Raw genomic sequence first — 72089 nt, 5'->3', positions numbered from 1 at the left:
GTCTGTCATAGCCTGACTCTCTTTGGAACGTTTATCCCGTAAACCCAACCAAATCAAAGAAGTCGTTGTTGTCTCGCGACTCTCTTGTGTTCCACGTTGAAAATTCAGGCTTCGCACTATGCATTGAATGCATAACCTCGTAAATATAAATGCTTACTTAATGACCATCGCTGTGAGCAGAACGGGAAGCCTGGGTGTCCCAGGAATATCTTTATTGATGCAGGGTCCTGACAGCCACAGAAAAATAATGCCGATACCTTTCAGTGTGGCCTCGTCGCAGACCTCGCGGATCCCTTCATTTATTTAAACACGTGGCCCGTATGTAGCACCGCTTGAACGGCCTGGACAAATTATTTAGAACCAGTGAAAATCGACAGATTTGCCGAAGGACGCGGGGGATATCGTGCTAGAAAAACTGGCCACCCTGTATACGCAGTATCTGGTGTCATCGACGGTACCGGAACCATGGAAGAATGCAAACATTATCCTCATTCACACGAAAGGGGACTCTAAGGACCTTAAAAATTACAGACCAATCAGCTTACTGTCTATAACGTATGAGGTATTTACTAAGGTAATTGCTAATAGAATCAGGACAACCTTAGACTGCAATCAAGCAAAGGATCAAGCAGGGTTTCGGAAACGGTACTCTACTATTGATCATATCCATACCATCAATCAGGTGATAGAAAAATGCTCGGAATATAATCAGCCCTTATACATAGCATTCATTGATTACGAAAAAGCATTTGACTCAGTTGAAACCTCAGCGGCGATGCAGGCGTTGCGAAATCAGGGGGTAGACGAGCCGTACGTGAAAGTGCTGGAAGATATATATAGTGGCTGCACAGCAGCCGTAGTTCTGCATAAAGAAAGTAACAAAATTCCCATAAAGAAAGGTGTTAGGCAAGGAGACACAATCTCCCCAGTACTATTCACAGCTTGTTTAGAGGAAGTATTCAGAGACTTGGAATGGGAGCAGTTAGGGATAAGGTTGCTAAGCAACTCGGGGGATGAACTGCAAATAATGATTGATGACCTAGACAGAAAAAGTAGAAAGGTAGGCTTGAAAATGAATATGCAGAAGACTAAGATAATGTTCAACAGCCTCGGGAAGGAACAGCAGTTTACATTAGGTAGCGAAATACTGGAAGTAGTAGGCGAATATTTCTACTTAGGACAGGTAGTAACCGCAGATCCGAACCATGAAAAGAAAATAACAAGAATAATAAGATTGGGACGGAGCGCATTTGGCAAGCACTCGCAGATTATGACTAGCAGCTTACCGGTATCGCTCAAGAGGAAAGTATACAACAGTTGCATCTTGCCTGTACTCACCTATGGGGCTGAAACGTGGAGGCTAACCAAGAGAGTTCTACTTAAGTTGAGGACAACCCAGAGGGCTATGGAACGAAAAATGGTAGGGGTAACATTAAGAGATAGAAAGCGTGCAGAGTGGGTCAGAGAAATAACTCAAGTTACCGACATTCTAGTGGAAATTAAGAAGAAGAAATGGACATGGGCAGGACATGTAGTGCGAAGAGAGGATAACTGATGGTCGCTGAGGGTAACAAACTGGATTCCAAGGGAAGGAAAGCGTAGCAGTGGGCGGCAGAAGGTTAGGTGGGCGGATGAGATTAAGAAGTTCGCAGGGGTCAAGTGGATGCAGCTAGCCCAGAACCGGGTTAAGTGGAGAAATATGGGAGAGGCCTTCGCCCTGCAGTGGGTATAATCAGGCTGGTGATGATGATGATGAAAATCGACTTGCTCTGTAACTCATCTTCACTGATTAAATGAAGTGCAGATTGTGGGGCATCTAATTAGGCACTAGTTGGAGATCTGAGATAGGCAGTCTGACCTAAATAATTACAGACTTGCATGCTAATAGCAGGTCGTTAGTAAAAGGTGTTACTGTGCATGGTTTCATGACAGACCTCAAAGAACAGGTTGAGCTGTCGAAGCCGTTTGTGTAGACTTACATCCGATACCTGTGCTTAGAATGCAGGTGATCACACTATATTTGTTTCAAAGCTGTTAACTATATCAGCTTGCTTCGCAATTCCAGGAATGTAAACGTAAACAAGAGGTTCGTTTAGGCATGTGAGCGTGAGCACGGTTTTGAAGCTTGGGTGAACTGCGAAGAATGATAGCCTGAATAGGCTTCGGTGTGTTTGGCGAATTCGGTGCGTTCTAACTATTAGAAGATATAGAGTTGAGAGATGACCCGTGTGAGGCGCCGTATATACAATCTTATGGTGCCAATGCTCTTAGCAAAGAGGAATTTTACAACAACAAGATTTGTTTCTTGCCCCGCAAGCAACAGCTGATGTCCATACAGACAGCTAAATGCGGCCGGCAAGCAACAACGCGCAGCCCATCAAAGCCCATCAAAGCTGTGGTATAGAGGAAACTGATGTGCCCCGGGATGTTTCAGCAAGGAATGAGATAAAATTGAGAATCGGTATTTCTCATGTCGAAGAAAGGTGGTTTTTCGGTTTTTCATGTCGCAAATGGGTTTTTCATGTTTCCACCAGAGATTCCTCTAAAAAAACGCAAAGGAGCGCAAGCTTTTCTCGCATGAAATAATGTTTTCCTATGCAAACGTATGATCAGATATTGACATTGGTTTGCTGGCGTCTCAACTGAGTACTTCATGTAATTTCCTTTCATATCAGTGAAGATCTGCGTAATTCCGTTATTTTCACAAAATTTCGCACAATGGCAAGATAATTGCGAAGAAAGGCAGCGTAAACATCGTTTTCTCCGCACCTTGCAAACTTTCGAAGGCGTGTGCGCTGATGAAAGAGAATAGCAAGCCTCCCTGCATCATCAAACATGAAAGGAAATTCACAGAATGTGTTTCTGGAGTAGCTTACCGCATTCCCCTAAGTTGTGGAAACGTTTACATATGCCAAACTGGCAGATGCTTTAATGAAAGAGCAAGAGAGCACAGGTTGAATGTGGAGAAAAATGAAAGCGGGTTTTTGGCTGAGCACTGTGCTCACTACAAGAAAGAAAACAAACGGGAATGCGTGCCTTACTTTGAGAGGACGAAGTTTCTGGCCAGGTCAAAAGACAAATGGGCGCGCCTAGTAATTAAAACCTTTTTCATTTGCACTACAAGCTTTTGCGTCAGCAAGCCCTCTATTTCGTTGTTGGATAAAGAATTAAGTTTTTGGAAGGTCATGTATAGGCTCTGCTTTGACTTTCTTTCATGTGTCTGCGTTGTGGGTTGCATGTTGGTCGAATGTCATAGCTTCGCGACTTTTCTTTCTTTCTTTTTTGTTGTTTTTTGTTGTGGTTGGTATTAATGTTAGACAATTGGTTTAAGCCTGACTTGGTGCCTTTTTGCACTGTATTTATCGTTTCTGACGAGGCTTGTATAAGCTCCTTGTGTGACCTGGTTTTTTATACCATTTTTCATTGTCGTAGCCTGAAGATGGTGTTGTTATGTACTATGGGTATTTTCTTGCATCACTGTATTGTATTCGTGCGTTACCATTTGATGGTTGTTATGATAATCCGTTAGCCTGTAAGACGTTTTGGTTTTGGTTTACTTAATGTGCCGGCCCTAGTTAAGTTTATCATCTCTGCAGTAGAAATTGCTATATCGTGTTGATTTAGTACACGTCACTTCTTCGCCTGCTGTTTTTTTTTTTGTGATTAGATGTAGCGAAGATCGCGTATATATGCCTTGGTTTACTTAACGAAATAAAGTTGTTGGTCGGTGTTTGTGTGCGTCCTGCCTTTCCTTCGTCCGTGTCTTATTAGCGCAGCTTTTTTTGCATTGAACTATGACCCAATTAGCTCGACAAATTTTACTGTGCCAGGTCTTGTGTTCAGCGTCGACGCACATGGCGATCATGTTCGCGATCGTTTTGTTCAGGCACTCCGTAAGGCCATTGGTCTGGGGATGATATGTAATTGTTCGTCGATGACTTGTATGACTATATTCCAGGATGGCTTGCGTCAACTCTGTCGTAACGCCGTTCCCCTTTCCGTGATGAGCACTTCTGGGGCGCCGTGTCGCAAGAGAATTTGTTCCACAAAACATTTAGCAACTTCTGCCGCGGTACCATTCGGCAGTTCTTTTGCTTCGTCGTAACGGGTAAGGTAGTGGCCACGATGACCCACTTGTTACCATAGACGAAAATGGAAATAGGCCGAAGAGATCCATCCCAATTTATTGAAAGGGCAGGTCTGGGGGCGGTATCGGGTTTAGTAGTCCCGCTGGTCTGATCGGCGGCCTCTTGCGTCTTTGGCACTCACGATATGTATTCACGTAGTGGGCAACTTCGACAGGCAGTCGCGGCCAGTAGTACTTCTGGATTCGATGCAACGTAGGCGCAAACCCAAGATGGCCTGCTGTGGGCTCATCTTGCAACGCCTGCTGAATTTCCTGATGGAGGTTTAAGGCATAACAAGAAGCTGTGCGGTCCTTTTGGGTACGAAGTTCTTCACGAGGAGGCTATTGCTTAACGCGAACGATGATAAATGTCGCCTGAACACAGCAAGAGGGGAAGCGGTCTTTTCTTTTAAGTAATCGATTAGCGCGTTCAGCTCAGGGTCTGATCGCTGTTGATCTGCGAAAGTGCTGGCGCTTACCGGTCCCAAAAAGGCGTTTTCGTCATCTTCATTCGCCGGCGCATCAACGGGGCTCGTGACAAGCAGTCTGCATCGGCGTGCTTGCGACCTGAGTTGTAGACGAGACAGTGATATCGAATTATTGAAGACGTAGGTTCCATCGGGCAAGGCGGCCGGAGGGGTCTCTCAAATTTGCCAGCCAGCAGAGCGCATGGCGATCGCTTACCACCTTGAATGGTCGGCCGTATAAGTACGGACGGAACTTTGAAGTGACCCAGATGATCGAAAGGCACTCGGTGGTCGAGGAATTGGCTTCGGCTTTCGGTAGCGACCTGCTAGCGTAGGCGATTACTTTCTCATGTTCGGCATTCTTCTGAATGATAACGGCGCCTAGGCCCAGACTGCTCGCGTCGGTACGTATCTCAGTCTCGGCGTTCTCATCATAGTGGCGCAGCATAGGAGGGGACTGAAGGCGGCGCTTAAGTTCATCGAAGGCTTCCGCTTGTGGTGCTTCCCGTTGAAATGACATGTCTGCCTTTGTAAGCTGCGTCAAAGGTTTGGCGAGGCGCGAAAAGTTCTTGACGAATCGTCGGTAATGTGCGCACAGTCTGAGGAATCGGCGCAAAGCTTTTTTGTCACTTTGCTGTGGAAACTGTGCGATCGCAGCTGTTTTCTGTGGGTCGGGGCAAACTCCCTCCTTGCTGACGATATGAGCAAGAAACAACATCTCGTTGAAGGCGAAGGGACATTTCTCTGCTTTCAACGTGGAACCTGAGGACTCGATTGCGTCAAGTACTGCTTGAAGCCTTCCCAGATGGTGTTCAAAGTTTGACGAGAACACAACGACGTCGTCCAAGTATAGTGAAACGCGGCTGGTGCGGTGCACAAACCAAATGGCCTTACCTTGAATTCGGAGCAGCCATCCGGTGTATGAACGCCGTCTTCTCGCGGTCTCTTTCGTCGACCTCAATTTGCCAGTAGCTGCTCTTCACGTCCATCAACAAGAAGTACTTAACGTTATAGAGCCAGCGCAGAGTGTCGCCGATGCGGGGAAGCAGGTAGACATCCTTCATAGTTATGCCATTCAAGCGGCGGTACTCAACGCAGAAGCGAAGTGTGCTGTCTTTATTCTTCGTCAAAATGACTGGTGCCGACCAGGTGCTGCTGGAAGGCTGCATCACGTCATCACGCAGCATTTCCTCGACTTGATCGCTTATGGCCTGGCGTTCTCGCGACGATACACGGTAGGGGCTTTGACGTAGCGGTCGAGCGTTTTCATCGGTGATGATGCGATGCGTTGACAACGGAGTATGCCGCACCTTCGAAACTGAAGAAAAGCACTTGCTGTAGCCTAAGAGTGCAAATCCGGCCTTGTCTGTCTCTGGGGAGCGCTGGGTTAGTGTCGAAATTGGGCTGTTTGGCTCGGTTGGGTGCACCGTCTTCATGTTGGCTGGGGAGGGCGAAGACTTAACGGGTGTTCGCTAGCTCGCCAAGAAAAGGAATCGTCGTGCCCTTGTTCAGGTGCCGGTATTCGTCGGTGAAGTTCGTGGCGAGTACATCAGCTTGTCCATGACGGTAACGGACGATGCCTCTTGCGATAGCAAGTGCTCTATCCAGTAACAACTGAGTATTTCCTCCGACAACCCCTTCAGTAATTTTGACTTCTTTCGTAACCGCAGGAACGATGACGCTTGATCGGGGCGGTACAGTCAATTTTCCGTCGAGGACGTTGAGAGCGGCTTGATGCATCGATGTTCCCGTAGCAGGTATGGCTTTGTCGGCCGAGAGCTTGATGAGTTTGGATTTGAGGCCGATGACCGCTCGATTCTCGCTCAGGAAATTATTGCCTAAAATCACATTACGGGAACAGTGCTCTAGGACGACGAAGCTAGTAGGGTACCCTATTGCAAAAACCAGCGTCTCGAGTGCGAAACCAGTAAGATTTTCGCGCTGGCTTTGCACTGGATCTGCTGGGCACGCTGGAGGTCTGCGATATTCACTGGAGCAGTAACGGCAAGACACTGGCTGCACTGGTGCGATGGGAGAAAAACGCTGGGATTAGACGTTTGACGCTGGGTGTGTCGCTGGCATCCGCGATGCACTGGGAGAAGCGCTGTATGTGCGCTGGGCCGCACTGGTCCCAGTGCCCCAGTATAGCCGGTGCGGCCTGCGGCGTCAGCCGGAGTAGCATCCCTCAGGGGCCAACAGGGCAACAGCGTACTTTCAATCGACCATCGGGGGGCATATGAAAAATATGGTTCAAGCAAGCGTTTTTTGCTGCGAAGTCGTTGCGCATTTGTAAGAAAACAAAGGCAGTATCTTTTTTCTAGAGTTTCCATGTTTCGATAGGTCGTTTCGAGCGTTTCGAGAGCGACAACGATCGCCGCGCCTTGATCTCATGACAGACTGACGATTAACGCACTACTAAAGCTGCAATTGAATAATGTGGGCTACCATGCATAACCAGCTTCACAGCTGATCTTAAGGGCACTCTAACACAATGACTACTGCCAAAATGTTCAATGCGGGCTCAATCGTAGGCGAGCGTAGCCTGCACCACGGCCCAGTATCAACAGCAGAAAGAAAAACTAAAACGAGGAAGAGAGTAGTTTGCCGAGCGATGGGTCCATGAGAGAAAAAGCAACAACATACAGCGCGTGTAGTACGTAATATTTGGTGTGTTTCTCAAGCTTTTGCGCTCCTTCTTCCTCTGCGCACAAGCAGCCGAGCACTCGGTCATCGCAACGCTTCCCGCAATGTTTACATACAAGTAAGGTTTAGTTACACGCAATTAGGGTCATCGCTGCGGCGCTTGCCGGTATTGAAGCTTGGTTGCACGTTTTTCCTTGAAGGCTTCTACTAAAGCTCCGTGTTCAGCGAAAATTACGCCCACGGTAGCAGAGCACCACCCAAAAGCCAGCGTTGGTAAATTTGCCAGCGATGTCCAACTCCACATGTTAAAATGATTCCAGTGCACAAAATAGCACGCATAGGCACCCAGAACATTAGTTGCAAGTCGTGAGAGCAGACAGCAATCTAAAATGATCATGAAGTTGCAATTGTTAGAGCGGTAACAATGGCCTGTAGACTGCGAAACATGAAGTCCCAACCTTATAAATGCGGGTCCTGACATAAAATGCAGAAATGTTTTCAGAAAATCCAGTTCTCGGCGTGGCCGAGTGGTTAGCGTGCTGAGCTAGTGATTGGAATGTACATACGGACTTAGAGGCACGCTTGGTGAACTGTTTTTTTTCTTTTTTTTTACTTTTTTAAGGTTTTTTTATGTACCTAACTTGTTTCGTTACTTTTTAATTTTTATCCCACGCCTTTTTTTTCCGGGCGAACAGTGCCGCCAGCGCGGAGCGTCCCAGTATGCCGCGTCCCAGCGCGCCCAGTGTCCAGCGTCATACTGCGACCATAATCAGGTATGGCGCTGGGGCGCTGGCTCCCAGTGGCACTGGTTTTTGCAATAGGGTAGGTACGTTCATTTAACCTTAAACCTTACGGTGCATCGTCCCGACGGCGTAATAAGGTTACCATCACCGATGCCAGTGGTGTCGGCCTCGGCGCCGTCCTCGCCCAGCGCAAGCCTGGCTTCTCCGAATACGTTGTCGCTTACGCAAGCCGTGCTCTTACCAAAGCCGAATCCAACTACTCCGTTACCGAAAAGGAGTGCTTAGCAATCGTGTGGGCTATAACGAAGTTCCGCCCTTACTTATACGGCCACTCCGAGGTAGTTACAGATCATCACGCTCTCTGCTGGCTCGCGTCTCTCAAGGATCCGTCTGGCCGACTCGGGCGCTGGGCTCTCAGGCTTCAGGAATACGACATCCGTGTAGTGTACCGCTCTGGCCGCAAGCACTCTGACGCCGACGCTCTTTCTCGGTCACCGGTGCACTCGCCTAACTCATCGTCCCCTCCTCAAGCATCCTTGTCAGCACTCACCATTGAGGATATGCCTTTCAAGCAACGACAAGATCCTTGGGTCTCTAACCTGCTAGATATCCTTGGCACTACTTCCGCGGCTACGCATCCTCGGGCACTCCGCCGACAGGCCTCCCATTTCACCATTCGGGACGGCCTTCTCTGCCGAAGGAGCTACAACTCAGACGGCAGAACGTGGCTTCTTGTCATTCCGCGCCACCTACGCTCCGAGGTTTGTGCCCACCATCACACTGACCCGCAAAGCGCTCATGCCGGCGTGCTGAAAACCTATGATCGAATTCGTCAGAGGTACTACTGGCGGGGAATGTACAATTTCGTACGGCGCTACATTCGTTCTTGTACCGCCTGTCAACAACGCAAGACTTTTCGCCACCCCGCTGGCCCTCTCCAGCCTTTACCGTGTCCAGCTCGCCCGTTTGATCGCGTGGGAATCGACCTTTTTGGTCCGCTACCATGCAGTGCCGCTGGTAGTCGATGGGTGATCGTCGCCGTCGATCATCTAACCCGTTACGCCGAGACTGCTGCACTTCCCGCGGCGACAGCCCGAGAGGTAGCCCATTTTCTTTTGCACCACTTCATTCTTCGACACGGCGCCCCTCGCGAGCTACTCAGTGATAGAGGTCGTGTCTTTCTTTCCGAAGTAGTTCAAGAGCTCCTGTCGTCTTGTAAATCGATACATCGGGCTACAACTCCGTACCACCCACAAACAAACGGCCTCACGGAGCGCTTCAACCGTACGCTTGGGGACATGCTCGCAATGTATGTTACATCTGAATCGGGAAGCTCCAACTGGGACCAGGTACTGCCATTCGTAACGTTCGCGTACAACACTGCCACCCAAGCAACAACTGGGTTTTCGCCCTTCTTTCTCTTATATGGCCGTGAACCATCTTGTACTCTGGACACAATTTTGCCATACCATCCAGATGCCTCTGAGTACAGTGCTTTGTCAGATATTGCACAGAATGCCGAGGAATGCCGTCAGCTAGCTCGCACGTTTACCTGCAACACTCAAGGCTATCGCAAAGATCAGCATGATACCGATACCCCTGCTCCCACGTTCCTGGCCGACAGCTTCGCTTGGCTATGCGTTCCTGCCACCAAAAAACTAGACACCAAATACCATGGACCTTATCGCGTCTTGGAACGCACATCCCCTGTGAACTACGTCATCGAGCCAGTCACCCCTTCTTCCGACCACCGCCGTCGCGGCCGCGAGGTTGTCCACGTTAGCCGCCTCAAGCCATATTAGCCGCCTCAAGCCACCCTCTGGTCGTCTCTTCTCCCTGAGTCGCCAGGATGGCGACTTCTTCACGCGGGGGAAATGTAAAGAAGAGAAAGAACTGAAAACGCTGCGGCATTGCCATCACCATCGCTGGGCTCCGGCGCCCATCTCGCTCGCGCTGAAGCTGCGCCCTGCGGCTGGTATCCCGATCCTGCTGTGCCCGATTTACTGCCAGCGCTAGACCTTCAAACCATCTATTAAATCCACATTTCAAGTTGAACAATAGTAGAGTAGAACGTTGAGCTAGTTAGTGTAACATCTAGGACAAAGGCAGCAGAGCAGGGGAACAAAACCGAAGAAGCGCACACAGACACAAAGACAACGCTGCACTGACAACTATATTGATCTTAACCCGCGCATCTTTTCTCCCTTCACTTTACCTCTGCAGCTAACTTATTCCTTATCTTTAACATCCTGCCAACAAGCGTAATCTAATTCCTTTTTTAACAGTACCACTGAAGGCGTGGTAACACATTCGTCTTCCGAGTTCCTGATTGCACGTGCTTCGAAAATTTCATTTGTTAACCTGGCCTTATTCCTTCTCAAAACCTTCACATTGTGAAGGCCAGCTGGACATTTTTGGTCTTTGCAAATACAAATAAAGCAGCCTTTGCAGTGCACTGCGAGGTTGGTGTCTGACTTCTCCGATATTGCTGCAGCGTGCTCTCTAATTTTGTCATTAATGAATCTTACTGTTTGTCCAAGTATTGGTTCCCACAATGTAAGGGAATCTGGTAGACAATCCCCTGGATACAATCGGAGTACCTTGTCCGGTGCGCAGTTTGGCACCTAGACTTAAACTCCTGGTTATTCACTCGAGCAAACATGCCTTTGGCTCTGTTTTATGTCGCAGGGAACTATTCGGATGCCATGTCTGTGTCCAATCTTCATCAAATCATGGGTCAATCCATGATCATATGGTACCACTGACCACTTATTTCTTTGTGTAAAGAAATAATGTAAAGGGCATCCTCGGAAAGAGGAGCCCTCCAAGCTTACTTTGCATGCGCTTTTACTGCTGATTCTGATCACATGTCGGTGACAGCACTTTGCAAAGTGTGGAGGCCACGCGCTCCTGTGTTCTCTCTTATACTGCTTCTAGCTGTACTATGTCGTATACGTACATGCCAAAGTTATTGGCACGAGCACAAGACTGCCCGTCTTAATTGCGTGATAGAAAACGTTATGCGCTCACATAACCTTTACTGTGTTGAAGAGCTGGAAAAGAGCAGACATTTTCTGCCATTAAAATAGTCTGTCTCATAATCATTATCATCATCATTTTCTATCCCTTAAAGGCCCCAAGTGGGGTATTACATTCGGGGGGGGGGGGGGGATCGATAATATATGTATCAGTGGTCAGTAAATGAAAAACGGAACAGGCACTACAATGCAGTAATACAACAGCAATACAAGAATACCATAAATTGTACCTGAGCACAATTCAAAAACTCCTAAAACAGACTATGGGCAGTATAAGAGCAAAAACAAATGCAACATAGACCGCAATCACATAAACTCGAAAGAATAAAAATTGCACAGAAAGGAAACCATTGTAGTTCTTCGTTTAGATGGGCAGCGAGTATAGTCGTAAATTTAAATGTCGTGCTTGGAGGCAATTGATTCGGGTAATTTATTCCATGCTGCAATTGGTCTAGGAAAAAGGACCTGTTGAAAGCACCAGTGTGACCATGAAGACGCTGAATGCTCATTGAATTATAATGGCAACGAGAAGTGCGTAGTGGCGACTCTAAGAGCAAGTTTGGTCAATGAGGACAAAGTTGTGCAATTTTCCGTCGGAATTTCCAGTGGGTGAAGGTCAAGGGAGGCTTTGATACCAGTTATGTAATCCAAATAATGTGCGCTAATATGTTGTTATCTGAGCACTGTTGCGATACAGTGCTTGTCGTTCAGACTTAGCACTGTATGCCACTGCTTTTTTAGAGTACAAACATTTTCGTTGAATTGGGAACCAGAAATCTTGCATCTAGAAAGAAAAGTGCAAATTTTCTTAGGCTCACTCATTCAGAATGCACCTTGAATATTTTAATCTGAGCGCTCGCTTTAGCTGTTTCATCTGAGGCAGTTGAGACCATTGCGCATTATTTTGAGCAAGTGAGTCCATTTAACCGAGCAGCTGGCGGGTATGTATGTAGGCACACCTTCTTCCTGTAGGTATTGCTCTATGTGCACTGGAATATGGACACTGCCTCCTTGCATTCCAATCTTATAGTTGGTGCTGTGCAGTGGTAGCTCATATGTCTGTTGGTTGTACAATACATAGCTGCCTCTTGTGGTGCCACCTCAAGGACGATTTCTAAACTCTGTGATACCTTTTTGATTATGTCTGCAGACCTTGTGCAGGAGCAAATGGAAAAAAAGGTTATTTTCTAAGACCCTGACAAAGGCAAATAGGTTTTACTCAGTAGCATTGTTGGTTGCTGCACGACATAGTGCAAGTGATTTCTAGCTGAGTAGCATCTTTGTGTTGCTCTGTGCTGTCGGTTGCTAAATAAGTTTGGGAAATTTAAACTTCACCCATCTGAAGCTCGGATGCGCAGTGTTGCTCATGTTTTCTTTGTGTAATGTTCTGTTGTTTTATAGAGTTGCCAGAACTTGTTGACGTCTTCAATACTTCTGGGATGGCTGCTGCAGTAGCAGGAAATACTGGAGGTGCTGAGTGTTTTATCCGTCCTGTAAGTGTTGATCAACTGTTGCAATGAAAATTAAGTTAACCTGTAGCCCTTTATAAGAGGCACCTATTCTACTTTATTTTTTTATACCTGTTGCTAAGAATGATTCTCTCAGAAAGTACTGTGTGTCAAGTTAGGCAGTGTAAATGCCTCATTGGGGGACTGAAAATTGACCTGACAGAGCTGCACAGTCTAAGCAGTAAAAAATCTAATCATCCCAGATACACCTTGAGTTTTACTATGAACAGAGGAGTTTAACATCAAGTCTAAACAAAGTTTGTTGTGCTGTTGGGACCATGATGGTGGCACATCTATTAGATCAAAGTGGGGAATTTGCTTGTACGGTGAAAGAGCACTGAACAAGTGTGAGGGGGAGCCTCAGTTAGCAAGCCGAGCCAACATTTCGACAAAGGGACTTGTCTTTATCTGGGCAGCACAATTATTGGTGGAGGTTTTAAATACGCTTTTGCTTCCGAAGAAGAAAAACTAGGAGGGGGGGGGGGAGGAGAAAGAAGCAGGGCTAGAAGTGAAAGAATGTTTCCTTGGGTATGAATTTCTATGAGCATGGAACCAGTGCTTCCATCATCGCATGAAAAAAAAAAAGAAAAGCAGCAGCAACAAGAAAATCTAATATGCGAAGTAGATGATTGTCAGCACCTAAAGCAGGTTCGATGCTGACACGTGTATCTTGAAAGGGGACAGGTAGAACGAAAGGAAGAAGATGGTTTACCCGGTATGAAGGAGTACTGAACAAGGGGGTAAAAGGGGTACGCCTCAGTTCACAGGTCGAGCCAACGTTTCGACAAGTGGACTCGTTTTCGTCTGGGCAAAGTGATCATCACTGGCAGGGGTTTAAATACGCTTTTGCTTCCGAAGAAGAAAAGTTTAGGAGGGGAAAGTGGGTGAGAAGAAAGTAGGTGAAGGAGTGTGGAGGGGAGGATGGGTGAGAAGGAAGTAGGTCATGAAGTGAAAAAATAAATAAATCTTGAGTACATATTTCTCAGCCTGGAACCAGGCCTCTTGTGGCCTGCAAAAGAAGTAAAAGCAGCATACCAGGAAAAACTACAATACCGGGTAGATGATTAGTCACCACATAAGAGGGTTTGGTGCAGATACACCTTACAAAGGGACAGGCTTTGCAAAGGGTTCTGATAATGAATATATCTAAGGGGGCCAATTCTTAAAACTTTCTGCAAAGCTGATGGTGGTGGGGGGGGAAGAGGGGGAGGTGAGTACAAAGTCACAGGATAATAACCGCACAGTGAACCACAAATGACATGCAAAAAAAACGTTTGAGGACAAACTCAAGCACCAAGTGATAAGGGGGAAATGTGTTTGGAGAAACATGTACAGCTTATGCTATTGCAGAAGGGAATTAGTGTACATGCGTTGTGAATACGGGCGGCGCTGCATGCAGCGACGGCCACGCGCTCCGAGTGTTGTTTCCCCGAATAGTTATGTTGCATAGGGAATATAATTAAGGGATTCTCTTAAGTGGTGACTGATCATCTACCCGCTATTGTAGTTTTTCCTGGTATGCTGCTTTTACTTATATTCATGTACTTATTTACCATTATTGCCATCAGCGCTTGCAATAAGTTAGCGAGCACTGGCGGATGCAGGCATGTACAGTGTTTTCGTCTTTTCAAAGAAAGTGTCTGAGATTGGCATTCTGCGTAGTCGGTCTGGATGTACACGTTTTTTAATGGCAGGTGCATTTGCTATGAAATGCCTAGACATTTTTGATATGCGAAATATTCAGCTCCAATTTGTACTTCTCGGTTAAGTTTGTCATTCAAGTTTCACGCCCCAAAGCGACTCAGGGCTTGAGAGACGATGCTCTGGAGGGTTCGGGCCAACTGGGATTTTTTAGGTTGCAGTAAAATCACAGTAGACACGGGCACCTCGATTTCCCCGTTGGAACGCAGCCACTGCGGCTACGATTGATCCCGCCTCCTCGGGGGCACAAGACGAACGCCCTAAACAGCAGTCGAATGCCGCAGCAGTGAATTTGTACCTTTAGGTGACTAACTTCATTATCAGATGCCAGATGTCATAACATTTCTTAATAACGTCGATGCGAAGGTTTCCAGCTTGTCGTCCTATCAGAACAATAAAGCATCAGAGACACTATTTTTGGTAGCGCCAACAATTCGTTCGATTATTACATTATTATAGAAAAAACATATGGTGAGTCGTCATCGCATACAGCAAGAAACCTAGCCAGGGCGGTCTCCTGGAAAACGAACTTAAGAAGAAGTATAGAGCATCGAGGCAGAGGGTCGCAGCTTGGCAGGGATTTTCACAGATTGAGAATGGTAGTGTGGTATCCCAGGAGTAGTGTGGTGGTGTGGCATACAATAGGAAGAATGGGTGTACTCAGTCGTCTCACGCAGTTTAGTCTCCCAATTCTTATGCCCTGCGTCCACGTACATGGCTAGCATGTTGATAAGGGTACTGCTAACACGGACAGCAAAACCATTTGTCTAGAGCTGGTATCACGTGGAGTGTCGGGAAGTTACAGCGCACAAACGAATGAGCTCTAAATTAGCGCAGAATTGGCGGCGCCGATTAGTGATGATAGTTAGTGGTGACCTGTGTATAAAGATCACAGCGTTTATGAGAAAAGGCGACGCGTAATGTCCTTACAAAATGGAATAGCGGCGATTTGGCAGTAGCATGTGAGGTATTCGGCGCAGATTATAATCCAGCTATTGCCATTCAAGGACTTCGGAAACGTACCTACGAGGTAAATGCCCACTTGATCGAATGAAACTTACGGGACCAACACTGAAGGCAGGAAGCCAGATGGAATGGTGGTGAGATGTTTGCGATGTTAACACTTGTTGAAAATGGGTTCGCATTGTTCAATCCTTTTGCGCATTCTGGACCACTAGCAATTTCCTTGATCATGGTGGGATGTTCGAACTGTTTCCAGATGCCGAGAAGTCGGATTAGCGGGCATACACGTAATATGCCAATGCAACATGTCTTGGGAACCCCGAGTATTATGGCTTGCGGACATGGGATTCTCTTTTACGTAGGAGGTCATGACACGCACAAAATCAGCTTTTAGCTTCGCTGGCATCGGCGGTGCCAAATAGATGCTGCAGAATCTTGTCCTATTGCTGCTTTTTTTTTTTCTTGAAATCTTTCGGTTGGGCAAAGCCTGCTCAAGGGCCGAAAATTTGTTTCAAAATTGTAGCTGTGGGATCGAGTCGTGGCCACTGGCATTGTAGAAATGTATTTTGCGTCTGCATGACGCCTCCCGCTTTCTTAACCCCTGGCGAACTCATATTACGGTAGCCGGCGGGCTCTGCCAGCGAATTGACCATATGGGGCTGGAAGGTTCTGCAGCCAACAAATGAATAATAATCAATTACGACACTGAAAGACGGTAAACTATGCAGCGCGGAAATGACAACCAGGCATTGCTGTTCGGTAACTAATTTAGCTCTGGCTTGGTCATGGTACGACTTGCGTAAGAAATAATAAGTTTTTCTTCCTCGTTGTGCTGGACAAGAAGTGCACCGAAACTGATTCCTCTATAGCGTCTGTGTGAACTTCTGTTGATGTAGCAGGATCGAAGTGGCTTAGAATTGGCTTGGATAGTAAAAGAAAGACAAACTGACGGAATTACGCGTCTCACTATGGTGGCCAATTCTAAAGTGACGTTTTTGTTGAGAACGCACTTCAGAGCGCAGGCCACGTCACAAATGTGATACGAAGACAACCCTAGAAAACTGTAGAGCTTCTTGAGTGTCTACGGCGAAATAAATTGAATCAACAGGGGTGCTTTTTTGAGCGAGTGAGTCAGCGCTTGTGAGTCAGTGATTGCGTGAATCTCTCGGTTGGTTGCGTCTCCGTAGGTGATAACCCACACGATCGCCGCAACTTCCGCTTCCGTGATATACAGTGCGGGCTGTATATGCTGTAGACTTTTGTGTGAGTCAACCACTACGGCTGCTGCTGCGGGCGATTTATGCTCGTCATCATCATCATCATCAGCAGCAGCAGCAGCAGCCTGAATATACCCACTGCAGGGCGAAAGCCTCTCCCATATTTCTCCACTTAACCCGGTTCTGTGCTAGCTGCATCCACTTGACCCCTGCGAACTTCTTAATCTCATCCGCCCACCTAACGTTCTGCCGCCCCGTGCTACGCTTTCCTTCCCTTGGAATCCAGTTTGCTACCCTCAGCGACCATCGGTTATCCTCTCTTCGCACTACATGTCCTGCCCATGTTCATTTCTTCTTAATTTCTACTAGAATGTCGGTAACTTGAGTTATTTCTCTGACCCACTCTGCACGCTTTCTATCTCTTAATGTTACCCCTACCATTTTTCGTTCCATAGCCCTCTCGGTTGTCCTCAACTTAAGTAGAACTCTCTTCGTTCGCCTCCACGTTTCAGCCCCATATGTGAGTACAGGCAATATGCAACTGTTGTATACTTTCCTCTTGAGCGCTACCGATAAGGTGCTAGTCATAGTCTGCGAGTGCTTGCCAAATGCGCTCCATCTCAATCTTATTCTTCTTGTTATTTCTGTATGCTCGTGTAGAGTGGCATCTGCATATAGAATTTTCGGACTCCGTTCCACTTAGCGCCTAATGTAATTCACTCTTGTTTTTCTTCTGCATTGGTTGTGGACTGAAGACATGTTCTTTGGGAGTGGTGCCACATGTACTGTCTCCCGGTATGAAATAGGAATGCTATGTTTTGACTGGATGGCTTGCAGGTCCTCATTCATAGTGAAGACTAAATGAAGTCGTCACGGTGCATCTTTGAGCTGGAGGTTGATGCCCGCGTGCTCGGTTAGAGACGCTCCGTATAAAATTCATTGTCGCTCATAATGATGCGGTGCTTGCATAAGTGTGGCACGTTAATAAGCTAAAACCATTTCAGAAGGTGACCCAGACCTCTTGGGAAAATGGCACGCTTTCTTATGCCGCCCCGTAAGGCGAGTGATTTATGTCGAGCTCTAAATAGTGACAGGCTTCCACGGCTCGGTCAAAGAAATCTTAAATTGATGAATGGTTCTAATAGCCTATCGCTCATATGCCCAGCATGAGTGCATTGCTTAGGTATTGTGCGAACCGTCAAACTTCGTCAGCGGCATTTTTTTCCAGCGCTCTCCTACATATTTTGAAATTTGGATTTCATAGTTGTTTACGGACCAAGCTGTTCGTAACAAAACTTCATCCAGTGGAAAATAAGGAAAAACAGCTTATACTAAGCCTAAAAATTCACATGGGGTTGTGAGCGCTGTCAGAGCCTGTTACAGTCCTTAAGCCTCTGTTACGAACTGATAATCCAGTGGGTTAACAGCGTCAATGAAGACGATATTGTCAGCATTTGTCCTGACAAATACCCATAAATCTGCAGTTCTCCTTTTAAGCCTAAACTTTGGTACCTTCGTTGGTCTTCGACACTGAGGGTACTGATAAGTATTGCACTGCCACGCGTCAGCTGGAGGTGATCACCTCCAGTCACTTCGATAAGGTTACACAAGAGTTTCCACGCGTTATGCCACGTTTTTCTGGAATAGGCAGGAACACTGAAGAAAGGCAGAATGCTACTAATATAATGATTCATAAAGCGCGGTCCTCAGAACGTAAAACTAGACTCTAGTCCTTGCCGCTCTTCTGTGATTTCCGGCATTCAAAACGAAGTAACGAATAGACAGCGCCACCAGCTTATAGTAGACTGTTTATTTTAAAAGGGCATAAGGGCATTCCGTTTGGAGAGAATACAGGTGCTATCTTCGACAGCACATGCCCTCGGAAAACCAGAGCAGAAGCTTGGCCGGAATACACGATTTAGGAGATGGACTCCTACATAGTGTCAACATGGTCGACTCTTGCTTCGGATTCAGGGGAGCTCCGCTCCTCGCCCCAGTACGATGCACCGACAAGTGACTGCAGCAGAACCGCTGGAACAGCAGAAAGCAAATCCGTTTTTTTTTTTGGCGCACCACTGCATTGTGTTTGTAATGCACTTGATACTCTGTACTACATATCGTGTGTGAAGTTGCTTCACTTACACAGAGTGCAGCTGTCAGAGAATATTTTGCATTTTGATATCAACCGGCCCTCATAAAACACCCAGCAGGAGATAACAATTATATTACGAATTTACAGTGGTCAACGTGCGTCATGACTAACTTGCACAAATCAGAGACTTAGCAATTTTGTAATAAATTACGTTGCACTATCAATTAACTAGTACCATATAACGAGTGTTCGGAATATTCAAATGAACTCCAGAGATACCTTCTCGAATAAACGTTCTAATCAAGAGAAATCCGTTTGGAAAAAAAATGCACGTTGCTGAACATATCAAAACAAATGAGTTGACTGCATGTTGTTCTTAACTTGTTTTAGACTGCACCTAACTGTCGCTCTTTTCTTCATTGACAGCAGAATTTTCTTCGTTAATGCGGGAAGCAGCAGTTCGTTGTTCTTCATATTGAGAAATATTTGTGCCGAATGTTATGTAGTAGACTTAACGCGCCTTAATTTACGTGATATTCCGTGACAATCTTACTAGGATCACAAACGGTTTTACAATAATAGTACACATACGCGAAAAGCTGCGCATTGCGTGCTTTGCCAATAAGCGCTGCGGCTGCCGCCAAATAGCGTACGCAGCATGCGCCTGAAATTTGTGTATACTCTGTGATTTTTTTTTAAATTTTCTGATATCAGACAGACAGAAAAGTTCAAACTTATTTGGCATGGGTAATTGTGTCCTTTGAAGGAGTTCGTACATTTCGTCGTTGCGTGTTAGGAAAGAACCATGCTCCACGACTAGCACTTTTCATGCGATTTAGGTTGGAGAAGGAGGAATTTTCGAACAGCTTCTTTTCCAGCAAGCCCCTTTTGCGGCCCAGCTGTAGGTTTCTCTGTTGTTTCTGGTTTTATTGTCGCGTATTCTTGGATAATTAACAATATTAGTTTAAACACAAAGTATATCAGACGCATACCTGAGAGCAAAGCCCCCATAAATATGTATCTTGAAAGACCAGCCATGGCAATGAGTCCTGCAAGAAAAAAGAACATAACATAAATTTGTAAACGTTTTCAACCCTGTGTGTTTAGTTATCTATAGAAGTACCATCATGATGTAGATTGTTATCTGAACTGATTATGAAGGACAGTGCTTCCGGCCAAAACTTCAAATTGCCACGTATCTGTTGCTATGCAGAAAAATTTTATTCTAAAATACAAGGCGATTTTTATATCCGTGTATTAGTTACTACGGCAACTGTGAATTATTGTCGTTAAATATGAAAGCAGGGAAATTGACCTTTATTGAACAGAACACAGACAATGCAAGAGATTATATGGGATCTGCTTTGAAAGGGTGATATGTAAATTCGTCAAGTTAGACTTTGCCTCCTAATCTTCTCCAGGGTGAGGTGAAAAGATGGCCGCTTTTTGTATTGTACTATGATATCTGGAAATATTTGAAATTTACCTCCTGTGAAATTGGCTATTCATCTCTAAGTACATGATAAAAAAAATGGACTGCTACATTTCTTACGACATTCTTCTATTCCTTGCTGATGGCAAAAATGAGTAACCATAAGTTAAAGTTTATGATGGGCGAAACGTTTCAGCGAGACAGATGATTTTTAGATAAAACACTGCTACAGCTAAGCATAGTGGCTTATCGCATCATTCGTTGTGAGTTGACAGAGAGTCAAGTATACAGCTCGTCCGCCCAACCAGGCTGTTAAGGAAACGACCCGCGGTCAACGCTGTAGGTCCGGTTCCGAGAAATCTTTCAGGAAACCTGTGCCATGACAAATGGCGGTGATGGCGAAGGGAATGCGACGCTGACATCAGTATTCGGTAAGTATGCTTGGTCTTATCTGCCAATTGGCGGTATTGCTCTTTAACGAGGGAGCGAAAACCACTAAACGCACGTAGCGCAGCATCCGGTTATCGGTCGGGCCCACATCAAAAGACTGGCGGATCATTGTTGTGAGCGGGAGGAAGGTCGGCAGGAACACCTTTAAGGTTGGATTGTTTACGGAACGGAAGGGATAAGCTGGCCCGCATGTCGACACGGCTAATTCTAAACTGCTGTAGCGAGAAGCATTGCAATGATACACCTATATAGGTGTCTGGATTCGTGCGTTGTGGAGCACTCACATTCTCGCGCAGCAACGGCTTCTGCTTTACTGGTTGTTCTGGAATGTCCATTAAATCTGAAGAAATGCATTTTTACACAGCAAAATATCGCCCGGTTGGAATCAATCATCAATATCAAGGAGCCGGCTACAGCAGCAACGATTTCTCTCAGCGGGGCGTCCTTGCTAAATAGGTTCGGTAAAATTTATAGATGGAAACGCTTCCGATCGAAAAAAGATTATACGCAGTAGTAAGACTTACCCAAGGGTTGTAGCGTTGCTATATGACTTCACACAAGAGCTGTGTACTGAACTGCTGCCTGTGCAGCTAAGTTTATATATCCCAAAAACCTGGGCTCAGTCATGATTGGAATGAAAAAGAAAAATTAATTAAAGTTTACTGACACCGCAAGTCATGATTGCATTCGTGTAAGTAAAAAGAGGCGGGCAGATTGAAAATAGGGCATTGTGAAAGCTATTTTGATATACTGCTGCTTCAGACAATCGAAAATCTGATGTCATTAATTTAAACGAAATTGTTTCGTAGAAGCAGTTTCCAGTCCACTTGCGTCCGCTACAAATGAGAGTGGTTTATTGTTTTAATTCAGCAGGGCAAGGACGGAGGTATTTTTTTTGCAAATCATTTTATAACATTGGACACAATTTACGCAATTGTGGTTGCGACTGAGCATACCGGTTAATGAATGCTCACCTCACTGCACTTTCCTTCAGAAATGGGTGGCAATTTAAATCTTCTTGAATATCCTCTTTTACAATAATATGTTTTCGAAGCAGCCACAAGGGGAATTGAAACTTTGAATCATGAAAAAGTTATTTGGCTTGAAAAATGTAATTCACAATGTTTCGCAGTGACAGCGTTGACACCGATAAGAAATCCCTAGAGACTGCCCTAAAGTTAGGTAAAGGAAGGAGTGATGGCTAGTATAAAATACTAGATAGTAGTCTCTTTAACATTTCTGATATCTGCGAAAATACATTATCTGCAATTTTACTATTTTGTAAAGGCGACATCTGCTTGAAAAGGAGCGTGCAACAAATATCCCTCGCTGAAATGAACCGGGTTTCTGTTGAGAGATCACGGGACCGAAGTAGACGCTCAGAGGTTGAGTCGTAAAACACGCAACTACCTAAACTGTCATTTGATGTGTTTTGAATGCTATACGTGTTAATATTATGGTAAACCTGCTATTCTGAAAAAACGTTAAATGATATTTTAAAACCTGGATGGTGTACAATCCGAGCAACACAATGCTTTTCACAGCTTATAATGGCGTTGTTTAGATCATTTTCTGATACTTGAATGGCTGCTCAAAAATATCTTTCATATCTAGCTGCACCCCGCTGGCGTGAAGCAGTGGTTACGGTGCTCGACTACTGTTCCCAAGGGCGCGGGATCTAATCCCGGCCTCGGAGGCAGCTTTTCGATGGCACGCGCCCATGTGCTGTTCGATGTCAGTGCATGTTAAGGAACCTCAGGTTGTCGAAATTTCGGGAGTCCTCCACTGTGGCATCTCTCATAGTCTGAATTCCTTTGGGATGTTAAACCCCACAAAACAAAACAAACCATATCTAGCTGCTTTTACTCCCAAGCAAACATTGAAAATTGTTTTGTGATGAATCCTCAAAAAAGTGTCTCATGAGTTTCCCGCTACCATTTGCATCTTTCCCATGCAGACCGGTTTCGGTGCCGTAGAGAAAACCCTGATGGTAACGGGAAACGCATGGGATGCTTCATTGAGGTATCGTAACAGGCCTCCTTAAAAATGTCTCCATAAAGTGTGACAGAACAAAAATAATCACAAAGTTTGTTTCTAGACTTCGGGCTATTAAATATTGATTCCGTTTTCATGATCAGCGGAATATAAATCTAGCCATTATATGATGCAGCTTCCACATCCGATTGGCCTGGAATGTTAACCAATGCGATAAGCTCAAACGAGCCCACGCCACGTGGAGACGGTCCACTCTCGTCAGCTTGCGGGAATTCCCACCACTTGGAGTATTCAGTTCCCGTTTTCTGGCCGACACCCTGAGCGTCACGAACATGCGTGATATCATCCGCGAAGTCACAAGGGATGAGATTCGGCAGCTGCTCCAGTCTACTGTCCGTACGGCTTCCTGAGCCTTATTGGAGGCTGTCAGCGAGAAAGTAAAACGTGCCCTTTATGCAAAGTGCTGTATGTTTTCTTCGCTTTTACAGCCCGTACATGCTTACAAGTCCTTTGCTCGTCGCTCGCCGCCATAGCAGCCCTACTCACAGCCTTTTCGCCGGTATTACTCGCCTGCAGAGCCACATAGTGCGGAGTAGGCACTTCAGCCGCAGCAGTGCAGGGTGTGATAGGCCGACTTATGCACGATAACCGACTGCCGCCCGCTGTGCTTCCACAGCCGAGAATGCGACCACGTCAAAAGTGATGGCTCTTACCGTGACCTTGGCATAAGTGGCTTCTTGGGGAATGCCCCTCTCTTGGAGTTCGCCGTGCAGCCCCATGACACAGCAGATTATCTGGGCAATTCACCACTACCCTAGGGGCTAGCCATCTTGAACTTCACTCATTATCGCCTCTTCTATACGATTCCCTCTTCGCTGCAATTTGCGGGAAAGACTCTTTCGGTCCGAAAGCTATATAAGATGACCTTCCCGATAATTCTCCCGCCGATCCTTTGATGGCTCTTCCTATGAACATCCAGGCAGAGTGAGCCACAATCTTGGTAATATTATTGAAGGATGCTATAGGACGGCACCCGTAGATTTCCTGAGAGTGTACAGCTGTAATTGACCTCGCCGACCGGGTCCGCTTGGTTGCAGATGGACATCACGTCTTCCACGTACATTGCTACTTCTTCATTTAGGAGCTCAAAGCAAGTGGTCAATTCACGCTCGCACGCATTCACGGCAGTCGCTGCTGGTGTCAGTCTCCAATTGCTTACAACGAAAGTACTCCTACGTCGGAAGACTCGCCTCGCTGTTTTCATACCAGGTCCGAGCGGCATCTTCTAAGCTGAAGTAGCCGTACCGGATCCAACATTGTCGTCACAGCCGTTGATACGCGCCGTGCTCGAACTGATCCAGCCAGCCTGTAGCGCCCTACGAGTAACCTCCGTGAAAGGGTTTGCGGGTCCGGGGATTTCGCAGACTCACACAAGAAGCAGGAACGCAGGGGGTGGCGTCTTACAGCTGTCGTGGACGCAGACATGGGTGCGCTCCGTCGAGGCAGGACCTCAATTCCGGGTCTGCGGCTGACAGAATGAACGGCGGTTCTCACAACAGGCACCGATCATGTACTTCGCCTCTCCGAAGAACGATGCAGCATCAGCCGATAATACCCAACGACCTAATATCACAGGCCAGACGAAGCCCAGTCGTAGACGTCGAGAGGGACAGTATAGGTTTTATCATCCAGAGAAGAACCAGCTCGAGCTCACCCTCATCCGAGCTCGCCCACAAGGTCTAAGTGAGCCTTTTGCTCGAGCGGTGCCTGTGACAACATTTCAAGGAAAATATTTTTCACGTAAAAGTGTGAAATGAAAAAAGGTTTTTATCTCTAAAAGCCTAATTATTATATAACGTTTGGACTCAGACTGCCATATTGCATTGGGAAACTGAATGCATATATAACTCAAGATAAATCCAGTTTTTGAAAAGTTTATCTGGCACGTGGGTGAAATATCGAAAACGAAATGTAAGCTTTTCAATCGAAGATAAGTTGTCTTTGCAGTACACGTTTTTCGGTATTCCGTCAGGGACAAGGTAAGGGTGTGAAAAAATTGTTAGATAATAAAAGGCAACCGTATTTTGGGCAGCTAGTCAATGCTATCGATAATGCAAAAGTCAAATTAAAGAAGATATAGAGCATTTTTTTTTAATTTTGGATGCCGTCAACCATGGTGCCTATTCGCATAATTAGATACTAGGGTGAAGCTATTATACCTGAAAGAGTGTGTCTGAATTTGGTCCTGTTTTTAACGCGAATTATGATTTGTTTCTTAAATTGGATCAAAAAGCCCTTTTATATGGAACTCTGTCATTCAAATATTGCTCATTTGGCTTGCTATCAAGATGCATCACTAGATTGAAATTCCCTATGCTGCATTTAACTGTTGAAGAAACATGAACAAGAACAGATCTTGCAAGGTTTATTGAGAACTTTGTTTGAAACTGCAGGGCCCAAATACCTCCGAAAGAAAATATACAGAACTTTAGGTATTGATATGCACGTTTTAAACAAACATAGGTGTTGTGGGTCATGGCATGTTGCACTACAAAAATATTTTATTGATATTTTTTGAGAAAAGAAGAACAATTTTGGAAAAGCAGAATAATGTAGAAAACGGTAATGAAACGTTACTTACAAAACGTTACACAGAGCCATATTTCATTTCACGGAAACATGTCATGCTATGTCCAAATTTATTTTTAGTTTTACCTCTAGGAGGACTTTAAGATATGACGGCTGACTTAAAAAGTTCTCAAGAGATAATCTAAGGGCATATTTCTCACAATTTATTTAAGCTGTTAAGTACAGGAGTATAATTTAGACTATCGTTTCATACTTATTATATGGTGTTTACGAATAGCATGAAACGAATAAACAATATACTTTTGCGGACTTCTTGAATGAACCAAATATTTTTAACAAGCCCACCGATATAAAAGGTACCTGTGCTCTGAATATATGCAGAGTAAAAATAATTGCATATAATACATTCTAATAAATTTGAATATTAGACTATCGCATCCTAATATTTCTTTTTTATCGCGGTTTCAAAAGCACTAGTCACCTGTAAGTGAGCCTGATAAGAAAACTAATTGCACAAGTTATTATTTGAAAATTCTTACTTTGAACTGAATTTATGAGGACTAACAGTATGTTAGTCGGGACCGAATTACATTACCGAAGATTGCTAATTGTATGTTTATTTTGCTGCGCAGATAAGCCTTATAATTTTCCAAACGTTATCCGCCTGCAGCAATATTCGAATGTATTTAAAGTTGCAAGGACTGTTCGTGGGACGGCTGGGCGTTGAAGATCTGCGCTCTGCCCGGTGGAACCAGGTTTCGAAACCCAGACCGATTTGTCATTTTAGACTGCAGAAAGTATTTCCTCTCTTGCTGTATGGCTGAGCGACAATCAGTGCGGAAAATTGAAAACTGCCATTTTGGAAATATACCCCACCATGAGTTATGCTCCTGACCTCATCTACAAATTACAGCCGCTTTCACAATTATATTGGGCAGACTGTTCATTATTATTTTATTATGATTTTGAAATCCAAAGTCGGCATCCAATTGTTTTGTTGATGATGCCTTCATATGTCTACAGGAATGGGATATGTCATTCGGATCATATCACTGTTAATTATTTTTTAACTGATGGAGACCTTTCTATATTTTCGGTTCGTCCTCCTACCATCCCAAAGCGGCAATAAAGTATTTCTATGTGTGTTCTGCACACGAACACTCTTTTCTCATTTAGATGGTGCGTAGACTCTTAGACAAAAGTTCCCGGGGGCTGGGCTTCTGAGCCACTAGCTTCGTGAGTTCTGTAATTTAATTACAGTGTTCGGAATCTCATGATAGCAGGAAAATGGTTGGTCCTAGCCTCTCCATTGGGAAGGACCTCCACCAATGCTAAATCAGAGACACTATGCGGCTAAGAAGCACACACCTGGGCTCTACACTCTTAACAAAGGCTGTACGTTATCGGACACGGAAGTGCTATGTACATCACTGTTTTTCCTCTCGGGAATATTTCGATACCATAAATGCATAATGTCAAATACAGTTACTACGAGATGGGGCCCAAAGTGCAGAGGCACATTTCACTTTTAGTTCGGTGCGATAATGAGACGAAAGCTCAATAATAGTGGAAATACCTTGCCCACATGTTAGAATGATGCACTCTTGATCTTGAGGACGAAAAACTGAGATGATACTGTATTGGTGTAGCACTAGAGAGCTGTAGCTGTCGATCACTCTGTAAACCTGAGATAATAATTGGGCCTCGGGAAATGAATAAGCCCGAAGAGCAATGGTGATACAATGTGCTGGCGCAATGTAACGAGCCTGTCGGCGTGAAAAAATAGATGAATATATATAACACCACGTTTACACTAAAATGCTGCGACGCTTCAAAAACTAGCTGGTTTTTTAATAGGTTCATTTGAAGATAGCATCCCCTTTCTTAATTCACACCAAAAGAGAAAGCAAATGGACTTCAAACTTTATAGACTAATTAGCCTAGTAACAGTTACGTACAAAGTAGTTATTAAGTAATAGCTGGAAGAATCGGGACAACCTTTGACCTCAATCAGGCAAAGGATCATGTTTTTGATTAAGAAAATGCCTTTGACTCGGAAAAATTATCGCAGAATTGAACGCAATACGAAAGAAGAGTGTATACGAACCGTTAAGGAAAGTAATCGCGAATATCATTAGTGGTTGCATAGTTTAGTGTAAAGAAAATAATAAAATTCCCGTAAAGGATGACGTTTGGCACGTAGACATAATCTCCTACATATTATTCTGAGCAGGCTTAGATCAAAAATTCAGAGACCTGAAATGGAAACAGTTAAGGATAAGGGTGGGTGAAGAATAATCTGCGATTAGCAGATGATGTTACCTTGCTAAGTAACAGCGATGATGAATTGCAAAAAAAGAAAGAATGCCTTGGCCAGGAAAAACCTAAATGCAGGACTAAAATTCGGTATGCAGAAGACTAGGGTATTGTTTAACAGTACAGGGAAGGATCCGAGGTTTACAATAGGTAGCGAGCACTCGGAGTGGTTGGCGAATATGTCTACATTGGAAGCGTTGTAAATGTCGAACTGGCCTGTTAAAGGAAAATACCAGCGTGAATAACATTGATATTGAGTGCATTTGGCTAGAAGTCGGAAACTTTGACTTGCCGCTTACTGGTATCAGTGAAAAGCAAATATTATAACAGTTACACTTTACTTATACTCATAAATGCAGCTGTATTGTAGAAGCTAACAAAAAGCGTTGTAGTTAAACTGAGGACAATACAGACAGCTATGGAAGGGAAATGGAAGGTGTAGGTTAGGAGATAGAAAGCTTGCAGGTGCGTAAATGAAATATCTCTAGTTAAAAATATCCTAGTGGAAATTTAGGTGAAATAGCATGGGGGGCATGTATTGGGTAGAGAGGATAAATGTTGGTCTCTTAGTTTAACATATTGGTTTGCAATGAAAGAAATGCGTAACAGGGTGTTGAACAAAGTTAGTTGGGCGAATGATATGAAGTTCACAGGATTTAAGCGGACGAGAAATATAGGAGAGGCCTTTGCTCTGCACTGGGTATAGTCCGAATGATCATAATCAAGTCAGGCACAGAGGAGGGATAACGGTGTTGCATAGCAGAGAGGTGCTAGGGTTAGTTAGTTTGCATCTGGAAAGAAGAAAAACATGACTTAGAAGGGAATAGAGATGGAACAAAAACAGTAAGCACTTGTCACACAAATAAGACGCTGTCAGGAAAAACATTGTCGTCTAGGCTTTCAAGTCGACGAGTGTAAACATGTTCTGAGATTCATATCACCTATTAAAGGGTAGGGATTAAAGTGGTTCATTTGGACGCGGCATCTAATGTCTTTTATTTGCAAAGGCTGGGCGCGGTCCCCACTCCTAGTAACCACATCATTCACGAGCAGGCTACCCGGCCGTCTCCATCTGGAAAGCATTTATGATAGAAAACAGACTGATAGGAGAAAAAAGCAAGGCGCACGTGTACTGTGCGATGTGTGTACATGTTATATAACCGCAGGCGGTCAAAACTTTCGTAGCCCTCTGATGTAGCGTCTGTCATAGCCTGACTCTCTTTGGAACGTTTATCCCGTAAACCCAACCAAATCAAAGAAGTCGTTGTTGTCTCGCGACTCTCTTGTGTTCCACGTTGAAAATTCAGGCTTCGCACTATGCACTGAATGCATAACCTCGTAAATATAAATGCTTACTTAATGACCATCGCTGTGAGCAGAACGGGAAGCCTGGGTGTCCCAGGAATATCTTTATTGATGCAGGGTTCTGACAGCCACAGAAAAATAATGCCGATACATTTCAGTGTGGCCTCGTCGCAGACCTCGCGAATCCCTTCATTTATTTAAACACGTGACCCGTATGTAGCACCGCTTGAACGGCCTGGACAAATTATTTAGAACCAGTGAAAATCGACAGATTTGCCGAAGGACGCGGGGGATATCGTGCTAGAAAAACTGGCCACCCTGTATACGCAGTATCTGGTGTCATCGACGGTACCGGAACCATGGAAGAATGCAAACATTATCCTCATTCACAAGAAAGGGGACTCTAAGGACCTTAAAAATTACAGACCAATCAGCCTACTGTCTATAACGTATGAGGTATTTACTAAGGTAATCGCTAATAGAATCAGGACAACCTTAGACTGCAATCAAGCAAAGGATCAAGCAGGGTTTCGGAAACGGTACTCTACTATTGATCATATCCATACCATCAATCAGGTGATAGAAAAATGCTCGGAATATAACCAGTCCTTATACATAGCATTCGTTGATTACGAAAAAGCATTTGACTCAGTTGAAACCTCAGCGGCGATGCAGGCGTTGCGAAATCAGGGGGTAGACGAGCCGTACGTGAAAGTGCTGGAAGATATATATAGTGGCTGCACAGCAACCGTAGTTCTGCATAAAGAAAGTAACAAAATTCCCATAAAGAAAGGTGTTAGGCAAGGAGACACAAAATCCCCAGTACTATTCACAGCTTGTTTAGAGGAAGTATTCAGAGACTTGGAATGGGAGCAGTTAGGGATAAGGTTAGATGGAGAATACCTCAGTAATCTGCGATTTGCTGATGACATTGCCTTGCTAAGCAACTCGGGGGATGGACTGCAAATAATGATTGATGACCTAGACAGAAAAAGTAGAAAGGTAGGCTTGAAAATGAATATGCAGAAGACTAAGGTAATGTTCAACAGCCTCGGGAAGGAAGAGCAGTTTACATTAGGCAGCGAATTACTGGAAGTGGTAGGCGAATATGTCTACTTAGGACAGGTAGTAACCGCAGATGCGGACCATGAAAAGGAAATAACAAGACGAATAAGATTGGGATGGAGCGCATTTGGCAAGCACTCGCAGATTATGACTAGCAGCTTACCGGTATCGCTCAAGAGGAAAGTATACAACAGTTGCATCTTGCCTGTACTCACCTATGGGGCTGAAACGTGGAGGCTAACAAAGAGAGTTCTACTTAAGTTGAGGACAACCCAGAGGGCTATGGAACGAAAAATGGTAGGGGTAACATTAAGAGATAGAAAGCGTGCAGAGTGGGTCAGAGAATAACTCAAATTACCGACATTCTAGTGGAAATTAAGAAGAAGAAATGGACATGGGCAGGACATGTAGTGCGAAGAGAGGATAACTGATGGTCGCTGAGGGTAACAAACTGGATTTCAAGGGAAGGAAAGCGTAGCAGGGGGCGGCAGAAAGTTAGGTGGGCGGATGAGATTAAGAAGTTCGCAGGGGTCAAGTGGATGCAGCTCGCCCAGAACCGGGTTAAGTGGAGAAGTATGGGAGAGGCCTTCGCCCTGCAGTGGGTATAATCAGGCTGATGATGATGATGCTGAAAATCTACTTGCTCTGTAACTCATCTTCACTGATTAAATGAAGTGCAGATTGTGGGGCATCTAATTAGGCACTAGTTGGAGATCTGAGATAGGCAGTTTGACCTAAATAATTACAGACTTGCATGCTAATAGCAGGTCGTTAGTAAAAGGTGTTACTGTGCATGGTTTCATGACAGACCTCGAAGAACAGGTTGAGCTGTCGAAGCCGTTTGTGTAGACTTACATCCGATACCTGTGCTTAGAATGCAGGTGATCACACTACATTTGTTTCAAAGCTGTTAACTATATCAGCTTGCTTCGCAATTCCAGGAATGTAAACGTAAACAAGAGGTTCGTTTAGGCATGTGAGCGTGAGCACGGATTTGAAGCTTGGGTGAACTGCGAAGAATGATAGCCTGAATAGGCTTCGGTGTGTTTGGCGAATTCGGTGCGTTCTAACTATTAGAAGATATAGAGTTGAGAGATGACCCGTGTGAGGCGCCGAATATACAATCTTATGGTGCCAATGCTCTTAGCAAAGAGGAATTTTACAACAACAAGATTTGTTTCTTGCCCCGCAAGCAACAGCTGATGTCCATACAGATAGCTAAATGCGGCCGGCAAGCAACAACGCGCAGCCCTTCAAAGCCCATCAAAGCTGTGGTATAGAGGAAGCTGATGTGCCCCGGGATGTTTCAGCAAGGAATGAGATAAAATTGAGAATCGGTATTTCTCATGTCGAAGAAAGGTGGTTTTTCGGTTTTTCATGTCGCAAATGGGTTTTTTATGTTTCCACCAGAGATTCCTTTAAAAAAACGCAAAGGAGCGCAAGCTTTTCTCGCATGAAATAATGTTTTCCTATGCCAACGTATGATCAGATATTGACATTGGTTTGCTGGCGTCTCAACTGTGTACTTCATGTAATTTCCTTTCATGTCAATGAAGATCCGCGTAATTCCGTTATTTTCATAAAATGTCGCACAATGGCAAGATAATTGCGAAGAAAGGCAGCGTCAACATCGTTTACTCCGCACCTTGCAAAGTCTCGAAGGTGTGTGCGATGATGAAAGAGAATAGCAAGCCTCCCTGCACCATCAAACATGAAAGGAAATTCACAGAATGTGTTGCTGGAGTAGTTTACCGCATTCCCCTAAGTTGTGGAAACGTTTACATATGCCAAACTGGCAGATGCTTTAATGAAAGAGCAAGAGAGCACAGGTTGAATGTGGAGAAAAATGAAAGAGGGTTTTTGGCTGAGCACTGTGCTGACTACAAGACAGAAAACAAACGGGAATGCGTGCCTTACTTTGAGAGGACTAAGTTTCTGGCCAGGTCAAAAGACAAATGGAAGCGCGTAGTAATTCTTTTTCATCGGCACCACAAGCTTTTGCGTCAGCAAGCCCTCTATTTCGTTGTTGGATAAAGAATTAAGTTTTTGGAAGGTCATGTATAGGCTCTGCTTCGGCTTTCTTTCATGTGTCTGCGTTGTGGGTTGCATGTTGGTCGAATGTCATAGCTTCGCGACTTTTCTTTCTTTCTTTTTTTGTTGTTTTTTGTTGTGGTTGGTATTAATGTTAGACAATTGGTTTAAGCCTGACTTGGTGCCTTTTTGCACTGTATTTATCGTTTCTGACGAGGCTTGTATAAGCTGCCTGTGTGACCTGGTTTTTTATGCCATTTTTCATTGTCGCAGCCTGAAGATGGTGTTGTGAGGTACAATGGGTATTTTCTTGCATCTCTGTATTGTATTCATGCATTACCATTTGATGGTTGTTCTGATAATCCGTTAGACTGTAAGACTTTTTAGTTTAGTTAGTGGGCCGGCCCTAGTTAACTTTATCATCTCTGCAGCAGAATTTGCTATATCGTGTTGATTTAGTGCACGTCACTTCTTCGCCTGCTGTTTTTTTGTGATTAGATGTAGCGAAGATCGCGTATATATGCCTTGGTTTACTTAACGAAATAAAGTTGTCGGTCTGCATTTGTGTGCGTCCTGCCTTTCCTTCGTACGTGTCTTATTAGCGCAGCTTTTTTTGCATTGAACTATGAACCAACTAGCCCGACAAATTTTACTGTGCCAGGTCTTGTGTTCAGCGTCGGCGCACATGGCGATCATGCTCGCGATCGTTTTGTTCAGGCACTCCGTAAGGCCATTGGTCTGGGGATGATATGCAATTGTTCGTCGATGGCTTGTATGACTATATTCCAGGATGGCTTGCGTCAACTCTGTCGTAACGCCGTTCCCCTTTCCGTGATGAACACTTTTGGGGCGCCGTGTAGCAAGAGAATTTGTTCGACAAAACATTTAGCAACTTCTGCCGCGGTACCATTCGGCAGTTCTTTTGCTTCGGCGTAACGGGTAAGGTAGTGGCCACGATGATCCACTTGTTACCATAGACGAAGATGGAAATAGGCCGAAGAGATCCATCCCAATGTATTTAAAGGGCAGGTCTGGGGTCGGTATCGGGTTTAGTAGTCCCGCTGGTCTGATCGGCGGCCTCTTGCGTCTTTGGCACTCACGATATGTCTTCACGTAGTGAGCAACTTCGACAGGCAGTCGCGGCCAGTAGTACTTCTGGGTTCGATGCAACGTAGGCGCAAACCTGAGAAGGCCTGCTGTGGGTTCATCGTGCAACGCCTGCTGAATTTCCTGATGGAGGTTTAAGGCATAACAAGAAGCTGTGCGGTCCTTTTGGGTACGAAGTTCTTCACGAGGAGGCTATTGCTTAACGCGAACGATGATAAATGACGCCTGAACACAGCAAGAGGGGAAGCGGTCTTTTCTTTAAAGTAATCGGTTAGCACGTTCAGCTCAGGGTCTGATCGCTGTTGTTCTGCGAAAGTGCTGGCGCTTACCGGTCTCAAAAAGGCGTCTTCGTCGTCTTCATTCGCCGGCGCATCAACGGGGGCTCGTGACAAGCAGTCTGCATCGGCGTGCTTGCGACCTGAGTTGTAGACGACGGTGATATCGAATTATTGAAGATGTAGGTTCCATCGGGCAGGGCGGCCGGAGTGGTCTCTCAAATTTGCCAGCCAGCGGAGCGCTGGCTGGCCAGCAGAGGTGATCGCTTACCACCTTGAATGGTCGGCCGTATAAGTACGGACAGAACTTTGAAGCGACCCAGATGATCGAAAGGCACTCGGTGGTCAAGGAATTGGCCTCGGCTTTCGGTAGCGACCTGCTAGCGTAGGCGATTATTTTCTCATGTCCTTAATTCTTCTCAATGATAACGACGCCTAGGCCCAAATTACTCGCGTCGGTACGTATCTCAGTCTCGGCGTTCTCAATCATAGTGGCACAGCATAGGAGAGGACTGTAGGCGGCGCTTAAGGTTCTCGAAGGCTTCCGCTTGTGGTTCTTCCCATTGAAATGACATGTCTGCCTTTGGCGAGTCGCGAAAAGTTCTTGACGAATCGTCGGTAATGCGCGCACAGTCTGAGCAATCGGTGCAAAGCTTCTTTGTCACCTTGCTGTGGAAACTGTGCGATCGCAGCTGTTTTCTGTGGGTCGGGGCAAAATCCCTCCTTGCTGACGATATGACCAAGAAACAACATCTCGTTGAAGGCGAAGGGACATTTCTCTGCTTTCAACGTGAAACCTGAGGACTTGATTGCGTCACGTACTGCTTGAAGCTTTCCCAGATGGTGTTCAAAGTTTGACAAGAACACAACGCCGTCGTCCAAGTATAGTGAAACGCGGCTGGTGCGGAGCACAAACCAATGGCATTACCTTAAATTCGAAGAAGCCATCCGGTGTATGAACGCCGTCTTCTCGCGGTCTCTTTCGTCGACCTCAGTTTGCCAGTAGCTGCTCTTCACGTCCATCAACAAGAAGTACTTAGCGTTATAGAGCCAGTCCAGAGTGTCGCCGATGCGGGGAAGCGGGTAGACATCCTTCTTAGTTATGCCATTCAAGCGGTGGTAATCAACGCAGAAGCGAAGTGTGCTGTCTTTCTTCTTCGTCAAAATGACTGGTGCCGACCAGGTGCTGTTGGATGGCTGCATCACGTCATCACGCAGCATTTCCTCGACTTGATTGCTTATGGCCTGGCGTTCTCGCGGCGATACACGGTAGGGGCTTTGACGTAGCGGTCGAGCGTTTTCATCGGTGATGATGCGATGCGTTGACAACAGAGTTTGCCGCACCTTCGAAACTGAAGAAAGGCACTTGCTGTAGCTTAAGAGTGCGAATCCGGCCTTGTCTGTCTCTGGGGAGCGCTGGGTTAATGTCGAAATTGGGCTGTTTGGCTCGGTTGGGTGCACCGTCTTCATGTTGGCTGGTGAGGGCGAAGACTTAACGGCTGTTCGCTAGCTCGCTAAGAAAAGCAATCGTCGTGCCCTTGTTCAGGTGCCGGTATTCGTCGGTAAAGTTCGTAACGAGTACATCAGCTTGTCCATGACGGTAACGGACGATGCCTCTTGCGATAGCAAGTGCTCTATCCAGTAACAACCGAGTATTTCCTTCGACAACCCCTTCAGTAATTTTGACTTCTTTCGCAACCGCAGGAACGATGACGCTTGATCGGGGCGGTACAGTCAATTTTCCGTCGAGGACGTTGAGAGCGGCTTGATGCATCGAAGTTCCCGTAGCAGGTATGGCTTTGTCGGCCGAGGGCTTGATGAGTTTGGATTTGAGGTCGATGACCGTTCGATTCTCGCTCAGGAAATTATCGCCTACAATCACATTGCGGGAACAGTGCTCTAGGACGACGAAGCTAGTAGGGTAGGTACGTTCATTTACCTTAAACCTTACGGTGCATCGTCCCGACGGCGTAATAAGGTTACCACCACCGGTGCGGATTAGCGGGCCGTCCCAAGTGGTCGTTACTTTCAGGAGCTGGGCAGCGAAGCTCCACTGATAACAGAGTAGTCGGCTCCAGTGCCCACTAGCACGGTAACCGTGCGTCTGTCGACAGCAACCTCAAGGTCGCTTGTTCGCGTCCTACGTTGGCTTTGGTGTTCGATCTCTGATTCGTCTCGTGCTGAGGTCGCGGCCGGGGCACATCGTCGTCACGTTGCTGAGCGGCGATGTCAACTTTAAGTCTGGCCATGATCTCGTCGACGTTGCCGTCTTGTGGATCAGCGATTTAATGGCTGCGTCGTCAAGACTCGTCTTAAAGGCTGCGTCGTCGAGAATCGTCGTCGCGATGGAGGATCTTCGTGTTTTCGTTGTGAAGCAACCTCACCTCCAAATGTGGCTCTATTATATTTCCGCTGCCCGGGCTTGGGGACCTTGCGCGCACATTCGCATCGTAGTTACAGCCTGGCGACGCAAAGCGGGCCCTGTACGGCTATGAGGACCTGAACCAACGGCTTGGTTGCGCCATCTCACCGCTACGCAGATAGTTCTCAATTTCTTGCGGTCGTTCACCTGGGCGTGGTCGTGGAGCGTCGACTGCAAATCCGCAGATATCCGCAATGCCTCATACGGCCGATATGACGGAGGAGGTGACGCTGTATCTACGCCCGGCCCAAAAATCCTTACCCACCTCCTGTGTGTGCGCTTGTAGACACTTGAGCGCATATCTCCGGTATGAGTTGGAGCCGTCGTCACGTAAAGTTGTCACGCTGGCTCTCTCGGGTGCGTGTCGTGGACGGCGGAATGGTTGGTATTGACTGACTACGCCCGCGAGAGGATAACCGATGGTCGCTGAGGGTAACAAGCTGGATCCCAAGGGAAGGAAAGCGTAGCAGGGGGCGGCAGAAAGTTAGGTGGGCGGATGAGATTAAGAAGTTCGCAGGGGTCAAGTGGATGCAACTAGCACAAAACCGGGTTAAGTGGAGAAATATGGGAGAGGCCTTCGCCCTGCAGTGGGTATAGTCAGGCTGATGATGATGATGATGATGATGGCTACGCTGCTCGCATTAGTGTTGCTGGCCTTCACCTGCCGGTGTAGTTCACTGTTTTGAACCCCTGCGCCTATGACCTGAGTCCCGGTCTCGACTTCCTATCAGAACACTCTGCCCAGATCGACTGTTCGCAAGATTTCGTGCACATTGATAATCCGATTATTGATCGTGAACCCTTGCATTCTCCCGCCTGTATTCGCCCTAGTTTCTTGGGCCTCACTAGCCACTTCGTTCGTTATTTTTCGTACTACCTCATCTGTCCACAATGGCCACTACTTAGTTGCGCCTATTTCCTTTCTGTTGTTGAACCGCAACGTTGGACTTCCCCATACCTACGGTACAGTCAAGGAGAACACTGTCTCTGATCAACTTCAGCTACTTCTCCCAAGCACTTCCATCTGGCATATGCGGGGCGACGTTCTCCCACCTTGGCTCCTGTCAAGTTGCCCCATCGGACACTGAGTATGTTCCAGTTTCTCCACACCCTGCCGACGAACTTACTCCGACTGACCCTATCATGAAAATAGTGCCCTCCGATTTGCTCCCTGCCCAATATTGCCAGGTGCGTGCGCTTCTAGAATCCCATTCCGACATCTTAGACCTTCATAAGAGCACCCTCGGCCAAGCTCTTACTGTCACGCACCGCATCGACACCGGCGATGCTCCTCTATCTGCCGCCGATTATACCGGGTCTGCCATGCAGAACGAAAGGTATTGCAGGCATAAGTGACAAAATGCTGCAGAAGAACATTATTGAGCTCTTCCACGATCCTTTGGCTTCGCCCGTCATCCTGTCAAAAAGAGAGATAGTTAGTGACCAGTCGAAAAAAACTATAGAACTGTGTCAAAAATACGATAAAAAGTCCTGTAGTTCTGTCGTAACCATCAGATTTTTCTGTAGTTCTTTAGTACTTTTCTGTAGTTCTTAGTTTTTCTGTAGTATATTTCTATTGTCTGTAGTTCTGTACCACTTTTTTGTTGTAACTACAGAAATTTGTGATGTTACAACAGAATGTTCTGTTGTCACTACAAGTTTCCCGTCGAAAACCGCACAGAAACTCTGTCGTAACATCCGCAAATTTTCTGTAGTTTCTTTCGACTGGGTGGCGCTTGCGTGTAGATTAACGTCACTTGAATAGGTACAATAAAAGCTGTCTATCCGCTTTCTTGATTCGACGACGTTGTGGATCTCTACGGAGCCTAATTCTTCTGCTCCTACGACCTACGATCTGGCTATTTGCAAATTGTAGTGGATGACCAGGACCGTGAGAATATTTCGTTTTTCACTCCGAATGGGCTATATCACTTTAAGGTTATGCCTTTCGGCTTATGCAACGCCCTAGCCACATTCGAATGCATGATGAACTCCTTGCTGCAAGGAATTAAATGGTCCACTTGCCTGTGCTTCTTATGCGATACAATTGTGTTTTCACCCACGATTCCATCTCACATGGCTGAGCTCTCTGAAGTTCTGTCATTCTTCGGCATGCCGGGCTATTGCTCAACTCTTCAAAATGCTGTTTCGCCCGTCGTTAGCTTAATATACTAGGTTATGTCATCGATTCAACGGGGGTTCGTCCCAATCCAGACAAGATCTGAGCTGTAAGGTACGTCCCGGCGTCCCCTTCAAGAAATGACGTCCGCAGTTTTTTGCGTCTTTGTTCCTACTTTCGTAGGTTCTTTCAAGGTTTTGCCAACACTATCAGTTGCTTGCAGGTCTTCTTAAAAAGGATTTACGTCCTTTCTGGGGGCCCTCCTAAAGTCAAGCTTCCGCCTAGCTAATAAGAAAGCTTGCCGCCACACCGATCTTGGCACACTTTGATGTGTCGGCTCCTACAGAAGCCCGCACTGATGTCAGTGGACATGGCATCTGAGCCATCCTTTCCAAGCGCCAATCCGAAACTCATCGTGTAAATGCCTATACCATCCACCCCTGTCGCAGTCAGAGAACTGTTCCATTACAGGACGAAAGTGCTTGGCCCTGGTCTGGGATATTGGAAAATTTGAAGCCTACCTATACGGCAGGTCATTTAAAGTTTGGTTTGGTTTGGTTTGTGGGGTTTAACGTCCCGAAGCAACTCAGGCTATGAGAGACGCCGTAGTGGAGGACTCCGGAAATTTCGACCACCTGGGGTTCTTTAACGTGCACTGACATCGCACAGCACACGAGCGCCTTGCTTTTCGCCGCCATCGAAAAGCTGCCGCCAAGGCCGGGATTCGATCCCGCGTCCTTGGGAACAGTAGTCGAGCGCCGTAACCACTGCGCCACCCCGGCGGTTGTCACCGATCATCACGTACTGTGCTCGATGTTCTCTCTGATGGCTCCTACTGGTCGTCTTGGGCATTGGGCGTTACGACTCTAAAAATATGACTACGTTGTGCTCTACAAGTCGGGAATGTTGCACAAAGATGCCGACTGCCTCTCTCGATACCCTGTTGCCCAGTCTGATACTACGACGAACGCATGCGCCATTGACCTGGTCTCTCTGTCGCCGTTTACACTCGAAGAACAGCATCGGGATATGCTGAGCTTCTCTCCATCATTGATCGCCTAACGCCCGCCCAAACCGACCCTTCAATGAACCGCTTTGCTCTCTTTAACAGCGTTTATACCATCGAAATCTTCAGCCCACTGGTCCTGATCTTCTCCTTGTAGTCCCCAAGCAATTACGAAGAGTCATTCTCCACGACTTCATGGTCTCCCTACTGCTTTCCATTTTGGCGCTACTCGCACTTACGATCGCATCCGTCATCGGTTCTTCTGGCCTGGCCTCTACCGCCAAGTCCGTCGTTACGTGGGTGCTTGCAGTTAGTGGAAGCGTCCCAACGTCGCCTTGCGTCCCAACGTCGCCTTCCCATAATTTACATTTGCATAAAACTCATCCCGTCACTAAACACTTTACATTTGCATAAAACGCATCCCGTCACTACACGTCCGGCTGCTGAATGTTTTACCTCTTGTAGAGCCATGAGCCTCAAATGGCGCATTACAATTTTTTTCGAACATCTGATTCCCCACATTCTGAATACGCATTCTAGGCCATTGCCTGTGCCGACGATACTCGCCAAGTCGATAGTTCCCGCTTGCAGTTCTCCCAAGCTTCTCAGCAAGAGGGCCACAACAGGCGGGACCTCGACAGCTCTTTACCTGAGTCCCCTGTGCTACTCGGGGGGCTTTCTCGCCGTATTGAGCTCTCGGAAAATCTACTTTTGCGCTATAAGGGCCCGTATCGTGTGCTGCGCCAAGTAACAGCCGTCATATACGCGATTGAACCTGCCTTCCCCGAGCACACTTCGCGTACCGTACCCTCCGAAGTTCTTTACGTCTCGTGCAATAAGCCCTATGACCTACCTTGAAGAAACCCTCATTCAAATCCAGTATATACTAGAATGCCCCTGTTGCACTTCTCAGCGAATGTGCGGGACTTTGTTAGAGGGTTCTAAAGAAAGACTTTTATAAACACTGTACTCGGGTAATCGCTAACGTGTAAACAATATATCTTCTAAGAGTAATCGTAAAGGATAATTAATAAAACTCAAAACGCGAAGAACAGAAAAGCCAGATGTGCAATGCCCCTTAGAAGTCGATTAAAAATTGAGTGAAACAATACAGGGGGTACCATCGAAAGATCGCACGTCATACAAAACCGCCTGATTCTCGTCGCGATCTGGCTATCCCATAATTCCATGTAGAAAGCAACAAATGAGGGTAATCACACAGGTAAGCTCTCAGAAGGGCTGCGACAGCAGGGGAAACTATTGCGTGGCTGCTCGCCATACTGCTGTGTTCATTGTACCCTTCTTCCAAACAAGCCGACTCAGCGTAAATGGGACTGCCAGTCTTTGGACGACAGCCATTTAAAATGGAAGCTCCCGTATGTCGCTAGCGCCAGGAGAAAGGTTAGCGCAGTTATTTTATTTTTGTACACAAAAGGCGTTCAACCCATTGAAATTCATCGCTAGTTGACGGAAGCGTTCAGAGAGTCGTGCATGAATGTTTTGCAGCCTTGTTGATATGACGACAACAAAGCATTGTGCCAATCATTTCTTACATTTATAAAAATGAAAGAAAAGAAAAGATTTCCCTGCTGAATTTATATTAATATAATGTTAACCATATATTTGTTACAATTAACGTCGCGGTTGCCAGCTTCGTCTTGATAACGTTTCCAATTTATGTAAAACTTAATTTCTATATAGTCTCTAAAAGTAACTTAGAGCAAAAAGAGAAATTCAATCTGCATAGTCTCTGTAATCTGGATGCATTAGTGCCCGCTATTACGTCAATCCTTCAGCAGAGGTACCTGTCCAAAATGTGTCAAACTGTCCCCTCATCTGTGCTTTTTTTATTTGACACTGGACTGGACGTTGCGGTACTAATTTAAATAAAGGATAGATTTTCAAGTACTTTACAATGTAGACGACTGCCGAGTGGAAAAATTGTCTCTCACAGATTTGGTAAATCTAAAACCATTTCAGCCTTATATGCGCCGCCGACAATAATGTCTTATGAAAGCAGCTACCACACCTTCTGGCCTTGAAACCTGTGCTCGCAACGAAGAAATCACTGTAACGTGCGCACAGTCTAATGCCAAAAAATCCTTCATCTAGCTTTGGCTAAAAATGTACGCGATAATAAAATAAATCGTGCCCTTCCCGCTACTCTTTTCTAGAACTAGGTTGTGGCAGATTGAGTTCCTCAGTGTAATTGAAAGAACCAATTGAAAATAGCCTTTGCTACGGTTCTGAACTCTAAGGACCGCAAGGATTGAAAGGAAAGTCCGGGTGCTTCCGCTTTCGCCGCCATTGGAAAGAGTGCACAACTTAAATTGACGTCAAAAATCAATTTATAAATGCACAATATTGTTGCGTATAGATCAGTGTACAGCTGCCGCGACAAAAAAAAAATGGGTCGCTCATTTTTTTACAGCACTAAGCATTCATCGTAGTCATTGGCGCTGAGGAAATTCTCATTGAAGAAGTCCTTGACCTTCTCCAATAGGCGCACACGCGAGTAAGCGCCTTTTCCGCACAGGTTACGCGGGTCGTCCAGGTTGGCGTCGAAGACGGCGACGCCGTACTTGACCGCCGGAGTCCGCTTTTTGCCCAGGCACAGCTGCGGTCAAGATAAAGGAGAGCGAGTCAGGGTGAGACACCTATTAAACTATAGTTCTAACTGCATTAAGGTTTGGACGGTTCCTCAGGAACAATTGAGTTTGGCTTGTGAGTACATTATAAACACTGCGACGCTCAATAAAGTGGAGCAGGAGCCTTATTAGGACTTAAAAAATGGTGACAAGAAAATAAACTTTTCTGCACAGGTGCCCATGTGCCCAAGAAATCATGTTGTCACCAGCGGTTGAGGTGCCGTAGGTGGAAAACGAACAGTCTGGTGTAGGAGAGAAATCAACTATTTCTTAGGCTGCTTTGCTCCAGTGCAGAGAAAGCGCTCGCTCGTCGCCCAACTATGGATGCTCGCAACACTCAAATTAAAACTTACAAGAACAATCTTGCGGACGAGAAAACACCAAAGGCGACTGTAGTGTTGTGATCGTTCCTTCGTAGGTCATTGTTCTGTAGCGCAGATTTTCCTTTTCCCGATTTAAATATGGCAAAGCAGCATCGAGACAAGCTGGCCAAAATAATCTAGAACAGCATGGAACAACGTAGATGCAGCGTCGCCTGTCACCAGTCGTAAGATGTCTAACTTGACGCATCGTGAACAGCGAAGAAATTTAATAAAGCCGCATTGATAAAGCAACACATCTTTCAATATGGCAAAACAGACGGACGTCTTGCTTTTCGCCTTCATCGAAAAGCAAGGTGTCCGTGTGCTTTGCCATATTGAACGATGTGTTGCTTTATCAATACGGCTTTATTACGGCCGCCGTGGCCGCCATTCAATTCTGTATCCTTGGACACAGCAGTCGAATGCCCTAATCACTGTACAATTGCGGCGTTGCAATATTGGATGTGACACTGGTATACAAGCATCCAAGCAAAACAGAAAAGAAGGTTTGTGGCAAAGTGCGGTATGTGGATCTTAAACTCCCTGCCTGCGCACGTGTGATATGGGGATATTAACCTCCTTACCTGCGCATGTTTAACTAGAGGCGCTCTAGTGAAGAGCTTCGAAATATATGTTCGACCTGTCGGTGATATTAGCGTTGCATATATGGTTTACAGAGCGAAATTCTTTTATTATGATTATTTGCGAGCGCCGCTTGCCTTAGTTGTACCATGGATCAAGTATAATGCCTGCACGAGGTAATAACCTCACTAAAGCATTTCACAGCAGTTAAAACCCGCATTAAACAAGACATAGAAGCTTGTGGGTAGAAGCTCGTCAGCTACAGATATGTGTCAATGAATTGGCTGGGAGTATATCAGGATGTAGACCGCATAGCAGAGGAGGAGGGAGCAAGGAAAATTAGCAAGGCATTTATGCTCTACCTTAATATTAGACTCAATGGTGCCTTTTTTATTGTGTTTTTTTCCGCATTTTACTTCTTGGTAGACTGGCAGAGTTCGGGAAATTGACACATATTAGGCGGCTTTTGTTTCAGCAGCAATCAAAGCGCAGTATCTGCTTCTAATTTTGGCACACGCCCACTATAAAAACGAACAGTATTCTATTGGAGGCACATACGTCGCCGGTTAGAATTATCACGGCAATGTCACTGCGACCTTCTCCATGATATGGATCCTTGATGGGAAGCGAAATGTCATGACACCACCCTTACAGATGCACCAGCAGTGCCGTCAGTACTGTGATATGAGACGACATGCGTAAGGGTGTTTGCATGCAATCGCCAGCGACACACTGAAGCCCTGGACGCACTTCTACAGCGACGTTCCGTTCATTCTTAAACAACATATCGCTTATCCACCATAATCACTACAAAAAGTAGCGATTTTTACGCGTGTGCTCTTCCGTGGAGCTAAAGTAGAGGTCGAAACCTCCGCCGCAATTACACCTCAACGGAACAGACGACAAACACACCCTTCCGTTATCGTGTTTATTTCCGAAACCTTAGGCTTAAGTACAAATGTTTTAAGCGTGCAGAGAAGGTAAACCAAGTGTTTAACCTTTAGCGCCGTTCTTCTTACCGAGCGAACTAGGAGAAAGAAGACGACCGAGAAGAAAGCGTGAGCGAGGACGTGCTTGAGTCGCCATCTTGAGCAAAAGCGAATGCATTAAAGGCTCTCTTTCTAGGCACGGTCGCAGACCTCAGTCATTGGGTGCGTGCTCGTGGTCCATCTTTTAAAGCCCAAGGTTGGCCTCAGTCGAATAAATGCCGTGTTGAAATTTTGAACCAACATGGCAAAAGTAAACCTCATATGTACCATAATGAGCAAAATGTAACGTAGAACTTGCACAGTCGCCTCCAACAGTTATTGAAGAAAAGATCTGCGACTTCATGAGAGTTTAAATAGCTGATCGTAACAGCAAAACGACACCATGTTTGCTTTTGTATTATGAGCAGTAATATGTTTTTCGCATTCAGAACGCAGCACAAATGACGTTCGTCCAGGGAAGAGACGAAGGATATCGTTTAAGAGGAAAGCATACAAATAGAATCGCAATACTAGCTAGCAAAAACACGTCGACCTGGGCTCACCTTTTCACGAAGCGACCGCTCGTCATCGTGGGTGACAACCCTGTCTATCTTCGGGTTGGCGAAGAAAGGACCCATAGGAGTGTCCTCGCGGAAGCCCCCGGACCACTCCGTATCCTTGCAAAACTGTTGGTCGCGCCAAAGGATAAGAAACGTGTGGTACCAGAAATGAACAAGGTAGTCAAGATTCGTGGCTGACAATGCGCATAAAAGTATGGCGAGCAATTAAAGAGAGGGCAAACTAATCGTTTCGTTTCTCTTAACCTCAAAAAGAAACAGTAACGCAATACACCTTTTCAACATTTGCTGTAAGCTTGAGCAAAACATATAATAGTGTTAGGGAAGCGTGACTTTCAATAGCCTACTATCCTGGTAAGCCTGCTTATGTTAGCAAATGAAACATTTATTTAATATCTGGTCTTTATGCATTAGTGTAACTGAAAAAATAAGAATTACAGGTGTTCGGCTCTGTTCATTCCAACCGACAGGAATGTTGCAAAATATCATATTAACCTTCACCCCAATGCGATATTGTAACTGAGGACAAGAGCGATGCCTGTTTTTGGCAGTTTGACAATGCAGCTTACCTCGAAAGCTATGCAGCTACAGAGTAGGAGCACGCAGCTGTACGTTTACGGAATGTTCAAAGAAGGCTCATTCTTATAGGAGCTCTAGAATTCACTCAGTTTACCTCGACAAATGTATGACCTGTGTAGACAAGATTAAGAACTGTTCATTGAGACTTCCAAAGTTATTGACCGACACACTTCAGCAATTGGCGGATCAGGCTTGAAATTACATCGGCCTCATTAAAACGTATCGAAGCGACATAATACGTGCAAATTGAATACCGCTTTAGAATTCCAGTAATGGCCGTAGGGTTAAATGCGGGAAAGTCTTTTTCATGAGAAAGTCATATTTAAGACACAAGGACAAGTTACTGGCTCCTTACTGTCTTCGCGAACATCACAAATACAATTTCAGGACATCAGCTTTGTTCTCACACGCATACGGCAAACCTAACAAGGCAAAGCACGGGGGAGGGGGGGGGGGGGGTGTTATGTTACCAGGAGACCTAACGGATAAACCACTGCTGTTACACTATGGGCCAATTGGCTTGCAGAAGGGAAAAAATGGTTTTTGGCAGCAAGCGCGTATCTTTTTGCCACAAGCACTTAATACATCCTTGTTATGTAAACTGGTGTGGAAATCTATCCAAGGAAAAATTATGCTCTTATTATAGATAGCCACTCACGACAGTCTCTGAGCATTATGCACACGTGAGAAATAAAAGGATCTAGAGGAGAGCGCGTTGAGCGCAGTCCTTACCTGACCAATGTCAACGTGCAGTGGCTCCGTGGTGAGGTAACCGTTCCTGGCGAGGATTTCGTACTTGTCTCCCTTGGTGGGTGTGTAGTAGCGCCCTCCAGTGGTGACCGCCAGAAAGAACTCTGTGTAGCCAAGCTTCTTTAGCGGCAGTACGCTGAGCGCCCAGTGCGCGGTGTCCTGCCAAAAACGAAAGCATATTTTTTTTTTATGGCTCAATGATACGGCATGCTATAATAAGATATCACAAAATATACAGGGTGTTCAAAATAATTTAGCTATGAGTTCAAAATGAAACATTTGAGGTAGGCCGGAAAACCCACTGATACAAAGCTGCCAGGATATGGCGCACCACAGAGAATATTTGTTTTATTTTGAAGTAACCTGATTAGTAACTAAAATAATTTTCTAATTATCTCACTATTGCCTTTAGACAATGAATTTGTAATGTTGGAGAGCAGCTACTAAAACCCACCCCTCCATTTATTTCCGATAAAGAAAGTATCATGTGTATCGTTTTTTTATTCTCTAAAGAAAGCCCACGAAATACAAAAATATCACGTGTCTGGCGGCATCGTGTGCCATGATTGTGCTGCTCTCAAACTTGGTTTCACTGAACATATTCAGCTGAAGCCTTGGCTCCACGACCCTGTTGCAGCGGCTGGCTGATATGGCTAGGGTAGTTGCTTCGCTTCAGGCAGTCGGCGCACGGGACGGTGCAATTTGCAGCGAGCTCACCGCGCTGGCTGCAACCGTCGTTAACATATCAGCCTACTGCTGGGACTGGCTTTCGAGTCACGACCGCAGCTAATTTTGTTCACTCAAACCACGTTTGAGAGCACCACAATCGTGGCGTACGAATGCGTTAGTGACGTGATATTTTTTTTTTTTTTGTATTTCGCGGGCTTTCTTCACAACTTAGATAAAGCGATGCACGAGAGGCTTTTATCGCAAATAATTGCAATGCGAGTTTGAGAAGGTCATCTCCAAATATGCACATCACATTTATTGTCTAAAAAATAGTTACGAAATTAGAAACTATATATCTGAATTACTGTTTAAATAATTGCAAAGTGAAAAATTGCTTGTGGTGCGCCCGATGGCTGGCAGCTGTATACAAGTGGTGTTTGTTTTCACCTATCTCAAATTTTAATTTTTAAGCCTTGGCTAAGGATACTTGGACACCCGGTAGTATTGTAATGCATTATATTGTAAGCTGCGATACGGTGCTGCATTGTATGGCACATGACGGTAGAGTATTGTGCGTGGTATGGCAACAAATGGCCGCAGACAGTACAGCACGTTATGAAATCTGATAGTGCGGACTATATATTCACTATAGCCACTCAAATCAGCACGACCGTTATATAATACATAAAGGCGTATTAGTCATTATATAAAGCTTGATAACTTGAAACCGAAGTAGCATGAGCGCTAAAAATGTTGCATGGACTATGAAATGATAGAATGTAACAGTGTGCTAGGTAAATAGTAATAAATAAAAATTGTTCAAAAGGTAAATTATATGAAACCTTGAGAGATATTTTATCTCCCCTTCTCAGGTTATTAATCGATAACGTTAACGATTGTTTTTTTTATTTGCTTTTATAGAATTAAACATACCAAACCGATTTCTGAAGCGATGGACGCTGTATTGGAAGATATCTGTAGGTGAGCTAGATTTATTGTTTATTAACGGTGACATCGCACGGCACAACCCTGCTTCGCTTTGTGTCGGCATGGAAAAGGGATCCTTGAATTCAGCACCGAACTGCCATCGTGCCCGCGTTCACGTATATGCATTTGTTGCCCCATATTTACAAATAATTTAATTTCACCCTGAAGTATTTAGTATATAGTAATTAGCATACAATGGCAAGCTGTTATAATATATGAAATGTCCCGACATCCGGTTTTGCTGTTTACTTTCACATAGTAAAGAAGGGCTTCAGATATCAGTATTGTGATGTTTATGGCGGTGGAATTTATTGGTGTAAGTTGAAATGAGGCCACAGGCCACCAAATAAGTGCAGATCATATGGTTATATTGAGAGAAGTGATCATGATAAAGCAGTTATAGTGTAAAGGAGCTGGAGAGAACTTATATAGATGCAAATGTTAACTGCTAATAATTGCTGAAACTTCAGAAGCAGTAAGCAATAAATCCCCGTTTGGTGCTCTGTAGAATATATTGGTAGCTTACGACTGTATGAAATTATTAGCGTCATATATTAGATGACCATCTTGGGTGGTTGTTTAGCAACCTAGAACAAATTTTCGCTCCCCCGAACGATAGCCTATAGACGGGAGGCATCATTACCGCGTCATTCCATAATAGAAGAATTGTTCCATAAATGTCTTCTGCAGAAGATAGTTTTAGATGCCTCTTTGAAAAAAAAAAAGACGTTCTGTCGATACATTTGAAGGCTAGCTGTAGGAAGCGACATTAAAACACCTGAAGCGGCAACTATCCATTTCGATGCCATATAATAGCCCGTTGCCACTCTATCACGTTCGGATAAACATGTAAGCAGACCCTAATAATATCGAAACTATGGTATTAAGTCCAAGGTAAAGGGTTCAACATTTCCTAATAATATTGAATTGCCTGCACATAATGTAACTAGGTGTCCCTACGATTGGTTCTCATCTCTCCTTTGTTGAAAGTCGGCTCTAGCTGTGTTGACTATAATCCCGCGTACCCGAACTAGCACCCCGAAGCGAAAGTCACCATATTTGAAGACTTGGCTCTGCTCCAGGTAGGAACCTAAGAAAGCAGGCTTTTTAGGTGCGAGAAAACATCGCTAGACACAAACAGCTGAAAGATGTCAGGTGTCGATATGAAGTAACGCATTCACCGTTGCTTGCACATTTTTCAAGTTTGGGCGTTTGGCAGGTGACAGTACGTATCCACAGTGAATGCAGAGTACTCTCGCGGCTTCCCTTTTGCCTTCATCGATAGGCGGCCGACGCGGCCCCGATCAGGCTCCGCCTCCGCAGGAGTCGAGAGCATTCGCTGCTCAGAAATTACGTCGAGGAATAAACAAAACTATCGGCTCTGTATGAACAGTCACATACGAATTACCAAACGCTACGCAGCAATTCACGTAATTTTTTAATAACGCCACGCCCTCCACCCACATCAGCATTTTAGATTCTTGTCTGAAGGCATAAACTAAAACTCTCTTCGGAAATGCATAATAGTGAAGAACATAATACCACTGGCAATGCTGTTTACGGATTGAAGCTTATATTACGATGGCCAAAAATGCTAAGAAATTTTACTGCTACATGTTCGCCGATATCTGTAATGTACCAAAATAAGTGGTGGAACATAAACAGCCCCTATGAAGCACGTCAAAATTCTCAGAATATATCAAAACTTTCCCCGACAATATACAAAGCAATATTGAATGTGACGTGCTACGAGTTAATATTTTAAAGGGTAGACAACACGAAAATGAGTGAAAATGAGTGAACGAAGAAAAAGCACAATGACGCGGGCAGGAGCGCTAGCGCTAGACCCGCTAACATATTCATTAAATGTCATCTACCATCGCCATCGGTCATGTTCAGTCGTCTTTCTTCATCGGCTTGCCGCATCGTAACATTTGGTTGAAGGTGCGAGGTACTTCGTTATCACCCCCTCATCCTGGTCGGGAGCTTTGGTGCCCTGCGACTTCGTGCGCCGTCGGATGAAGGTTAGGAGGCATAGAATGGCAGTTCCTCAGCCTGCCGGACCCAGCAAGACCTTACCGTTCTGCCGCCCCGTCCCCCCGTCCCGACCACAAGACACGACGAAGGCGAGACTGACCCGAGATGCTACGCATGACCACAAGACACAAGAAGAGACCCGAACAACCATATGTGACCCCATTGACCTGATGTACCGGCCGAAGACCCCACGACCCAAGACACCGCTACACTTCAAGACATCCTCCCCTGCCTATGCCATGCGGTGCGTGTCTTGGCCTCCACCGTCGAATCGAGGCAACGTGTGGCCCGAGAATGTCCTGGGCCAAAGTTCATCAGGAATCATTGTGCCGGCAAGCCGTTCTATTTTTCCTTTTTTTTCTTATTCTTCAAGCATCCAGACACGCCCATCTTCATGCCATGGAATCCTCAACATCGGTAAACTTCCTCGTTCACAACCGGGACGATCGCTCAGTGGCCCTGGGTCATGTTACGGACGAGCAACGAAGAAAAAGCGGGCAGTGGCGTGGGCAGGAGCGCTCGCCCTGGCCCACTAACATATTCAATAAGCCTCATCTACCACCGCCATCGGTCATGTTCTGTCGTCTTCCTTCATCAGCTTGCCGCATCGTAAGATATTCTTACTTGATCTAGCTACAATTATATTCTATGATAGACGTTCCACGGCCCGCAGCAAAATTACTGGCAATATCTGTGCCATCATCTGAAAGTAGGTTTGACTGACATCGAGTTCTGAGGAAATCCTTAGTTGAAGGTTGAAATGGGTTCATTCCATTATCCACTGGCATACAAGGAACGACCAAATATAGAAAGCATTATCTGTGTAACTCGGTTTTCTTGTTGTTTGTATGTCATTTTGACGTCTTCCTAGCAGTAAAAGTGATCATTTGTCGGAGCTAAAATTGAGCTATGGTTTCAGATACTTTAGACATCAATACGAACTATTAGGAATGGAAGTGCTTCTCCATTTGCTCCAGTCTGCTACGAACAGTTTTTCCTGCTCCATCCTGCTCCAAAACACACTATTGCTACAGAACTTCTGTGGACTAGCTGCCTAAGTTTATTGTTCTCAAATTTAGCAGAATGCTGTTTTTTTCTGCACATTTAACCATTGTATTGCCTGCAAAGAACGTAATCCGATCCAATTACCCGCCGTAGTATTGTACTACACTGTAGCCGTGAAAAGTACAGAAGGCTGATGGCATCTTTTGAGCTGTCCATCCTTCATTTGGGAGCTAACATACTCGAAATGATGACAGCGCACCGGCCGCAGAGGTATAATGGATTTATGCTGTGCCTAATATAATAATTTGATTTATAATCTAAGGAGGCATATTTGCAGCAATGATAGATAATTTTTGCAAGTAAATTTTAAACATGCCTGGAGCATTTGGAGGTGATTATTTGTGGAAAAAGGCTCTTCATATGACATAGCATCTTCTTCCAGCCTTTTCAATCACCTTTGGAGAGACAAGTGATGCAGTTACCAAAAAATACCACGAGCAATTAGGCAACTTTCCAGATGATAAAATGCTGAGTTCTAGTACTTCTGTTGTGAAAGCGGGAAGGTATTCCAGCAGTGAGCCTCTTTATAATTTTACAAAGCATGCGTCGAACAAAACCATACTTGAATCGTTTTGAGGGTGACGCGCCGAAGGTGTCAATGACTAGAAACATTCTTAAGGTGGTTGAAAAGCCGTACAGGGCTTATCGCAAACATGCTGAAATTGCGGATGTGTCAATGTCTTTAAATGAAAAAACAATGACTGAAGGTGGAAAAGACTATCCCCGAGTGCTGATTCTCTCTGGGGAAACTACTATCTAGTTTCCAGGAATTTATCGGCTCAGGCATGGGATCGGAAGTGATACGAACAAGAAAGAGAGCGGAAACTTCCTTCTCACTGATTTAGATTCCACACTAGTGGCAATGCGTAAACATATCATGGCAGATTCCGCACTTCTGTGTAAAGCCAAGTCGACCAAAGTCAATTTTTTTTCATTCCTATTTTGTGTCACGTTATAGAGTAGACAAGCATGCATTGCGTTTGCTAAAAGTCTGTTTAAAATCATTGCTGAAGTCAGATGTTATTTTAGGCATTTATACAAGTTTTGAAGATTTGTATTGTCATAGATGCGTGCATGGTCAGCGAATCATTGAAATTTGAAAAAAAAAAGAATCAGATAGGTTGCTTTTGCATGTCAGGAATATAACAATGCAAATAATAAAGGCATTTGACTTTACAAAAAAGCTCCAAAACATAACTCGAATGCCTCAAAACTTGTTTTATTGCTGCGGAGCTTCTTCAAAATGGCATTATTACTGCTCCCTGAGCTGCTCTGAACTACTAGAGCCTGCTTCAACCCCTGAACTGGTGACTTCCAAGCCGATGAGAACAGGGTTTCTTCTCGCCTCAGTAAATGGAAGCTCAGCATAGCCTCTCAGGTGGACGTTCAAACCTTGGTGCCGACATATGCATTTTCGTGCGAAGGCGATCGCAGATGGCGACACGCATGTGTACTTTTCTTTAATTTTCATTTTAAGAATTTGTTTCTAGAGATGATGATACGGTATTTCTGCCCGTTGAGTATTATAGTCTATAAATACAGTTACTGATAATGTCTTTGCAGCGTTGTTTTTATCAGCAAAAAAATCTAAATTTCACTACATATTGCGGCAATGACATGCCCATAAATAGGTAGAAGAGACACTTCTTCTAAACATTTGGCAGGCTATTCTTACCGTTTGATTAGCCACCTATATGTATTATCTCAACAAATGTTGACTCAAACGTGATGTAGTTGTCTTGATTTTAACTGTTCTGTGTATCGGTCTCCCACATAGTACATAAATGTGCCTATAAATTCGTAATTAGGTGAAACACAGCTATTTATGTTGCCATATAAAGCTCTTACAATTTAAGACCTTCGCTCCGTCAGCAAAACATATTTGACAGTGTTGTTGTGAAGGGCCAGTCGTTGGTTTAAGTAGCGTCGGAGCATCTGAAGTAAAAGCTTGTCCGGGAACGATGGGGAAGATGCCAAGGTGGCAAGGATGCAAAGACCGCGAGGGATCTGACTAGAAGGGAAGCTTATAAGGACGTCCCACGAAAGTGGAGGCAATTTGGAGGCGGTGCGGTTGTAGTGGCCCTGATGACGCTGCAAACACTCATGGCATCAAATTTCATCCTACACAGTGTTTTAATGTGACAGCGCTTACATGCACTTGCACGCCTGCGCGCCTAGGGTAAGATACTGTAAACGAAGACTGAAGAGACATTAATCAAGGGATTTTTCTTTTTTTCAAGTCGACAAGTCCTGAAGTATTGTTCCTTTGCGGTACAACTCAACACGGTAGCTTATAGAAACAGATGTCATCGGCGCTGTTATCGATAAATAGCAAGGACGATTTTTATCGGCACAACATTAACCCATGTTAAAGTTGGAAAAGCATGGCAGAACGTAAGGCTATGGACAAACAAAATGCACGAATGGAAGCGCACACTGTATCGCCTTTCTTTCCTCAGCACATCGTCCTCTGCCGACTTCCGGCTTCTTTTCAAGACAGAACACTGACATATGTCATAGGTGGATAGTCGCGATGAATGCTCACCAGATTGTATTTGTAAACCTCCGAATTGATAAGCGTGGAGTTCCAGAAGGTGGGCGGTAGGATCTGTCCTTTACCTCGATCGTCAAAAACCAGGTGGCCGTACACAACCGCGCCGTGGATGTGCATTCTTTCCCTGCGTGAAGGCGAAAAAAGAATGTGTGACCGTACCATCACCTAAATGGTGTATCTACTCAAATATAAGAATTCGTGTTTTCCTTTCGTTTTAACTCCTTGCCGAGGCGGCCGGCACTTTCACCTTATAGTGTCAGCGAACATCAAGAAGCCCCTTGGGCTAAATATTCTAGCCACCCATACCTTTGTGCTAGCTTGCCAACATACTCGCCAGTTCTCGCTGTACACTTTTTTTTTTCTGGATGCTTGCCTGTGTGTCACGCGAAGGCCTATGAAATGCCTACTAACGTCGAGCTTGCTAAACGAGTGGAGGAAGTTGAGTCAAAACTTGAAAACGTGGGTGACCAACTTACAGAAGACATTTTTGGCAAGATCTTATTGAAAATGCAAGCTTCAGGACTCGATGCTGTAGAGCTTAAAAAGCAAGTGGATGGCCTTGAGTCCAGCGTTAAATTCTTAAACAGCACGGTTCAGAAACTGCGCGAGGAGAAAAACGCGCTAGCAGCAGACAACACAGCGCTAGCGGCGGAAAACCAAGAATTAAAAGCGCAAAACTGTGAGTTGTCCAGAAAAGTTTCTGAGTTGGACCAATATTCTCGGATAAACAACGTTGAAATTAAAGGAATTCCGGTCACACAGGACGAAGACTGTGTGGCCGTCGTACTCACCATGGCAGACAAAGTTGGATGCCCTCTTGCATCATCTGATCTGGACATTGTTCACCGTGTCGCGACAAGAGATAGTGACAAAAAAATATAATCGCTAGGTTTTGCTCGCGCTCAAAAAAATCAGAGTTCGTCAGCGGTGCGCGAAAAGCTAGGCTTGGTCTGCATGATATTGGCTTGTCAACTCCTGAAAACAGCCCCTTTTTCGTGAATGACCACCTAACCATGCGGAACAAAGATCTGTTCTCAAAAGCACTGAGGCTCAAGAAAGCGAAGAGCTGGAAATTTCTGTGGACGGACAACTGTCAGATAAAAGCAAGAAAAACAACCACCAGCCATGTGTATCGCATCTCTGACGAGTCTGATCTGGCGCTAATCTGCTAGTCATATAGATACACTTTTGGAGCTTTTGCATTGCCGACTAAAGAACCATGGCGTCCTATCTTACGACAAGTGAGCTGAACAGATTTCTTCAAAATCATTCCCCTTCCATTATCCATTTTAACGCGCGTAGCATTCGCAAGCATTTTGATGACTTTGACAGTCTTTTTTCATCATTGGATACCCGGTTTTCAATAATTGCTGTCTCGGAGACTTGGCTAAACGTCGATGATAAAGATATGTTCTGTTTCCCTTCCTATGCATCGGAATACTCACATCGGCAGTCGACTAACCATGGTGGTTCAGCTATATATATAAGGTCCAACATCCCATATAAACGCAGGCACGACCTAGAAATCAGTGTCACTAACTGTGAATCTGTTTGGGTGGAACTTGCCAACAATTTTCTAGATACAGACCAAAAAAACTTTATTCTTGGTTGCATCTATCGCTCCCCATCTTCATCTGTCCCAGACTTCTGTACTGCTCTTGAACGCGTCATGACGACTTTAACTGCCGAAACTAAGAACATCATAATTACAGGTGATATTAATATTAATCTTCTTGATACCAGCTCCTCTGATACCGTGAATTATGCTACATGTTTTCAAAGTTTTGGTTTTGAATCCCTGATTACGCTGCCCACGCGTTGTGTCATTGGTGGTAGAGGTTCATTAATTGACCACGTGCTTTCTAACCTAGCATTTCCACCAGACACCGGCATTCTGAATATTGACATTACTGATCACTACCCAGTTTTCATGCGCTTCAATTCCCCATCCTGAACACAGCGCCATCTCGTATACCAAAGTTGTGCTTGATAAAGAAAAGTTCGTCGCTGCAGTCACTGACGCATATTGGTTTTCACTTATCTCGGCGAACGACCCACAACAAGCCTTTTCGCGTTTCTTAACGCTCCTGATATCTTTCATTCATGCTAACTCCCAGAGACGTAAATGCAAGAAAGTTATTGCGTCACCCCAAAGGCCATGGCTAACCGATAAACTCCTAAAGGCAATGCGCACGCGCGACAACCTTTACAAAAAGACAAAGAAAAAACCGTTTAATATCAAGCTTCGCGCTCGCTACAAAAGATTCTGCAATTGCCTATCCATGCAATTAAAGAATGCTAAAAGACGTTTTATTGAACAGCGAATTATCGAATGTGGTAGCAACACTAAAAAAAAGTGGGAAGTAATTAACTCATTCCTAAATAAAGATGCACAACAGGTGCCGATAACGACTGTAACCCCCGACAATGTTGTTTATTCTAGCCCTCGAGAAATTGCCGATGCTTTCTGTAATTACTTCTCGCAACATAACTCAGTGCCAGAACCCCATTACGAATTCGGCACAAATCATCCACCTTATTCATTTTTCTTATTCCCAACAAGTCCTGACGAGGTTGTTTCCATCATTTCCTCTCTAAAAATAACCAGCGCAGGTCTCGATGGTGTTCACCCTAGCTATATAAAACTAATCGCTCAACCCATATCTCTTGTTCTTTCCAATATTATCAATAACATGTTTAAGACCGGAATCTTTCCTCACGAACGAAAGCACGGCAGAATCACTCCGGTGTTTAAGAAAGGTGACCGCTCCTTGATAACAAATTATAGACCAATCTGTGTACTCCCCTTTTTCAGCAAAGTAATTGAAAAGTTAATTGAAAAGCGCTTGACCAAATATTTCGATAAATTTAATGTTCTTTCTTCTTTTCAGTATGGATTTCGCCCAGGCTACTCTACTGACCTAGCAATTTTATATTTAACAGATAAACTTAAAAATGAAATAGACGCAGGAAACTGCGCTGGTGCAGTATTTATAGACCTCAGTAAAGCATTCGATTCTATTAACCACTCAATTCTCTTCATGAAACTAGAAGCGGCTGGAATAACAGGCCCACCATTGCAACTGATTAAAAATTTCTTTAAAGACCGCAGCCAGCTAGTAAGTATTTCAGGCATTTATTCCGATGAAAAAACTACTAATATAGGCGTACCACAAGGCTCAATACTAGGCCCCCTTCTTTTTCTTGTCTATATTAAAGACCTGCCTAACCGCCTGACTTCTTCAAAATGCGTCTTATATGCCGATGATACTACAATTTTTACCTCAGACAAATTTGTATCGACTGTAGTTAGTAACCTTAACAAGGACCTTGCTCATATTTCAAACTGGTGTGACCTTAATATGCTTCAGATTAATCCTTCAAAAACTTCTTTCCTTTTATTCACCTCAAGCCAGATAACTATTGCATCATCACCGTGTATTCGAATTGAACACCATATAATTACAGCAAGCTATTACTGCATCTACTTGGGCGTGAAGTTAGATTCACATTTAAAATTTCATCTGCATATTGCCCACGTCAAAACTAAACTAGCATATGGCATACGCATACTAATCAGAGCACGAGCTTTCTTTTCACATTCTACACTGATGTCTTTTTATTATGCATTCATACATTTCCACATCACCTATGGCATTGTAGCCTGGGGAAACACTTATAACACGCATTTATTTTCTATACAAACGATTCAAAATCGGGCACTTAGAATAATTACTTCCACCTTCAATGACTCTAGCGCTAAGCATTTACTTCGTAATCATAAAATCCTGGCAGTTGCTGAACTCGTTAAATACAACTTATGCACATTCTTCTACAAGTTACTAAACAACGAACTTCCAGTATCACTTATCCCACAGATTTCACTAATAAATGATAACAAAACGCTATTCGCAAGAAATAAAAATTTATTACTACCTAGAGTACGAACAAATTATGGGAAACAAACTTTTCATTTTTCTGCTATCATGGTCTGGAACGCGTTACCATCCATCGTCAAATCTCTTAAAAAAAACAGATTTGCATCCGAAGTTAAACAATTCTTTTTAACAACAGAAAACTGATACTGAATAATGACTATGTTATCAGCGTTACGTGGTATGTATTTTTATGTGGTTTAACATATTTAAAGTCTGTACTGCCATGCCTTTTTATGCATATATTTTATTACTGTTTGATTTGGTGTTTAACTTGCTTGCTCATTGTGCTTTTTGTTGCAAAATAATGTTATTTTTATTACGAACTCATTTATTGTCTACGTTAAATTTATTTTACCGTGAATTATTGCTGTCTTGTATATTAATTGTTATCTGTCATTTATCGGAGGTCCCGATACAGTCACTGACTCTGGGACCTCCTTCTGTATGTATAAGCTGGAATATACTAAACGGATGTAATAAAATTGAATTGAATGGAATTGAATTGAAGTCTAAAAACTTCCCTTCTCGTGTTCTTGATAGTCTACCAGTTTCAGAACATTAAATTTCAAAACAAAATACAGTAGCATCGGTGATACATTTCGTGTCTTTCATTCCGTGGATTGGACGTAGGCCTCTCACCTGATATTGTTGAAAGCAAAGTTTATCCAGGGTTCAATATAAAATGACTCGCCGACGAGATAATAGCACGGCCGCGGTGGCTTCAGTCCTTTGTGAACATTTTTGTCCACGTCCTGCACAGGTAAACAAATGAGAGACCGTAATGGTTATCGAAAGTGAAAGATTTCTTTTAATTATTTGTTTGCTTTCTGAGGTCTAAATTGCGTGGGCTTTTACGCAGTTCAGAAAGAATAAAGCCAGAATTTAGAGGAAGCTAGCCAATTTTACCGTTTCTTTTATGCTTTGATCACGCTTTAATTATAACTACAGCTACGCCTAAGGTAATTATTTGAGTACACCGTGTCACGCTACTCTAATGTGAGTGGAAAATTTGTTTACAGGGCGGAGACAAAAAAAAAACGAAGTCCGAAAACGGGAGATTGAAAGGAAAGCTGATTGAAACGACTAAATTATTAGTATTGCTCAGTTTTTATTGCATACAATAAAACCGTGGGCACAAGAAACTCTAAATTAAAAAGAAGTAAGAGAGGAGGGGGAGGGGGTGGAACATTGCTCGACCTCAGCTTCAAATGGATTGCATTACTTGAAATACCCTTTTTTGGTTTCGTAGACACTGCCACGGAATGCCTCATAGCACAATGCGAGACGTCTTGCCAAAATCTGTTGGCTTTCAGTTCGTCACAACGCAAGAATATTAAATGTTTATTTTACCATGCATTAAGCAGCGCTTTCAACTAGAAATCCTTTGTGAATTCGTGGAATCTTCTCCTGTGTAGACAGCAAGAGAGTCCTGTGAAGACAGCAGACATATATTTACATGAACTGGGTGTCCTGCACTGTTGCACATAAAGCAGTTTTTACGCTGTGTGGTTCACAGAGTAAATAATCCCACACAAAGTAGCGCATAATTCTCGAGGTACCAAAAATACCATTTTCACGGGGGTGGGGCTGCAGCGATAGTATTCGTGCAGCTGCTCGATACATTGCTGTTTGACTACGCCATGACTACGCATTGAAAAATTATGAGGCAATAACCTCACATTTTCTCACACAATCTCCCTCAATCCACATAACAAATCACATGTCACATATAATTCCATAAGGTTGCGTAGTTTCATGCACATTATCATAAAATATGTACGATATTTTATGACAGTGATGTGCCCCGTATGAGATGCTATGCGATTAGATGAGATTTTATGAAGTTATTGGCCGGTAGAAGTTTTGGTTTTTCAGTTGGGTATGCCTGCAACGGACGGTCGCTCTTGGCACGGCTGCCGTTTGAAATGGAGCCCCGTTCGTCGGTAGCGTCTCATGCGAAACTAGAGCAGTTAATGTTTCTGAACGTAAGAGGAGTTCAGACTATGGGAATTTTTTGCTGGTTGACACACGTATAAAGAGGGCCGTTAAGTGATAGCAACCAGGTTCACTAGTGGTCTAGGATATTTGCAGCAGGTAGCACTTAAATTCACAACGAATAATGAAGCGAGAGATCGAAATCTTCTGGCGAGACAGCAGAGAAGGTTAAAGATATTATACGGTAATATCAGAGGATCACTCTCGACCGTCTCTCTATTTAGGTTTCTGACGTTTCTAGAAGAAGTCTTCATGCTTCTATTCGTGCCATCAACTGCAACGTATCGTCATCTCCTGCGAATACAATCGGCGCTTTGGAGGACCAACGAACAACGTTTCGGCTTCTCTTGTTACGGGTGACAGAGCCTCGGCATTCCACTTCACGCCTAGGATCATACAAGGACCACGTGGTTGGCAGTTTTCGTCTTCGACCAAGCGACGTAAAATCAAGCGAACCCAGGCTGCCAGAAATGGCACGTCAACTGTGTTTAGGGGTTAGAATGCGATCTCTTTAGTAATCTTCATGGGTCCTGAGACCAAGAATAATGGTGACAGGTATTGCGAGGCCCTTGAGCAGCTCAAACGGGTGATTCGAAATAATAATAATAATATTTATAATATTATTACCAATATTACTGATAATAATTGGTTTCGAGGAAGGAAAAGGCGCTGTATCTGTCACACTTGTTTCCGTTAACATCTGAATGACACGTTAAGGGACCAAAATAGGAATTTTGAGCAAATGTGCGTCTCCCACGACTACGCTCTCACCCACGTTGCCACCCCCCTCCCCAAACAGCAGTTTGAATTGGAATTTAGAGACTATCAATTGTTTCTAATACTAACAAAAACCTGCCAAGAAGGAGCTCCACAGAAATAGTTAAGCGCTTCAGCAACGACATGGCGGCTAGATGGTATGAAAGACACGCACAAAAATTGCCCCGACTCCTGCAAAAATGCGTAAAACGGACGGGAAATTGTATACAAAAATTGCAGTATGGTCAGCCTTCCGTATGGCGAGCGAAATTAAAGAAGACAAATGTTCCTTTTTATTTTCGAAAACAAAAATTTTAGACCTAATTTTGGAACTCACCCTCCTAAGTCTGTTTTAAATAGTCGTGGTTGCCCCCCACTACTACCAATATTTAGTTTGGGATTTAAATCAGCAACGCACACATTCGAAATTTAAATAAATCATTTCCTCTGGCTCTCGGGTGTACACTGCAGTCGAGGAATGGGAACTTTGGTTTCATCAGTTCTGCACCTTGGACAGAATGTTTTGTTTCTGCTGCAAAAAATAACCATTATTTTATCGGGCTGTAAAGGTGAGGAATTCTGTCACGCTTTGTGAACATACTATTATACCAGAAACTGCTCTTATCCATGGAAACAAAACTGGCGTCTCAAAGAGTTAAAAGCTTACCTTAAGGTAGTAGTACACCTTTCTATATTTCTTCTCATCGAGGTCGAAGAACGGTATGGTCAGAAAAGCGTAGTGGTATATCTTTTTCCTCCACAGATTTTCTAGGGTCGTTCTCGCGATACCTTGCGAAAGTAGGGCCTGTGTAGCGCTCATTGATCTGAAGGTAAAAAGAGGAATATCTAGTACATGAAAACTACGTCTCAAAATAAATATGATGAGGTAGCGTTATTTGGGGCCTTTTTGTGCCGGGAAAACTGATTAGCGAGGATGGTTTGGCTTTTAGAGAGATGCAGAAAAATTAGATTAAGCCGGAAATGAGTTCCAACCTGTAGTGGTATATTTGGAAGCACATTTCGAACAGGGATTCCTTCGCTACAACCTGAGCGGGAAACAAGAAACACATCATAAAACTTTAGAATTATTCTCTCAGTTATCGGTTAGAGATACAACTCCCTTACCTTAATAGTTATTAGAGTTTTATTATCATTTTGTTACTATTCAGACAAACATGTGAGAAAAGGACAAAACACCAAAATGTGCCACTTAACAGGCTTAGAAATTCTAACGGCGTTTAAAAAAGGCACAAGGAACAACCCAAAATGACTGAAGGTATCGTGATAGCAGAGAAAACTGACGACGCGGTCAACGCACTGTACCCGTTATTCTGACGTAACAATCTCACAAAACGAGCAAATAACAATGTCCAGGTAAGAGCACATTCCATAATAAAGAAGCAAGTCAGCTCAGCTGTATGGATAGTGTAACAGCGCTATAAAACAGAAAATATTAATATAACAACATCTGTTCTTTTTGTGTTGCTTCCGTTAAGTGTACAAGCTAACTGAACTGCATTGCATCTTTCGGTCGCATTCAAGGAAGTGCTCATAAAGTTTAGCTTCACCGTTAGTGTCTTGCGAGAATTGAGGAATTAGCTTACAGAAATTCGAAGCTGATGCCATACTCGGTCCTGTTATGCTGACTGGCCGCCTGGACTATCAACTCGAGGCTTGTGGCAAATGGGCCGCCGGGTCCTTTGAGGACGGCATGCTCTTTCTCGTAGGCCTGGTAAAAGGCGAAGTTGCACAGACCGTCCTCCGGCAGCTCGGACACCGCCTTCTGGCTCATGTCAGCGTTCAGAACGCAGATTAGGGAATTGTAAGGCATGGGCTTCACTGAAAGCAAAATTATAATAAAGCTGGTTGAGGGCGTTCATTAGTGTAAGTAAAAATGTTACAAAAATAACACATGCCTGTTTTACCAATTGGCAGATAACTGAGCAGCTTCTTGCTACATCAGCTTATTGTGAACTTTTGCAGTCAATGCTTTTTTTTTGTCATCGCTAGAGTGGAAAGTGCAAAATAGAATTATCTATCGACGTAAAAATATCCAATTACTTTTGTACGAAACTTACTTTGAGATACATTTTCATGTGTTGTTCCAAATTTATTCCATTGAAGTAGAAAAGTGCGTTTAGTACAATATTATTCTCGGCCTGTACTTTTTTACTGCCACTGAGGAGATCAACCACCAGCTGCTATATTTAAGGTAAGAAGACATATATCAAATGTGTTTAAGTCATAAGTAAATCCCCTCATTATAAAAGCCTTCCTAATGCGACAACACCATCGAACGGCATATAACTTTCCATCCTTAGATTACGGTTATTAAATCTCAAGTGAAGATCCGACTGTCCCGACAGAAACATAAACTGAAATAAAAAAGCTGACTTGTTCTGAACTGCTTTCGAGCAAAGAACTCCATGTGAGAACGCATATTTAGGGTGCGGTGTTCTCACAGAAATGTCCGGGTAGATTTTTTCACGGCGGAGACAGTCACGGTGATACAAGTTCACGCCTTTCATTGTAAACGATGTTGCGTAGGCGGAGAAAAAGAGGAAAGAAGACGACGTTTATCAGGAGGGTATTGGTATTGCACAGGTGTATACCGCATGAGCTATTAGTGGCGACATAATAGCCCCAGTCAGCTTCCCTGTAGTGCGTGATTACATGTCCCATCTGACACTCCCAATAATTGTTCAGCAAAGCTAAAAATAAATGTAAGCCACGCAGAGTTTATCGCTTTCCTAGCCTTCCACTTGCGAGCAGTGTGCTTCAGACCTCGCTTATTTATTCCCTTCACAATACGGCCACTTTATCTTTTTATCATAAAAGAATTAAGCCTTTGAGTTCGCAAAGTAAATTTCTCTTACAGATCTGAAATGTTTCTGCGTGCTCAATTAGGCCACATTGTTATGCATTTAGTCCCTCCGGAAGTCCACACAAAAACATTCCTTTTTTTTCTTGGGCGAAAACACTGGGACACCTTACGTGTTAGATTGCGAAACATTAGGTTACTTTCTGTTACCTATATTGTAAAGCGCTGAGCCGTGCTAGGCTGGATAATAACTATGAGGCATGGCTTTATTTACCTGCAAAATATGAGATCATATTTATTGTACGGGGTTTGTAGTGGCGTATAGGAGCTGAGAGAGATTTCGCAGAAGCGACCGTCCTAGTCCTTCTTACAGCTTGATATCGCGCCATGTGCTCGCGGTGCGCCTGCCGCGGGAGCTTATATTCCTCTTTAAAATACACCCTGCGAAAAGGCGAGCCATCATGGCAGCTCACGGCGATAACAACACACACGGGTCATAGTACGGCTTAAGCCGACACACATGGACAATTTCTCGGTCACGTCAGTGGAGGTCAGCGGGTGGCATCACTGGTTGCACGATCTAGATTACAGCGCTGGAGGATGATACGACAGAGTCCATGAAATTGGGGAAAAAGTTTGAAAGCGGGACCGCAAGTCGTAGGTGGCACGCGAAGCCAGACCAGAGAGTCGAGATGGAAGATATAAGAAGTGTGGGCAGAGCCGAAGCGAGATTTTTCCCGTCCGTGTTCACCAGACGTCAAATATCAGCGTACTTGAAAGCTTCAGAGACTGGCCGATAAGGGAGAATTGTGTCTAGGAGAGAGCAAGGTTCGCGCCTGTAGAGCAGGAAAAATGGTGAGAAACCTGCCGTCGTCTGTGTGGCGGTGTTACAAGCATACGTTACGAATAGTAGGATTCGGTCCCAGTCGGAATGGTCCTGCGCGACGTACATGGAGAGCATGTCGACCAAAATGCAATTAAACTTGTCTGTCAAACCGGAAATCGAAGCTCCGCACCTCCACCACGTTGTAACGGGGTTTCTAGTAGCGTAGAGTACCCTAGAGGGACCGCAAAAGCGACCGCCCTAGTATTTCCTACCAACAGCTAGATGCGCCTGCTGCCGCAGCGTATCTTCCTCATTAAAATTACGTTACTTTGAAACATGCTGAGTCAAGCTACGCTCGGAAAAGTGCCCGATCATGTATTCAGCCAACTACCACCTGCGAAATGTATTCTGAAGTGAACCGTCAATATGCTATAATGTCACATTTATCAAACAGGAATGAAAGTGCGAGTACGACCTAAAAATAATGTATCTGATTCGGGTTCCAAGTGTCCTGGTGAACTCTATTTTCATATAAAATGTCCTACCCGAGCTTGTAGCTCCTCAGACGCGGGTCGTGACATATGATTTCCAGACGTAACATAAACCGTCGATCAATCAATCTCAGGCCAAATCATCATAACAGAGGCACAATCTTTCTTTCGTTTTTTGGCGGACGGGGCGTTTTCCTTCAGGTGGCTAGTAATGGTCTCGCATTAAATTATTCAACTAAGTTTGACTGCTCTCTGTGGCTATTAGCTTACGGTTTTGTGACAGCATACGAAAGGCACTAGGACTAAGGCCTTTATGTGGTCTAATAACCCATGTCTCTGTTGCCAGTTTGATCCCTCTCTCGGGTTCTCCTCACGCTAGTCGTAGATGGCAGGTGACATCGAAACCTACATGCCTACAATTCATGTCACCGGCCAACCGCTACTTGCTAAAGCCTGCTCTTTTTAAGCATGAAATGCATTTAGCTACCCTTAACGGTGACCTTGAGGAGAAATCGTAATAAAACCAAGGACCGACAGCCGGGCAACAATAATCCTTCAGCCGGGAACCGATACGGGGACATCCTGGCACTCAACGAGGTTTCATGAAAAGAGATCGCTCTCGCAGGTTTTCGCGATCTCCCCCAAGGATGGCGCGACGATGGCAGACATTAGCGTCGGGTGTCGAAGCGGCGGCAGCTGAAGAGGATTAGGGTATCTGTGTCTGTGATGACGTCCGCTCATGACGTTTCGTTTGTTAATAGATTGTTGCTGGTCGGAGCCACTAGAATGCGCTGGTTCTACGTTTCTGTCAGGCCAGCGTCTCTTCGAGGCCTAATACGCTTCTACATTGCTAGGCGTGTCACTGACGCCATCGTGTGAGCTACTTAGGCCGAGCGATGAAGCCTGATGAAAGATGTAGAAAGCCTCTTGACCAAAGATATCGCCTTCAGTGTTATACGCTACGGCAGAAGACCTGCAGCCCCTTTTCGACAAGGCCAAGATTATGGGGCCGTTCGCACATGTGATAGGCCCACCACAAACCGCAACTGCCTATCCGAGGCCGTCAATGGCAGGCAGGTGAGCGGTTCGACAGGGACATGTAAAACATGAGTGAATGGCTCAGTAAACTCTATTTTTGCGTGCGGGGAGGGGGGGATGGAAGGTAAAGATCGTGGTGTGTGCGTGCTGGACATTAGATCTATTTAAATATCTTGGCCAGTACCATCTCCAAACTACGCGCTAAAACCGTAATCATTTTGTTTTAACCTACTCTTCATTACAAGAAAGGTAAAAATTGTTTTCGTACCATGTACTTCAGATAAATGAAAGGGATTCCAGACACCAAGGCCACTAGTTTCTTTGCAAATTCGGCTGATATGGATTTCACCTAAATATTAAAAATATACAATATGCAGGGCCGTAGGAAATAAGCCCCTCTGTACGGTCAACTAATTCAAAGTATCGCCACAAAATTGAATAATTCATGGGCGCAAATATTATTTAGGAATAAATTCGGTTATCGAGAGGCATTTGTATTTCTCCGTGGAATGGCCGCCACTGAAGGACTTTCAAAGCGCCGCCGTTGACCGCACGCATGTCGCTTACTTGTTGTCGTCGTTGACCCTGAAAAATGAAGATAAATTGTATAACTGATGCTAAAAAAAAGGGGTAAACAAAGCTGCACATTTTCGTGATCGATGGAATGCGCAAAATAAAAGGACCAAATGATGTCAGAAAGCTATTACACATTTTAACAATTAATCACGTGGTGGATACTTATCAACATCCGATGAAGTGCATTGGCATTAGGTCGCCTGGTCCGTTTATGTTGCCCATTTTATCATGATAGTACCTTCGCATTTAGAGAAATGTTGTTGCGCAGCGCAGAAATCAAAGGTGAATAGAAAAAGCACCATTAAATAGTTACTTGAGCACAACATGCCTAGCCATTAATTCATTCATCATTGTGTTTCGTACTGATTACGTGAGTGCGAGAAGTGCGGGGATCGACACCCCGCACGTACACCCCAATTTCGTAACGCGGATGTTAATTTTTAGTCTAGGCACTGAAAATTCCCAAGACACGCTGCTTCTGCCTCCACCTCTTCAAACTCCAACTTCTTCTCTCTTCCGATGACGCCCCAAAACATGTGATACTGTCAATCATTCACAGTCTCACACACACCTGGTGAAAGAAATGTTTATTTGTGTTTGAAACACAATGGTTTGCTTATAAAGTGGTCAGGCTTTTCTATGAAAAAGACTTCAAATAGTTATGTGTTTAACTTTGGCAAGACGACTGCTTAGGATCTTTAAGTCTGGCAGCTACGCTCTGAACTATTTACACTCCTTGAATTGCTTCGGTAGACGTTGGAATCTTTTTGTATTGACGGCTCATGTTTGCCCGTTTTATTAATGGGCACACATACCATTTTTTTTAGCGTACACTTCGTGCTACGACAAAGGTCATTCGCACGGAATGTCTCAGGCCGCCACCACCTTTATTTTGACAAGCTAAGAACACTACAGCAGCCTAGAAAATGGCTACCATGGACTACAAAGCGCCAGCAAATGAAGCTGCGAGCGTTGATCTGAGTCGAGACAGGTTTTTTTCCCCTTGAGATTTCACTCATGTGCCTGTGAGCAGATTCATTTTCAGACTCCATCCGCTGTCATGAAGCTCGCTGAAGGGTGGTCAAAGCACGCACATGCCTGCCTTGTTAGATTTTCGCTGGTGATAAACGCGCCTTCTTCAAAATTGTGAAAGCATGACGCATACCCACAGCAAATACTTTTCTCGCTCTTTCATTTGAAATACGGGGGCCCACAATGCGATTACTGACACAACTTGAAAATAAGATATCCTTTTGCGGGTTTAATTTCAGCTTCCTCTAGGTACCTGTTGGTAACTTAGTACCTGACCGATACAAAAACTTACCAGCGCTTGTCGTAGGAGGTGAAGTACGTAGTCGCTCTGAAATGCAAATAAAGAAAGCATGATACTATATATATTGCGAATTACCCACATCTCAAAAATTCAAGCACGTGATCTAGATTATTGTTTCAATAGTAATAAATGTTCATGTGTGAGAAGAATTGGGGCTATACAAAAGCGATCACAAAATAGCGTTCCAACTTAACAGGAGAATGCATCACATAAATTTCTCAAGAACCGTATCACTTATCATTTTTTGCAAATGAAATCATGCGAAATTAGGATAAATATCTTTTGAAAACTTTGTCTCATTTACCAGGATGCCTCTCTGTTTGATGTAAAAGGAGAGAAGGGGTTGATAGTTGCGATAGTATTCTCTACACCACTAGTTTGCAAAAGTGGACAAAGTACCTGTTTCCATCATATACCTCGGCACTCTCACGCGCACTTATCACACGAGCACTTATTTTCTCGACAGGAAAAAAATGCCAAAACATCCCAGGACACCAGTGTGTTCACGTACAATGTTCGTTAGCATGATGGGATTAACTGGACGAAGTGAAAGGTCGCATATCATGAAGTGCCCCAATAAAAGACTCCGAATTGCGTTCGACCTAATGGGGTTCCAGGACATATGCCCTGACAATGTGTAGCACACGGGAAGTTTTGCAGTTTGTCTTCATTAAATTATGGCCGCCGCCGATAGTGGCTCGACACGTTGATCTTGTTCGCGACAGCCGGACGACAAAGTTACTGCGGCGCGTAGGAAGGAGCTGACATTACTAGTACCTACTTGTTGTTAGCACAGCCTTGGCGGTAATCGTTGTGGCTTGTGTCTTCATTGCTGCGGAGTTGGAGAGCACAACAATTAAGCTGAAATGCATCTTTAGCTGCCTGAGCGAGACTGCAGTTGGAAGTTTTCCCGAGTATCGCTTTCTCGTCTCCGCTTTATTGGATTCTACTCGTGGAGAGCTCTTCTCTCTTCAGCGGGAGCTAAGCAGCTAGGAGAAGGGTACGCCCTCGCTTATTAACACCACCTTGTGTCGTGTATTGCTGTAGTTGTGGTGCATGCGGTTGGGTGATTGGACAAAATTAGGAAAATGCCCATTCTCCATGGGAGGCGGACAAAAGCTCATCTTTTCCCTCTTCTGCGTAGGCTTCGCTTTAAGCTACATAATTTTGAAGGCGACTGTAGCAAGTAGTACCTTTGTTTTCGATGCATCAGTTGCCTTCACGTTTCCTATATTCAAGGCATGAGAAATACGTCACTCTGAGAAAACTACGCGTAAACGCCAAGAATCGTGTTTTAGGCAAAGTTAGGTAGTTGCCCCATTCAATTGGCCGCGCATAGCAAACTTGAAGGAGAGGAATATGATGTCTGACAGGTTATCCTTCAGCTTGTCGCTAGACAAAAATGCAGCACCTGCTTGTTCCCAAAGCCGGCCATTAAGTGGGCGCTCAGCGCAAATTGAAGCTTTACTGCGTCGAGAGGTTAGCATCTTTCATCAAAGCGAGCTGCAGAAGAGATCTATGTGCAAAAGCTACATGGCTGCACCTAATAAGAAAAGACTGAATTTCAGCGCCGCCGTGAGCTGCCATTTTCGAATGCAAACACTGATCGACAGAGTGAAATTTTGAAGGATAAATGCATTTCAGTATTATCAGTTGAGCGGAACGCGTGAGAGAGAAGAGGAAGAGTTTCTAGGAAGCGTGGGTTGACGAGAAGCAAGCGCCTATTTTCTGGAGCTGGGTTACGCATTGGCGATTCTACTGCTGCCTCGGTGGAGATGGTTCAAACATCCAGGAATAAACCTCTCTCTTCATATCTCTTTCTACTTTCAGGGCTGAGAAATATAAGAAAAGAGGTGGAAAGAGGTATGCATGTAATATGTGGACAGGACCAAAAAGCTATTACTACTGATAAGTCGGCGGGTGACATGAGCGGATGGATTCCACCAGACAACCTGCTTGATTATCTTAACTCATCCCTGGCAGGTGCTTCCATGCTATCCTGAAGAGTTAATCTCCTTTATCATTTAAAAAGTAGTGTGAAAATAGTGTCAGGTATGCGCACAGGAAAGAACAAGGAAGTGTGAAAAAAAGGCTCTCCAAAATAGAGGTTGAGGAAGAGAAAGCTCCCTATCTGTTGGTTAAAGCCCAAGCTAAGTTTAAGAATCACTCTGTAAATAAACCTTAAGTGTATGGTAGAGGTACTGCAACAATCACCACGGATTCTTCTCTACCTTGTTCGAGCCGCCGACTCACTTGGCTCCCCCTTTGACCGCCACAATGATCTAAGACCGCGACGTACGGCAGGCAGGCACAGCTTCACCCGTATGGCAGCATTATCGTGAGCCGCGGACCTTTTCTGGCAAGGCTGGCGAAGACGTGGACGAGTGGTTCACCAATTACCAGCGTGTGAGCAAGTGCAATTGCTGGGATGCCACTGTAAAGTTGGAAAATGTTTTTTTTCTTCGACTCCACAGCCCTGACATGGTTTGAGAACCAGGAAGCGTCCCTAACAAGCTGGGATCGTTTTCAAGAGGAGATTAAAAATTGTTTCGGGGATACCGCGGCAAAACGGAAATGCGCAGAGCAAACTTTATTCCAGTGAGCCCAAGTGCCTGGCGAAACATGCACAATGCACATTGCAGAGGTCCTAAAACAGTTCAAAGCACTCAATTCGAGTATGTCTTACGAAGACAGAGTTGGTCACCTCTTAAATGAAATCGCTGTGGACGTATATAAATTTTTAATTACAAAAGGCAACTTGGATTCTCCCACGGCTGTGATCAAGCACTATCGTACGTTCAAAGCTTTAAAGCTGCGTCGCATAACCCCGAAATTAGACCGTCTGCCTAACGCGACCATTGTTGCAAGCGTGGATTCCTACGAGCATTCACATGATTCCCCGCATTTGACCGGCATGATTCGCCAAATTGTCCGTGATGAATTTTCCCGCCATCAAGATGTTGTGAACCGCAGTGCGATCGCCTGTGATAGCTGCTCCCTGCAGGCAGCTCCCATTCAGCGCTCTTCTTCTTGGGGTTCTATCGCTCCTCCTCCCGTCCGCGACCTCCGAAACGACCCCTATGGCCCTACTCCCTAGCTCGTTCTCACTACAGTGCGCCGCCTCCTCCGCAACGACCCCAGAGGCTGGGCTTTGTTGATCGCTTCCATCCTATTTCCGAGGTCTTTATTTGGACCGTGCTCGTGAACCACCAGTATGTTACCGCTGTAGTATGCTTGGCCACATATCGAGATTCTGCCATCGCCGAAACCCAGCACCACGCTTCCAGCGCCGATGATCAAATCGTCGTTCTACCGGAAGTACAGAAGCCCGTGACCCGGCCTATCCCCCTCCTTCGGGCTCCTACCAGTACGCACCACCACGCAGCAACTCACCAGCTTCTCGCCGCAGCCTGACTCCTCCTGCCCACCGCTCACGACGTTAGCCCTCTCGCTACCGTTCTTCTCCGCCACCGGGAAAATAACGCGTGCGACCGATGGAGGTGCGGTCGCCAGGTCATCGATATTGCCAATTCCTCTGCCGGTCGTTATGCTTCAGAAACACTTGGAAGTGTTAGTGGATGGTGTTTGCGTTATGCCCTCAGTGGATACGAGTTCTACAGTTTCCGCGATGAGCTTAGATTTTAATAACCATCTCGGCCACAAAATTGTTTGGTTGAGATAGAACTGTCATATTTCGAGGTGTAGGGGGAGAATAATTGGTTCCGCGTGGTATTTATTATGTAATTGTAGTGATTGCTGGACACGTGTTTAGAACTGAATTTACTGTGCTCCCTCGCTGTACGCACGACATTATTCTAGGAGTTGACTTTTTACAGCAGTGTGGCGCAACTCTCGACTTCAACAGTGGCGAGATATCAATAAGCCCCAGCCTTCAATCGGCCCTTCATAGAAGAATCGCCGCGGGCTGTCTAAGCGTTTTATGCCTTTGAGGATACCGTCGTTCCGGCGATCTCCGCCATCTTCGTCCCAGTTGTGTCCCCGGGCGCGGTTCCCAATGCCTTCGACGCTCTGGTGGAGCCCGTTTCCCTTTTCGGTGATAAAAAGAGTGTGTTGGTGCCCGCAGCGTTGTTCGAGGGAACGAGGGTTGTGCCACGCTTTGGGCTGTCAACCATTCCAACGAACCTGGTTTGAAACTCGAAGACTTTGAAGAAGAACGCCTTTCTATGCACATCGCCGCGTTCAGTGACGGCGTTGCTCGTTCAACTAGACGTCCCGATCATGCCGATTCTCAGTTTTAGTCCATGATAGACGAATTGCTACCCACCAAAGACGGCCAAATATTGATGGAGGTTCTTATGAAATATCCGAACGTTTTCGACTTTGCTCGAGATCAGCCACCACCGATTCCGCCTTCCCGCACCCATCACATGATCGACACTAAACTGCACACCCGATTAGATAGATGTCATACCATCTGTCACCTTCAGAACGTCAGATAAATGACGAACAGGTCCGTGATATGATGCAAAGAGGAATTATTCAGGAATCATCTTGCCCATGGGCCGCCCCTGTGATTCTCGTGAAAGAAAAGCATGGCACATGGAGATTTTGTGTCGACTATCGCCGCCTGAATACTGTCACAAAGAAGTATGTTTACCCTGTCCCGCGTGTTGATGATGCCAATAACTGCCTTCAATCAGCTTTCTACTTTTTCTCTGTTGATTTACGGTCCGGATACTGGCAGATATCGATGCGTCCGAAAGACAAAGAGAAGACGGCATTCGTGCCCTCAGATGGGGTTACATGAATTTAACGTGATGCTGTTTGGTCTATGCAACGCTCGGCTACCTTTGAAAGATTTATGGACACTCTTTTGAGTGGACTGAAGTGGCAAATTAGCATGTATTACCTAGATGACGTAGTGAGTTTCGGGAGGATCTTCGCCGAGCATAACAGCCGTTTAGCTGTGGTCCTTAACGGCATGAAGAAAGCGGGCCTCGTGCTGGACTTCAAGAAGTGCCGCTTCGGTGAATGCCAGATCGTTGTGTTTGGGCATTTGGTTGACAAATACGGTGTTAGGCCTGACACACAAAAGATTGAAGCTGTCAGCTGTGTCAAAGAGCCCAAGTCTGTGAAAGAACTCATGTGCTTCTTGGGACTTTGCTCTTACTTTCGACGCTTCATCCCTAGCTTTGCTGACGTAGCCTACCCGTTGACATGTCTCTTGCAGAAAGATAATCCTTTCAAATGGAGTCCTGAATGTGATCCTGTGTTTCGCCGGCTCACGTTTCTTTTTACCTCGAGGCCCATAATGCGTCATTTCAGCCCGGCAGCTCCCACTGAACTCCACACTGACGCAAGTGGCTTCAGCATGGGTGTTGCACTCATATAACGGCATGACGGAAACCAACACGTTGCCGCTTACCCAAGTCGCACCCTTAGCCAGTCTGAACGCCACTATACCGTGACGGAGCAAGAGTGCCTTGCCGTCATTTTTGGCGTACAGCGGTTTCGCTCGTACCTTTATGGACGTGCCTTTACAGTCATCACCAATCATCATGTGCTTTGCTGGCTGGTGCATTTACGCGACCCCTGCGGTCGGTTGGCCCGCTGGGAATTACGCCTTCAGGAGTTAAACTTTATTTTTATTTATTTATTTCGGATACCTCAAGGGCCCTTCGGGGAGGGCCCTTTACAGTGTCGAACAAAAGTGGCGGCCAGCACGTTTAGGCTGACTGCGTCTCGCGGCTGCCGCTCGCAACTGCCCTCTGCGACGAAAACCTTGACGACTATCTTGCCACAGTTTCCGTACGATTTCCGTATCTTGCCACTTTCCAGCGAGAACAACGAAAAGATCAAGACTTGGTACCACTTTCTGAAAAAGCTCGTGATCCGGCATCTTGAACCCTTTCTCCATTCGCGATGGTTTGCTGTATCGAAACAATTACGCGTATGGCGGTGCGCG

At 44.9% G+C, this 72089-nt stretch overlaps 1 protein-coding gene and 1 long non-coding RNA gene across 2 annotated transcripts; both read right to left on the bottom strand.

Moving 5' to 3' along the window:
• Positions 1-18201: 18201 nt before the first annotated feature.
• Positions 18202-20975, bottom strand: LOC146188997 (uncharacterized). The gene is made up of 3 exons (XR_014707617.1): positions 20905-20975; positions 19491-19547; positions 18202-18437 (listed from the first exon to the last, which is right to left on the bottom strand). It is a non-coding gene; the product is annotated as an uncharacterized LOC146188997 (long non-coding RNA).
• A 20060-nt stretch (positions 20976-41035) lies between these two features.
• Positions 41036-60906, bottom strand: LOC146188996 (uncharacterized). The gene is made up of 7 exons (XM_084605156.1): positions 60683-60906; positions 59746-59902; positions 56967-57079; positions 52381-52513; positions 45060-45236; positions 43734-43856; positions 41036-41227 (listed from the first exon to the last, which is right to left on the bottom strand). Exons 1-7 carry the CDS (start codon positions 60868-60870, stop codon positions 41036-41038), a joined length of 1083 nt encoding a protein of 360 aa, XP_084461282.1. The 5' UTR covers positions 60871-60906.
• Positions 60907-72089: the final 11183 nt, after the last annotated feature.

This window comes from Amblyomma maculatum, chromosome 5, assembly GCF_055883805.1.
Source record: "Amblyomma maculatum isolate TAMU_Amacu chromosome 5, ASM5588380v1, whole genome shotgun sequence".
Taxonomy (NCBI): domain Eukaryota; kingdom Metazoa; phylum Arthropoda; class Arachnida; order Ixodida; family Ixodidae; genus Amblyomma; species Amblyomma maculatum.
This window is presented reverse-complemented; position numbering and strand designations above follow the sequence as displayed.

Bases quoted from the DNA above. Each gene is read 5' to 3' on its own strand.
- LOC146188996 (XM_084605156.1), bottom strand. From the start codon at position 60,870: ATGAGCCAGAAGGCGGTGTCCGAGCTGCCGGAGGACGGTCTGTGCAAC. The intron at 59,903-60,682 runs GTAAGCTAATTC...TTTTACCTTCAG, and splicing joins GGCATCAGCTTCGAATTTCT to ATCAATGAGCGCTACACAGG. The intron at 52,514-56,966 runs GTGAGAGGCCTA...GCCTTCACGCAG, and splicing joins TTTGCTTTCAACAATATCAG to GGAAAGAATGCACATCCACG.